The sequence below is a fragment of the Aegilops tauschii genome, chromosome 5 (genome assembly GCF_002575655.3).
Source record: "Aegilops tauschii subsp. strangulata cultivar AL8/78 chromosome 5, Aet v6.0, whole genome shotgun sequence".
Lineage (NCBI taxonomy): Eukaryota > Viridiplantae > Streptophyta > Magnoliopsida > Poales > Poaceae > Aegilops > Aegilops tauschii.
The window spans coordinates 436,378,899-436,450,055 of NC_053039.3; the positions used below are offsets into that span (position 1 = coordinate 436,378,899).

General features: G+C 45.1%; 5 protein-coding genes across 5 annotated transcripts; 2 read left to right on the forward strand and 3 right to left on the reverse strand.

The window, feature by feature from the left end:
• Positions 1-22,980: 22,980 nt before the first annotated feature.
• Positions 22,981-26,787, forward strand: LOC109772822 (uncharacterized). Its single transcript, XM_020331524.4, has 6 exons — positions 22,981-23,379; positions 24,701-24,900; positions 25,618-25,758; positions 25,821-25,901; positions 26,336-26,460; positions 26,551-26,787. The coding sequence occupies exons 1-6, from the start codon at positions 23,157-23,159 to the stop codon at positions 26,597-26,599; spliced, it is 819 nt and encodes a 272-aa protein (XP_020187113.1). The 5' UTR covers positions 22,981-23,156; the 3' UTR covers positions 26,600-26,787.
• A 3,971-nt stretch (positions 26,788-30,758) lies between these two features.
• Positions 30,759-34,634, forward strand: LOC109772814 (transcription initiation factor IIB). The gene is made up of 7 exons (XM_020331511.4): positions 30,759-31,304; positions 32,225-32,249; positions 32,886-33,015; positions 33,113-33,243; positions 33,319-33,407; positions 34,101-34,177; positions 34,275-34,634. Exons 1-7 carry the CDS (start codon positions 30,952-30,954, stop codon positions 34,406-34,408), a joined length of 939 nt encoding a protein of 312 aa, XP_020187100.1. The 5' UTR covers positions 30,759-30,951; the 3' UTR covers positions 34,409-34,634.
• A 1,999-nt stretch (positions 34,635-36,633) lies between these two features.
• LOC109772839 (putative serpin-Z8) lies at positions 36,634-38,049 on the reverse strand. Its single transcript, XM_073499250.1, has 3 exons — positions 37,104-38,049; positions 37,048-37,071; positions 36,634-36,923 (listed from the first exon to the last, which is right to left on the reverse strand). The coding sequence occupies exons 1-3, from the start codon at positions 38,047-38,049 to the stop codon at positions 36,634-36,636; spliced, it is 1,260 nt and encodes a 419-aa protein (XP_073355351.1).
• Positions 38,050-46,476: 8,427 nt separating this feature from the next.
• LOC109772829 (putative serpin-Z8) lies at positions 46,477-49,317 on the reverse strand. Its single transcript, XM_073499251.1, has 2 exons — positions 47,294-49,317; positions 46,477-46,952 (listed from the first exon to the last, which is right to left on the reverse strand). Exons 1-2 carry the CDS (start codon positions 48,231-48,233, stop codon positions 46,477-46,479), a joined length of 1,416 nt encoding a protein of 471 aa, XP_073355352.1. The 5' UTR covers positions 48,234-49,317.
• Positions 49,318-67,677: 18,360 nt separating this feature from the next.
• Positions 67,678-68,502, reverse strand: LOC109779080 (putative serpin-Z8). The gene has a single exon (XM_020337685.3). It carries the CDS (start codon positions 68,500-68,502, stop codon positions 67,678-67,680), a length of 825 nt encoding a protein of 274 aa, XP_020193274.3.
• Between the last annotated feature and the right edge of the window lie 2,655 nt (positions 68,503-71,157).

Genomic DNA, 71,157 nt, shown 5'->3' on the forward strand with positions numbered 1-71,157 from the left:
AACACACTGAAATATTTATGGAGTTTTTGGTTTTCTTGAACACGCAAATAAAAGGGAAAAGCAAAAACGAGAAAAACTATTTACACGGGAAAGCTCCCAACAAGCAAAAGAAGGACAAGGAAATCTGTTTGGGTTTTTCTTTTTAGTGCTACTACTAAGCATGCATAGAAAGTAAACTACTACAACTATTTTTTTTTGGTTTTTCTAAAGTTTTTCAAACACACAAGAAGAAAGCAAGAAAATAAATCTAAGCATGGATGATACAATGAAAGAGTGTGGAGACCGACAAATGAAATGATATGCGTGAACATGAATATAATGTCGGTGAGAAACACGTACTCCCCCAAGCTTAGGCCTTTGGCCTAAGTTGGTAATCAATCAGTAGCCTGGAGGGTAGTAGGGGTGCTGAGGAGCGGGCATCCACTCATCCCACTGCTGAGGTTCCTGTGCTGCCTCCGCAGCAGCCTGAGCGTTCCGATAGGCGATGATGTCCTCACGCATAATCCTATATTCGTCCCTGGCAACAGAATCAAACAAAGCAGGAGCAGGAAATGGAATAACATCACGAGTCCTCACACTAAAAACCAGGTTATATGGAATAGGGATGTGAGGAGATTCGATATTAGTAAAATGGTGGTGATCCATGGCGGTGCGGTCTAGGTAAATCTTGGTCTGAGGATAATCATGAGGGCGTATCCCAACATTAAAGTGGGCCGCCAAATGAGTAGCATAAATCCCACCATGTATTTTACCCTGAGATTTATTAAGGTGGAGGCGGCGAGCCACAATAGCCCCCAAGCTATAAGTGTTGTCGCCCTCCAGTGCGCGATGTAAAACAACAAGGTCTGGTGAACTAAGTGCACCTACCTTATCCCTAGCAAGCAAGCATTTTGTAATGAAAAGTGCAAAGTAATGAACAGCAGGAAAATGCAAGTCAGCGGCAGTGGTAGCCGACACCCCTCTCTCATCTCCCACTATCAAAGTGCGATAAAAGGCCTCAAACCCAGCCGGCCTAGGCTCGGCTAAGCTCCCATCAGAAGGGATCATGCATATGTCACAAAACTCAATAAGTGGTATCTGATGGTTTTCAGCATATAAATCAAAGCTCACTTGAGGAGGATTATTCCTAGGCAGGAAAGTAAAACTTTGAACAAAGATATTTGTGAGGATTTGATGCTGGTCACACTCATCTGCGATGAACTCGGTGAGGCCGGCATTAGCAGCATATTGTGTGAACTCTTGAAGGATCCCAGCCTCCTCCAGGAACGGGGTGTGCGGCCATTCACACGGCCGTACTTCCACCAACCTCCGAGGATGGAGATCACTATCAGATGACTCCCCAATCACACCCTTGGAGTTCTTCTTAGAGCCAAACTTCCTAAAGATATTCATGGTTTTCCTATGAACAAAATTCTGAAATTTATTAGCCCACAAATTTTTCTCAACAAAACTTCACAAAATTGATAGCAACTACTCATAGGGATACATAGAGGCCATAGCAAGCATTCAAACTACTTAGAACTCTAAGAATTCAACATGCAAGCTCATCTACAGCAGCACCAAGAGTAGCTAATTATTCAAAATATAAACCACTAAAACAAAAACTAATTGGACAAACGGTGGAGTCACATACCGAGCCACAATCCCCCGAAACAGTTTTGGAAACGGAGCTTCGAGCAAAGAGATCGAAATCCGCGGGTTTGAGAGCAAGAACACGGGAGAGAGAGCAATGGAGATTTTTTCTGGAGGTAAGTGATGATGTGGGATGAAGAGATAAGTGAGGGGGGCCATGTGGGGACCACAACCCACCAGGTTGCACCTGGGGGTCCTGGCACGCCTAGGTGGGTTGTGCCCACTTGGTGCACCTCCCTCTGATATTATTTGCACCAGAAATTTCAGAAATATTCAGAAAAAAATCATATTAAATTTTTAGAGCATTCTGAGAACTTTTATTTTTGGGTCATTTTTTATTGCACGGGAAATTCAGAAAACAGACAAAACATGGCATTTTATTTTATTTAACTAATAAAAACAGAAAACTAAAGTAGGGATAGAAGGTAGTGCTTACTAAATTCATCAACTTCATACCACTCAAAAATGATCCATTAATAAGGTTGATCAGGTATTATTAACAACCACTTTCGATTAGCATGAAACCGAAGAACTTTCGTAAATTACTAAGTTACCTCAATGGGGATATGAATGTCCCCAACAATAAGCATTTCATATTTCTTTTTGAAAGTAGGTAGAGGTATTTGAAAACTTCCAATAGTGATTGTCGGAGATTTTTTGATAACATTAATACCATTCACTTGGAATTGTTTCCTCGGAAAGTGCACCGCATGCTCATTACCATTGATATGAAAAGTGACCTTGCTTTTATTGCAATCAATAACAGCCCCTGCAGTATACAAGAAGGGTCTACCAAGGATAATCGACATGTTGTCGTCCTCGAGCATCTCAAGTATAACAAAGTCAGTCAAAGTAGTAACATTAGCAACAACAATGGGCACATCCTCACAAATACCGATAGGTATGGTAGTTGATTTGTCAGCCATTTGCAAAGATATTTCAGTAGGTGTGAGTTTATTCAAGTCAAGTCTTTTATATAAAGAGAAAGGCATAACACTAACACCAGCTCCTAAATCACACAAAGCAGTTTTCACATAATTCATTTTGATAGAGCAAGGTATAGTTGGTATTCCCGGATCTCCAAGTTTTTAGGTACACCATCTTTGAAAGTATAATTAGCAAGCATTGCGAAGATTTCAGCTTCCGGTATTTTTCTCTTATTTGTGATGATGTCTTTCATATACTTTGCATAAGGAGGCATTTTCAAAATATCAGTCAAGCGAGTACGCAAAAAGACTGGCCTCAGCATTTCAGCAAAGCGTTCAAATTCTTCATCATCTTTCTTTTTAGTTGACTTAGGTGGAAAAGGCATAGATTTTTGAACCCATGGTTCTCTTTCTTTACCATGTTTTCTAGCAACAAAGTCTCTTTTATCATACCTTTTATTCTTAGGTTGTGGGTTATCAAGATCAACAGGTGCTTCTATCTCAACATCATTATCTAGTTCTTTATTATTTGTTTGAGTGTCTTCATGAACCTCATCATTATCTTTTTCTTGTCACTAGGTGAGTGTTCATTACCAGATTGAGTTTCAGCATCAGAGATAGAAGTTTCATTATCATTATCAGGAGGTTTTTCTATTTCAGGTTCACTAGAAGTGTGCAAAGTCCTATCATTTTTCTTCTTCTTTTTATTTTTAGAAGGACTAGGTGCACTAGTGTTATTTCTTTGTGAATCTTGTTCAATTCTTGTTGGGTGTCCCTCAGGATAAAGTGGTTCCTGAGTCATTTTACCTCCTCTAGTTGCAACTCTAACAGCAAAGTCATGCATATTATGATACATTTCATCAAGTAATTCTCTTTGAGATTTAGCAACTTGTTCTAACTGAGTTTGAACCATAGAAGCATGTTTTCCAACACCTCTAACATCATTTGAGATTCTAAATAACAAGTCACTCAAGCGAGCAATCATATCAGAATTATATTTCAATTGTTTCATAACATTTGCATTGAAGTGATCTTGTTTTCTAATGTAGTTTTCAAACTCATAAAGGCATTGACTAGGATGCATATTGTGAGGATTGTCATTATCATTGAACTTCATTAAAGAATTTACCTCTACCACCTTTGGCAGTGGTGGTGTATTAAGCCCATGTATTTCTTCAATAGGAGGTAAATTTTTAACATCCTCAGCTTTAATACCTTTTTCCTTCATAGATTTCTTTGCCTCTTGCATATCTTCAGGACTGAGATATAATATACCCCTCTTCTTTGGAGGGGGTTTAGGTGGTGGTTCAGGAAGAGTCCAATCATCATAATTTTTCAATATGTTATTCAATAATTCTTCAGCTTGTCCAACAGTTCGTTCCCTGAAAACACAACTAGCACAACTATCTAGGAAGTCCCTAGAAGCATCGGTTAGTCCATTATAGAAGATATCAAGTATTTCATTTTTCTTAATAGGATGATCATGCAAAGCATTAAGTAACTAGCAAAGCCTCCCCCAAGCTTTTGGGAGACTCTCTTCTTTAGTTTGCACAAAGTTAAATATTTCCTGTAAGGCAGCTTGTTTCTTATGAGCAGGAAAATATTTTTTAAAGAAATAATAAATCATATCCTGGGGACTACGCACACAACCAGGAGCAAGAGTATTGTACCAAGCTTTAGCATCACCCTTTAATGAGAACGGAAATTATTTGAGAATAAAGTAATAGCGAGTTTTCTCACCATGAGTAAAAAGGGTGGCTATGTCATTCAACTTAGTAAGATGTGCCACAACAGTTTCAGTTTCATAACCATGGAAAGGATCAGATTCAACCAAAGTAATTAACTCTGGGTCGACAAAGAATTCATAATCCTTATCATCAATAAAGATAGGTGAAGTAGCAAAATTAGGATCATATTTCATTCTAGCATTCAGAGATTTTTCTTTATACTTGCATAGTAATTTCTCTAGATCATCTCTATCCTTACAAGCAAGAATATCTCTAGTTGTCTCCTCATTCATAACATAACCTTCTGGTACCTTAGACAATTCATATCTAGGAAGGCTAGTTCTAGCAGGTGTTTCAGGAGTTTCAGTTTCAAGTTCATCATCAGATTCAACAACATCATGTTGTATTACTCTAGCAATTTGTTCATCAAGAAATTCACCAAGTGGCACATCATCATTATCAAGCAAGGTACTAGCATCATCATAAGCATCATTCATAGTAGAAGTAGTATCATCAATAACTTGCAACATAGTATAATTGGTAGCATGCGGTGGTGTTGCAAGTTTACTCATAACAAAAGGTGAATCTAAAGCAGAACTGGATGGCAGTTCCTTACCTCCCCTCGTCTTAGAGGGATAAATCTTAGTCTTAGGATCCTTCAGATTCTTCATAGTGATAATTTGATAATAATCCCAAGTGACTCAACAAATATAGCTATGCTCCCCGGCAACGGCGCCAGAAAAAGATCTTGATAACCCACAAGTATAGGGGATCGCAACAGTTTTCGAGGGTAGAGTATTCAACCCAAATTTATAGATTCGACACAAGGGGAGCCAAAGAATATTTGACGGTATTAGCAGCTGAGTTGTCAATTCAACCACACCTAGAGATTAATTATCTGCAGCAAGTAATCAGTAGCAAAGTAATATGATAGTTTTGATAGTAGTGACAGCAGTAGCAGTAACGGTAACATTGATAGTAGTAATTTTGTAGCAAGTGTAACAGTGATGATAGCAGTAGTAACTTAGCAAGAACAATATAAGGTAAATTCGTAGGCATTGGATCGGTGACTTGTTGGATGATATTCATCATGTGAAAGTTATAACCTAGGGCAATACGGCACTAGCCCCAGTTCATCGATATAATGTAGGCATGTATTCTGTAAATAGTCATACGTGCTTATGAAAAGAACTTGCATGACATCTTTTGTCCTACCCTCCCGTGGCAGCGGGGTCCATATTGGAAAGTAAGGGATATTAAGGCCTCCTTTTAATAGAGAACCGGAGCAAAGCATTAACACATAGTGAATACATGAACTCCTCAAACTACGGTCATCACCGGGAGTGGGCCCGGTTATTGTCACTCAGGGGTTGCCGGATCATAACACGTAGTAGGTGACTTTAACTTGCAAGATCGGATCTAAAACATGGATATAATGATGATAACATAATCGGCTCAGATCTGAGTTCATGGCACCCGGGCCCAAAGTGACAAGCATTAAGCATAGCAAAGTCATAGCAACATCAATCTAAGAACACAGTGGATACTAGGGATCAAGCCCTAACAAAACTAACTCGGTTACATGATGAATCTCATCCAAATCCTCACCGACCAGCGAGCCTACGAAGGAATTACTCACTCCCGGTGGGGAGCATCATGGAATTGGCGATGGAGAAGGGTTAGTGATGACAAAGAACGAAGATCCCCCTCTCCGGAGCCCCAAACGGACTCTAGATCTGGCCTCCCGATGAAGAACAGGAGGTGACGGTGGCTCCGTCTCATGGATCGCGATCATTCTTTCTCCCTGATTTTTTTGGAATAATAGGATTTTATAGCGTCGGTTTCAGGGTCAGCAGGGCCACCAGGTTGGGACAACCCACCTGGGCGCGCCAGGAGAGGGGGCGCCCTGGTGGGTTGTGCCCACCCAGGGGCCCCTCTCCGGTAGGTCTTGGCTCCAGAAATTCTTATATATTATATAAAAATTCCTCGCGAAGTTTCGTTCCATTCCGAGAACTTTTATTTCTGTACAAAAACAACACCATGGTAGACTGAAAACAGCGTCAGTCCGGGGTTAGTTTCATTCAAATCATGCAAATTAGAGTCCAAGACAAGAGAAAAAGCGTTAGGAAAAGTAGATACGTTGGAGACGTATCATCCCCTCACTATCTTGTCCACACATTGTGGATCCAATGGTTGATGTAAATTATTGGCACATACAGCCTGCAAGATTGGGGAAATGAACAAAAAGCATGACCACCCCTATATTCGGTGATAAGTTCTGAGAAATGAAGGAAATGATGCATAAAATGTTCGCAGAATTGCAGGAACTACAAAATGTTTGAAAGAAAAATCAAACAAGACCATATGTTCCCTATTGTTATCGGGAACAAGACTAAATCACTATTAGGGAAACCCCTAATTAGCAGCGTCCAATAGTGATGGCTGGCAGCATTCTCATTGCGCGCTGCTATTACAACATTGTTGGTGAGTTCAGACTACCAGCATGATACGTCCATTTTGCATCATGTTTTTATATCAATATTTATGGGTTGTTATTACACGTTATGTCACAATACTTATGCCTACTCTCTCTTATTTTACAAGGTTTACATGAAGAGGGAGAATGCCGGCAGCTGGAGTTCTGGGCTGGAAAAGGAGCAAATATTATTCTGCACAGCTCCAAAAGTCCTGAAACTTCACGGAAGTCATTTTTTGAATTAATAAAAAATATTGGCGAAAGAATCCACCAGAGGGGGGCCCACACCCTGGCCACGATGGTGAGGGTGCGCCCCCCTGCTTCGTGGGCCCCCTGGCAGGCCTCCGGTGCCCATCTTCTGCTATATGAACTCTTTCGTCCGAGAAAAAAATCATAAGCAAGCTTTCGGGAAGAAACTCCGCCGCCACGAGGCGAAACCTTGGTGGAACCAATCTAGGGCTCCGGCAGAGCTGTTCTGCCGGGAAACTTCCCTCCGGGAGGGGGAAATCATCGCCATCGTCATCACCAACGATCCTCTCATCGGGAGGGGGTCAATCTCCATCAACATCTTCACCAGCACCATCTCCTCTCAAACCCTAGTTCATCTCTTGTATCCAATCTTTGTCCCAAAGCCTCTGATTGGTACCTTTGGGTTGCTAGTAGTGTTGATTACTCCTTGTAGTTGATGCTAGTTGGTTTATTTGGTGGAAGATCATATGTTCAGATCCTTAATGCATATTAATACCCCTCTGATTATGAACATGAATATGATTTGTGAGTAGTTACGTTTGTTCCTGAGGACATGGGAGAAGTCTTGCTATAAGTAGTCATGTGAATTTGGTATTCGTTCAATATTTTGATGAGATGTATGTTGTCTTTCCTCTAGTGGTGTTATGTGAACGTCGACTACATGACACTTCACCATTGTTTGGGCCTAGAGGAAGGCATTGGGAAGTAATAAGTAGATGATGGGTTGCTAGAGTGACAGAAGCTTAAACCCTAGTTTATGAGTTGCTTCGTAAGGGGCTGATTTGGATCCACATGTTTCATGCTATGGTTAGGTTTACCTTAATACTTCTTTTGTAGTTGCGGATGCTTGCAATAGGGGTTAATCGTAAGTGGGATGCTTTTCCAAGAAAGGACAGCACCCAAGCACCGGTCCACCCACATACCAAATTATCAAGGTAACGAACGCGAATCATATGAGCGTGATGAAAACTAGCTTGACGATAATTCCCATGTGTCCTCGGGAGCGCTTTTCTCTATATAAGAGTTTGTCCAGGCTTGTCCTTTGCTACAAAAAGGATTGGGCCATCTTGCTGCACCTTGTTTACTTTCATTACTTGTTACCCGTTACAAATTACCTTATCACAAACTACCTGTTACCGATAATTTCAGTGCTTGCAGAGAATACCTTACTGAAAACCGCTTATCATTTCCTTCTGCTCCTCGTTGGGCTCGACACTATTACTTATCGAAAGGACTACGATAGATCCCCTATACTTGTGGGTCATCAAGACTCTTTTCTGGCGCCGTTGCCGGGGAGTGAAGCGCCTTTGGTAGGTGGAATTTGGTAAGGAAAAATTTATATAGTGTGCTGAAATTTACTGTCACGTGTTACTATGGAAAGTAATCCTCTGAGGGGCTTGTTCGGGGTATCTTCACCCCGACCAGTAGAGCAAAGAGTTGCTCCTCAACCTACTGAACCTACTGAAAATGTTTACTTTGAAATTCCTTCGGGTATGATAGAGAAACTGCTAGCTAATCCTTTTACAGGAGATGGAACATTACATCCCGATTTGCACCTAATCTATGTGGATGAAGTTTGTGGATTATTTAAGCTTGCAGGTATGCCCGAGGATGTTATCAAGAAGAAGGTCTTCCCTTTATCTTTGGAGGGAGATGCATTGACATGGTATAGGCTATGTGATGATATGGGATCATGGAACTACAACCGACTGAAATTGGAATTTCATCAGAAGTCTTATCCTATGTGTTGGGGATATTACCACTGGGCGTAAACCGGCCAGGAGAGGCCGGGTTAACTTCATAAGTAGTTCATCTGTATCTGAAGCCCATGAAGACAGACTGTGACGCTTCATGAAGGCCCAGGGCCCAAAGCCGGTTTAAGGCCTGTAGACACAAACCGGCATTGAGATGTAAACTTGTGTTGTAAGATAGAAGTAGCAGGGACCGAGCCGGACACGATTATGAGCCGGCCTCGGGGTCTGTAAACCGACGGGCATCAACCCATGTATATAAGGGGACGACCCGACGGCGGTTCAAGGACAACAGACAACAACTCGAGACTCAGGCAAAGCGTATTCGCTCCCTGGCCATCGAAACCCCATCAATTCCATCACAACTAGACGTAGGCTTTACCTTCATCGTAAGGGGCCAAACTAGTATAAAACTCTCTTGCGTCCCTTGTCCGCTTTAACCCCTTTAAGCTAACCCGTAGCGATGGCTCCACGACTAAGTCCTTTCTCTAGGACATCTGCCGTGACAAAACCACGACAGTTGGTGCCCACCGTGGGGCTATCGCACGATGGTTTCAAGTCCTTGGAGGGCAACTTCGAAGGACTCAAGGGTTACACTGTGGGCCGGATGACCAAGAGTCGTCGCGGCAAGCTCTACATCGACGATGCAGGCTGGGGCCCCAAGGCCAGCTCAATCGAGTACGGGTACCGGGTCCCCTTTGGTGGCATACACGTTTTCATTGGCAAGATCAGCGAACCGGGCCCTGAGCCGGACATCTGCACCGACCTCGTCGAAATGGCTCAGCGCGCGAGATCTGCCCGGGTCAAGCCTGTCATGAAGCGTGTCTTCGTGGGAGTTATCCATGGAGGGGAATCTGAGGATAGATCGGAATCTGGTGGTGAGACCATCGTTTATTCCGGCGACGAGTCATCGACTGGAGAGACCGAGTCGTTATATCAGTTACAAGATGGCCGGATTGGGGGCTATTCCGATGGCGACAGTATTCCAGACCCCTTTGATCTGCCAAACCGGGTGGCGATCTTCATGGCCGGCACGCAACCAGCACTCCACTCTTTGACCACAGCGGCGATGATTTCCGGATCGGCGGCGGCACCGGCTGGGGCAGGAGGCCCTGTGCGACCGCCAGCTCAGGTTCTATCTGATTTGTTTGATGCGTTGGCAATGCTGATGGCAGAGGTTAACCCGGCGGATCAGGATGCACACAATGCGGAAATCGCGAAAGTGAAAGATCAGATCACCCAGGCAAAAGTCGACTTAGCAGCTGAGGATACCAGGATATCCGCGGAGCGGGCCGCTTTGGATGCACAAGCTTACCGGATTATGCTGGATCAGAGCGCGTCAAACGAAGTCCTGAAGAGGAGGCACCGATCTCGCCTGCCGCTGGTTTATGACGCTAGAAATCTCTTTAACACCCCAAGAGCAGGGACCAGTAATCCGCCGGTGGTAAACCGGGCAGAGGCACCCAGAGCAGGGGCGCCGGTTCAGCCACGTTTGGTGGATCCGCCTCGTCAGAACAACATTGTGGTACCTCATGTCCCCACGCCACCGGGTCATTATTCTAACCCAATGGACAACATTGTCGCTGCCGCTTCACGGCTGGCGGCCATCCCGATCGAAGGTGATTCTCTAGCAGCGGTCAAGACGCGTCGGGTTAAGGAGCTTCTTCAGACAGCCTTGATTCAACAGGAGGCTTATTCATATAGTCGCGATCGGATTCATTCCACTCCCCGTCCAAGCCGGAGTTACAGCAGGCATATGGATGAACCGGCAGTATCAAGCAATGCACGAAACCGCGATCCGCCCCGTGGCCATAACCCGGCGGGTGGTGCTGGTGATGCTCAGGAGGTGGTGGACCGGGCTCGGGCACGCAGAGAGGCCGAGTTGGCGGCGCAGCACGAGGCTTGCCAGCTTACTCCGGTTCGTCCAACCACATCGGTGGAACCAGGAGTTACCTCTAGTTCCTTGGGAGTGCCATGTCTTGTCCCAGCGTTGCGCAATGTATGCCTGCCCAAGGATTTCAAGGGCCCGCGCAAGGTGCCAAATTACACCGCCGATTTATCCCCTGAAACATGGGTTGAAAGTTATGAGATGGCCATGGAGATGCTGGACGTGGATGATGCGGCATGTGCGAAGTACTTCACCATGATGCTAGAAGGAACGGCCCGCACTTGGCTAAAGAGCTTACCGGCTAATTCTATCAGGTCATGGACCGAGTTGAGAGTCCGGTTTATTCAGAATTTCAAGGATACATGCAAGCAGCCCATGTCAATTGTGGACTTAGCTGCCTGTGTCCAAGAGGAAGGAGAGTCAACAACCCATTGGGTGCGCCGGGTTTCGGAGATTTTACATTCATCAGACCACATCAACGCTGACACCGCAATTTTAACATTGGAAGGCAATTGCCGGTTTGAACCCTTGAAGTTGAAGTTGGGACGGCTCAAACGTCATTGTAATGACATGGGAACCCTCATGGCTGCACTGGTGAAGTATGCCGACTCTGATAGTACCAAGGATCCCGAGTCTGACGATGATAAGACAGGGAAGGGAAAGAAGACCGGCAATGCCAAGGGGCAGCACCACAACCCGGCGCGTCATGGAAACGGCGGCAAGCGTAAAGCGGACCACGGTTTAGACTTTGTGGCTAACACTAATACACACAACAAAGGCCAGCGGCGTAAGGGTAAACCGCCCCGGCGCAATGGAATGCCGAATCCTAATCCGGACCGTTTGTCGTATCTGTTGAACCAGCCCTGTCCAAAGAATGGGACGAAGGAGGAACCATCTACACACCTCTGGAAAGATTGTTATATCATGCAAGAGTTCAAAAATTCTGATTCTTTCTGGTATGATCATGGATCAGGAGGCAGTTCGGGCTCTGGCTCTCATGGGCCGGGTTATGGCGGAAGAAATTCCGGTTCAGGATTCCATGGCAATCAGGGTGGACATAACAATCAAAGTAATCAAGGTAACCAAGGTGGCTATAATCATCAGAGCAATGAGCAGCAGCTGCAGTCGGGTTACCAGAGCAACCCGAAGCAGTTGAATAGCGGACAGTATCATGTCTTCACCACTAGCTTGGACAAGCGCGATCAAAAGCTTCATAAAAGGGTGGTGAATGCCATTGAACCGGCGGTGCCCCATTATTTGCACTGGTCCGAGCAGCCCATTGTGTGGAGTAGAGGCGATCATCCACCCCGGGTTGATAATCCGGGTCATCTGGCTCTGGTGGTGGCACCTCAGGTGGGAGGTTATAAGTTCACTAAGGTACTCATGGATGGAGGGAGTAGTATCAATATCCTTTATTATGAAACTTTCCGTCGCATGGGGCTAACAGATAAAAATCTTAAACCATCCAATACGGTGTTCCATGGTGTGGTGCCTGGTAAGTCGGCATATCATGTTGGTAAGATAGCTCTGGAGGTGGCTTTTGGAGATGAGCATGACTCGAGATCAGAAACCTTGACCTTTGAAGTGGTGAAATCAGAAGCCCGTATCATGCCCTATTTGGACGGCCAGCTTATGCTAAGTTTATGGCACGGCCTTGTTATGTCTATCTACAGCTCAAGATGCCGGGTCACAAGGGAACTATAACCGTGCATGGAAGCCGCAAGATTGCTCTGGAGTGTGAGGAAGGTGATGCGGCTTATGCTGAGTCGGTTTGTGCAACAGAGGAGTTGAAGTTTTACAAGGACAATGTTGATCCGGCAGATATGACTTCGTTGAAGAAACCAACTACGGAGCATGATCCGGCCCTGAAGTTTAAATCGGCTGATGAGACTAAACTTGTGGACTTCATGCCTGGCGATTTGTCCAAGCAGTTTAGCATCAGCGCTAACTTGGATCTGAAATAGGAAAGCGCGCTCATCGAGTTCATCCGTGAGAATCGGGACATCTTTGCATGGAAGCCTTCTGACATGCCTGGTGTACCGAGAGAACTCGCTGAGCACACTCTCAATGTTGATCCTAAGTATAAACCGGTCAAGCAGTTTCTCCGTCGGTTCAATGAAGAAAGACGCAAAGCTATTGGAGAAGAAGTAGCCAGGCTCTTGGCGGCCGGGTTTATCGTTGAAGTATTCCATCCTGAGTGGTTGGCCAATCCGGTGCTGGTCCTTAAGAAGAATGGCACTTGGCGTATGTGTGTGGACTACACAGATCTCAACAAAGCTTGTCCAGCAGATCCTTTTGCCCTCCCCCGTATTGATCAAATTATTGATGCTACGGCGGGTTGTGAGCGTTTAAGTTTTTTGGATGCATATTCTGGTTATCATCAGATCAAAATGGCAGTTAAGGACCAGGAGAAGACAGCCTTCATAACTCCCTTTGGAGCCTTCTGCTATGTGATGTGAACTGGGGCCCGATCTTTCGATGAGAGGGAGATAACTACGATTTTGGGTGGGACTTGACCCTCACGATCCGGCTACCAACCGTACAGGAAGAACCGTACACGACTGATATCCACAGCAATCACTGAACCAACTCCACGGTGTTATCGACCGAGCCAACGGCGCGATCGACCTATCCACGAAGGATTTTTCCTGCAAGCAAATCGAAGAACATGCAAGAAAAAAATAGCCAAGAAATCTAAAAATTGCGGATATGCTAGATGAATAAATCTCACAAATTGGGGTTCCGATAGGATGTCTTGACGGTCGCACTAGCCGCTACGAGCGAAGACAAATAAAAGTAGCAATAGCTAAACTTCTCTAAACAAAACCCGAGTCTAAACCCTAATCTAGACTAGCTATTTATTGAAGGAGTACAGACGCGGATGAGTACGTAGACGTGTTCCACCCGGTCTGCTGATCGAAGGAAATTGTCCACGAGTTGGACAAAGGCCGAAGCTGCAGGCCCTGGCACGTGAGGAGACTTGGCGCAGCCCACAATCCCATGGACCACATCGCTGATATTGATCAGTGGTTTCAAATCAAAAGTCCTTTGCTCCTTATGCAGTCCACGTGACATCAGTGATGGATGGGATGGTTCGGTGGGCATGCATGCAAGGATTACTCCATCTGATTTTAAAACAAAGTATTCCCTTGCTTGTTCCCTTCTTTTATTCCTGAGTACAAGTAAATTGCAACATGAGTGTAATATCATATTTCTGTTAGTTAAATAATATGTCCAAAGGAACGAAAGTACCTGGTTAATAATTTTCCGTGTAATATTTGTAGACGTTTCTATGATAGCTATGTCCACATCACTATGTGTCCATGCCCTTTGGGCTCAAGAGTGCACAGGCAACTTATCAACGGTGTGTGCAGAATTGTCTTCATAAACAGATCGGCCGCAATGTTCATGCCTATGTGGATGATATTGTGGTAAAATCAAGGAAGAAGGAGACATTGATTAATGACTTGAACGAAACCTTTGATAACCTGCGGGTTTATAAAATGATGCTTAATCCAGCCAAATGTGTCTTTGGTGTACCTGCAGGGAAGCTCCTGGGCTTTTTGGTGTCTAACAGGCGCATTGAAGCTAATCTGGAAAAGATCAAAGCCATCACCTCCTTGGCTAAACCTAAGTGTATCAATGATGTTCAACGCCTGGCAGGCCGGATTGCCGCGTTGAGCCGTTTTGTCAGTCGCCTCGGCGAGAAGGCCATCCCTTTGTATCAGATGCTGAAGAAAATGGATAACTTCGTCTGGAGTGACGCCGCTAATGAAGCATTTGAGGACTTAAAGCGACAACTAGCTAATCCGCCGGTTCTCGCTGCTCCGGTTGACAAAGAGCCATTGTTGCTATATGTGGCAGCTAACGCTCGGGCTGTTAGTGTGGCTATTGTGGTGGAGCGCAAGGAGGCAGGAAAGGAATACCCAGTTCAGCGGCCGGTTTACTATATTAGTGAGGTACTCATTGAATCCAAGCAGAGGTACCCGCATTGGCAAAAATTGGTGTATGGGGTTTTCATGGCAAGCCGGAAGCTTAAGCAGTATTTCCAAGGTCATCCCATCACGGTGGTCAGCTCTGCTCCTTTGGGGGATATAATCCAGAATAGGGAGGCAACTGGTCGAACTGCTAAGTGGGCTATCGAGCTCGGGCCTCACGGATTGAAATACATACCCCAAACGGCGATCAAATCTCAGGCACTTGTGGATTTCATCAATGATTGGACAGAATTACAAGCGCCAGAAGAGAAGCCGGATCACACTTATTAGACTATTCATTTTGATGGGTCCAGGCAATTGGAGGGCTCGGGGGCTGGAGTCGTGTTAACTTTCTCACGAGGTGATAAGTTTTGTTATGTTCTCCGTTTAATGTTCCCTTGCACTAATAATGCAGCTGAATATGAGGCCTTACTCCATGGTCTTCGGATGGCTAAGGAGATGAATCTCAGCCGAGTTAAGTGCTTCGGTGACTCGGATCTGGTGGCTCAACAAGTGTCCGACACTTGGGATTCCAAGGACCCACTAATGGCAGCATATCGTCATGAGGTGGATATTGTTGCAGGTCACTTCAAAGGTTATCAGGTGGATCATGTGGACCGGCGGAAGAATGAAGCGGCAGACGGTTTAAGCCGCCTGGGTTCCCAACATAAACCGGTTCCACCTAATGTCTTCCTGGATGTTTTGCATAATCCGTCCGTCAAGCTCCCTGGTGAAGAGGATTTGGCTGTTCCTGACCCGGAGGCTCAGTTGGTGGCAGCTCTACATGTTATCCCGGATTGGACGGTTCCGTATCTAGCGTATATAAACCGGGGCGAGTTACCAGAGGATGAAACTTTGGCCAGACAGATAACCCGGCGGTCCAAGTCCATGACTATTATCAATGGAGAGTTACATCATTGCAGTGTGACAGGGGCGTTTCAACGCTGTGTATCTCCTGAGGAAGGCCGTGAAATTTTGCGTGAGATCCACGAAGGAGATTGTGGACACCACGCCGGTTCAAAATGTTTGGTGGCCAAGGTGTTTCGTCACGGTTTCTATTGGTTGACAGCTTATGCTGATGCCGAGGACTTGGTTAAAAGATGTGATGGCTGTCAGAAATTCTCACGGCATGCTCATGTACCAGCTCATGCTGATCCACGGAGGTAATTGATGGTCTTGTTGATGATGAACTCCTTGCTCTTGTGCCTCAAAAGATAGTCTCCTCAACACTCAATCACTCTCTCATAGATTTGGCTTGGGTAGGAGAAGGATTGGAGTGGAAAGAAACTTGAGGAGGCTAGAAATCAAGGTTCAACTGGTTGGATTGGAAACTCTTGATCTCAACACATGAGTAGGTGGTTCTCTCTCAGAAAAGGAATGGTGGAAGTGTAGTTTCGTTCTGATGGTTCTCTCAAAGAGAAGGTGGGGGTGGATGGGTATATATAGCCTTCACCAAGAATCCAACCGTTACAACCTTTTTGACTCAACTCGGTGACACCAAAATGAAATCTTGGCAAAACCGAGTTGTCTAAAAGATTTAAATGTTAGACATCTCGGTGAGACCGAATGGAACAACTCGGTGAGACCGATGTGCGATGACCTAAGCAAGACCTCGTCTCGGTAATTCCGATCAAACCAACTCGGTAATTGCGAAATGATGTGAGAGGGTTACAAAAACTTGGTCAGTGCAACTCGGTGAGACCGATCGTCATCTTGGTGAAATCAATTTGTTAGGGTTTGGCTGTGGCTCTGTCTAGGATCAACTCAGTGGGTCCGGATGTGGAGATTTTGGTGGAACTGAGTTTGACTTTTAGGGTTTGGATAGATAGGATTTGGAGAAGGTGGTTGAGGGTTTTTGGAGCAATATCTTCAACCACTTGAGCAATTAGTCATGATCAAAACATCATCCCCTTTTAATAGTATTGGCTTTCCTATGGACTCAATGTGATCTTGGATCACTTAACAAAAAATGTAGAGTCTTGAAGCTTTAGCCAATTCATGTTCTAGCATTTTGAAGGGGTACACGTCCTCACATCCTTGCCATGCCAATGTTGAACTTTTCTGAAATATACTAGGTGAAAGTGTTAATCCAACAACATGTATGTTGGCATGAATTACCAAAACCATGAAAGGAGCAAATGTGCTTTCAGAGTTGATGTAGCAGCGATGATTTTCGCTTACACGCTGCTGATTTTAATTTCCCATATAAAAAATAAAATCATTTATATTGGTTCGCAACATTTTGATCCTATTTTGCTGCCAAACAAAATAATGTAACCCAGTTGGTGCAATTGATAGCTTTCATTCAGGTTCTAACACATAGTGCAAATGTACAACTGATTCAATTAACTAGTACACATAGCAATAGTCATACCATAGGAGGATTTTTTCCCTAACTATTTTTTCTGCCACTTTTGTAGCCCAACATGGTGCCATGGTAGTTTTTATAAGCCAAAATATTAAATATGCTTCTGAAAGAACATGCAGTGCCCCCATGTTTGGTTTTGATAATTAATGACAATCTCTATGGACTAATGGTTGCCTTGAGTTATATTTGAAGGATTTGTTCATAGGCTTTTCTTGGAGTCCTTTTGTTGGTTTCAAGGAGAGTTTGTGATGACCAAGGTGCTATTCAAGGAATTACCTAAAGATTGGTCATGTGAGAGGTTGATCAAGACTAAGTCAAAGAGTAAATCAAAGTGATCAACACACAAAGCGTACAAGATGTATCAAGGGATCAAGTGATCCCATGGTATGGTAAGCATTGTCCATTACGCTTTGTATGCTAACCCATGGTATTCGTGAGAGTTCTTTGTGGGGTTAGGTTGCGGTGTGCAAGTTCAAGTGGAGCATCACAAAGAGATCAAATGCTTGAAGCTTGCCGTCCATTGTGGTAACAATGGATTTGTGAAGATGTGCGGAAGAGTGGCTCACCCATAGTAGAGTATGGGGGAGCAATCAACTAGTCTTCATCGAGCCAACGCAATCAAGAAAGGTGGTCCAACTTGAGGGAGCCAAGATCGTCATCATCTAGCTCAAGTGGACCATGTGCAAGGCAAAGGTTTGCCCTTGATAGGTTTTCTATTTTACCGGTCTCATGGTGGTAGTTGGGAGACCGGGTTATAGGATCGATTGTCGTACTATCAAGGGGGGCTCTCGATGAGTAGCTTGATCGTATTGTTCGTAGAGAGCTCAAACCATTACATCCTTGCATCATATTTCTTGGTTCTTGTTTGATTCTCTTTGTGAGATTTGGAGCTTATGGTCATCTTGATGACAAGCTCGAGTTCATCGAAAACGGAGTTCACATGCATCTTCTATGATGTTTTCAATGTTGGAGGTTCTGCCGGTTCTTCTCTGTCGCTGTTTTGATGATACTCGTTGTCTTGTATCCAACAAGCTTGAGTTTGCTCAATTCGGAGCTCATTTGCAGGAGTTATGGCAGTTCTCGTTTTATTGGATCCGTCTGTTGTCTTTAGCTGCGTTTGGAAGCCATCCAAGTGCTAAAGCCTCTGTGGCGTGCGGTAGTACTGCTCAAGGGAGCGGTAGTACCGCAGGGGCCAGCGGTAGTACTGCTGCCTCTAGCCCAGAACGCTGGTGCGCACGGAAGTAGGCGCGGAAGTATTTTTTTACTTCCGTGCCCTACGCGGTAGTACTGCTCCTTGTGAGTGGTAGTACCGCTGCCTCGCGTCCTGACGCTGTTGCGTGCGGTAGTAGGCGCGGATGTAATTTTTTTACATCCGCCCTTACGCGGTAGTACCGCTCCCTGTGAGCGGTAGTACCGTGCCGACTTTTTCTCGTAGCTAGCTCCAGCGGTTGTAGGCGCGGCAGTTATTTTTTACTTCCATGGTCGCGCGGTAGTACCGCAAGGGCAGGCGGTAGTACCGCTCCTGCAGTAGTACCGCCCTGTTGCCCCTTTGCAGTGTTGTTTCATTGGGCTTCTACCACCCTAGCGGTAGTATCGCTCGTGGGAGCGGTAGTACCGCTCTGTGCGGGCTGTGAGCATAACGGTTGGATTTTCCCCCTCCTATAAAAGGGGGTCTTCTTCCCCAATGAACCTCGTCTCTTTAGCTCGTGTTCTTCCCCCATTGTTGACCTTCTTCGAGCTTGCTAACTCTCAATCCCTCCATGGATCCTTGCTAGTTTTTTAGGGAAAAGAGAGAGGAGATCTAGATCCACATTTCTACCAATCACTTTCTCCTCTATGTGAGGGGAACCCCTTGGATCTATATCTTGGAGTTCTTGGTGTTCTCCTTCTTGTTCTTCCTCTCATTTTCCTCCATACCTTTCGTTGCTTTGGTGGGATTTGAGAGTGAGGGACTTGGGCACTCTGTGTGCCCTTGCCATTGCATTTGGTGCATCGGTTTGAGTTCTCCATGGTGATACGTGGAAGTTACAAGTTGAGAAGCTTATTACTCTTGGGTGCTTGGTGCCCTTGAGCTTGTTCCTCTTGGGTGCTTGGGCGCCCTAGACGGTTGGTGGTGTTCGGAGCTCAATCATTGTGGTGTAAAGCTCCGGGCAAGCGCCGGGGTCTCCAATTAGGTTGTAGAGATCGCCCCGAGCAATTTGACGGGTACCGGTGACCACCCCCAAGGGTTGCCAAAGTGTATGGGTTCGGTGACCGCCCCCAAGAGTTACCATTTGTACGGGTTCGGTGACTTCCCTCAAGGGTCCCTTAGTGCCTCTTACCCGAGCCCTTTACGTATGCACTTTACTTTGTGATAGCCATATTGTTTCTTGTCATATATCTTGCTATCTCTTTGTTGTTTATCTTGCTTAGCATAAGTTGTTGGTGCACATAGGTGAGCCTAGTTGTTGTAGGTTTTGTGCTTGACAAATTAACCGCTAGGTTTATTCCGCATTTGTTTGAGCCTAAATCGTAATTATTTTAAAGCGCCTATTCACCCCTCTCTAGGCGACATCCTCGATCTTTCAGCTTCCATGACATTTTCAGGTGGCAAAATATAAATAACATTATCTAACATAAGTTCAACACACTTAACTAACATGCATACTAAATAGTAATGTTCTCAAAGCTGCACTCTCGAACTACCTACTCGTCGAACGACCGATGCCAGTTGGGGCATATCCATACTCCATGGTGGTGGGTTGGGTGTTTTTGACGGCATTAGCCCCAACATACATCCCCATCGGGCTCTCTGAACCCGAATAAGAGATTTCATCTCATATTGTGCCCATCTCAGGACCAATTCTGGTCTACCCTGAACTGACATTCGTGCACGCTCTTCATCGTTGGTCTCCAATCCGACAACTGAAGGAAATATGCCCTAGAGGCAATAATAAAGTATTATATATTTCCTTATATCATGATAAATGTTTATTATTCATGCTAGAATTGTATTAACCGGAAACATAATACATGTGTGAATACATAGACAAACAGAGTGTCACTAGTATGCCTCTACTTGACTAGCTCGTTAATCAAAGATGGTTATGTTTCCTAGCCATTGACATGAGTTGTCATTTGATTAACGGGATCACCTCATTAGGAGAATGACGTGATTGACATGACCCATTACGTTAGCTTAGCACCCGATCGTTTAGTATGTTGCTATTGCTTTCTTCATGACTTATACATGTTCCTATGACTATGAGATTATGCAACTCCCGTTTACCGGAGGAACACTTTGTGTGCTACCAAACGTCACAACGTAACTGGGTGATTATAAAGGTGCTCTACAGGTGTCTCCAAAGGTACTTGTTGGGTTGGCGTATTTCGAGATTAGGATTTGTCACTCCGATTGTCGGAGAGGTATCTCTGGGCCCACTCGGTAATGCACATCACTATAAGCCTTGCAAGCATTGTGACTAATGAGTTAGTTGCGGGATGATGTATTACGGAACGAGTAAAGGGACTTGCCGGTAACGAGATTGAACTAGGTATCGAGATACCGACGATCGAATCTTGGGCAAGTAACATACCGATGACAAAGGGAACAACGTATGTTGTTATGCGGTCTGACCGATAAAGATCTTCGTAGAATATGTGGGAGCCAATATGGGCATCCAGGTCCCGCTATTGGTTATTGACCGGAGAGGTGTCACAGTCATGTCTACATAGTTCTCGAACCCAAAGGGTCCGCACGCTTAAAGTTACGATGATAGTTATATTATGAGTTAATGAGATTTGATGTACCGAAGGTTGTTCGGAGTCCCGGATGTGATCACGGACATGACGAGGAGTCTCGAAATGGTCGAGACGTAAAGATTGATATATTGGACGACTATATTCGGACATCGGAAGTGTTCCGGAGAAGTTTCGGATTAAACCGGAGTGTCGAAGGGTTATCGGAACCCCCCGGGGAAGTATTGGGCCTCGGTGGGCCTTGAGGGGAGAGAGAGGGCAGCAGCCAGGAGGTGGCGCGCCCCCTCCCAAGGGGAATCCTAGTTGGACTAGGAGAGGGGGCGCAGCCCCCTTTCCCTCTCCCTCTCCCTCTCTTTCCTTCCCCCCCTTCTTTCCTAGTAGGACTAGGAAACGGGAGTCCTACTCCTACTAGGAGGAGGACTCCCCCTCTCTCCTTGGCGCGCCTAGGGCAGCCGGCCTCCCCCTTGCTCCTTTATATACGGGGGCAGGGGGCACCTAAGAACACACTGGATATACGATATTTTAGCCGTGTGCGGTGCCCCCCTCCACCAGATTACACCTCGATAATACCGTCGCGGAGCTTAGGCGAAGCCCTGCGTCGGTGGAACATCATCATCGTCACCACGCCGTCGTGCTGACGAAACTCTCCGTCAACACTCGGCTGGATCGGAGTTCGAGGGACGTCATCGAGCTGAACGTGTGTAGAACTTGGAGGTGCCGTACGTTCGGTACTTGATCGGTCGGTTCGTGAAGACGTACGACTACATCAACCGCGTTGTGATAACGCTTCCGCTGTCGGTCTACGAGGGTATGTGGACAACACTCTCCCCTCTCGTTGCTATGCATCACCATGATCTTGCATGTGCGTAGGAATTTTTTTGAAATTACTACGTTCCCCAACAACAACATCTGTTGCATTTCTCAATCACTAAGCAGCGATTTTTGCAAATTTGCTGCCATGTTCGTGCTCTCATGTGCGAGAGCCTCCAACCCCTTTAGCTCCTCGCGCTTCAAAGCTCTCTGAGACGGGCTGATGATGGACCAGAAGAAGGAGATGGCCGCCACTGCTGCCGGCCGGCAGGCCAGCAGGCAGCCAGAGGATGACGGCGTTCCAATGGAGGACGACGAGCCGGTGCCACCCTCCTCGTCTGCACCATCCTCTCTGGTGCATTGCACCATGACCATTGGTGAGGCCCGTGCCCATTACATGGACATGGTGTGGGAGGAGCGGTTCCGGGCGGCACATGCCGATGTCGCCTACAACCTCCAGCTCCTCCAGGAGCACCAACAAGCGGAGGAGCAGCTCAACGCCGGCAGGGAGATCGTGCAAGACGTGGACGTGATAGAGCATGCAGCGATGCTCGAGTCCTACCACTCTGCCCGCCAGATCCTCCTCGACTGATGATGGTACCACGAGCATCAGGCGGAACTGGAGGCCGCTTAGAAGGAGTTCAACGAGGCGATGGACGACGTGTGGGGCAAGACCAGCGAGGAGGAGGACATCGCCGGCTCCGCCCCGGCAGTGCCCTGCCACCATGACCATGAAGCCTACACGTCCGCTGGCGCCGCCGACAGCGAGAAAGAGTAGTGCAGGGCTTGGTCATCGTTGCTCGAGTCCCAAGAAGGCCACAGCTCCTCCCCTCCTGTGGAAGCCAAGCTTGATGGGTTGAACATCGTCGGCCGATTTGCCGCTTGGCGGCGACGTGGAGACGGAGAACTTCACATCTCGTGGCTCCGGAGGCGGAGGTTACAGAGGCGGAGCTGAAGAGCGCCGAGGCAGAACTGAAGAAGGTGAAGCTTCAGTTCTCAGGGCTCATGTCCGGACACGGGGAACGGGCACCGGCGATCATAGATTAGGTTAATTAATTATACCTCCAGAGCCGGACGAGCACCGCGTTTAGTTGAAGTATATATCCGAAATATAATGAAATCCAGTCGTGTTTGAACGAATTTCATCCAGTTAGTTCGAATTGTTGTTCAAATGTATGCGGACAACGTTGGATGGCCGCCTCCCGCATCCATGTCCGCGGACTGGCCCCTCCTTCGTTGACGGATGGATGCGGAAGAAAATTTGCGGGCCGTCGTTGTTGAGATGCCCTTAAGTGATCAATAAAGCCGGCGTTCTTATCAATTTTTTCTTCCAAACAATCGTGACATAAAAGGAGGAATTAAACCAGAGGGCCAAAATCCTCAATGTCTCACGCCTCTCATTAATTTCCTACCCTGTACCGTCCAAAACGCTAAAATTACGAAGTCCTGCCATAACTGCGCCCTATCCCCCTCTCCTCCTCCTTCCCCCCGTAGCCTCCAAAAATAACTCACGCGTACGAACGCCGACGCAGCGAAGGCAGGGTGGAAAAATAAACGAAAAAAAAAGAGGAAATAAATCCCGTGTTCTCCGATCGGAGGAGGCGACGGGCGACGATGAGGGCGTCGAAGCGGCCGCTCGGCGTGGTGATGGCGTGGGTGCGCCGGCAGCCGCCCAAGGTCAAGGCCTTCCTCGCCGTGGTCACCGGCATGGCCGCGCTCGTCTTCATCCGCTTCATCGTCCACGACCACGACAACCTCTTCGTCGCCGCCGAGGCCGTGCACGCGCTCGGCATCGCCGTGCTCATCTACAAGCTCACCAAGGAGAGGACCTGCGCCGGTTCGTGCCCTCCCCCCCTACCCCGCCCCTCCCCTGTCGCTCCCGTTCACGTCCGCGCATCGATCCGTGGACGCCGCTCGTGATTTTTCAGGGGCGTTCTGACTGGCCGCGCGATCCGGAAACGTTTCTCCGGCGCAGTTCGTAAGAGGGGAAAAAAATCGGCGGATTGGTGGTTTGTCGTGGTGAAATCTAGGTGGTGGCAGCCACCCAGATTGGAATTTTATCTCGATCTATTTCCCTGCCTGAATTTCGCGTTTGTTAGTGGCAATTTCCTAAGATTTGATTTGTTCACGGAGCTGGAGTGACGCGTAGGCAGCCTGTTGGTTTTGAATTTTGATGTATAAGAAGCTAATTACTGATCTGGTACTCTATTAGAGCTGCAAGCCGTACTATGTTAGAAAGTTGTGATAACCATCATGGCTGCGTGGATACATTTGATTAAGGTGTAATTGATACTATGATTTGGCTTGGCTATGCGCGGGATTAGAGGGAATATGCTCAATGATTCAATGCCGATGCAACTTGGAGAAAATGTCTCCTTTTATCCGATTATGTTGTTTTAAATCTTTTGATTTTTCTAGCCTCTTCCTCTTAGAGGCTTTCTTATTGAAATTGTGTCAGCATGATCTTACATGAAACCATGCAGATTTGTTTGAAGGTTCGTATGTTTAGAGTCACTTTAGTGTCGCAAAGCCAACTGCTTTATCCTTTTTATTAGAATCATATGAGGCAATATTGGTGTAGGTTTCTACAACTTTAATTTGCATTGTACACATTTGATAGGTAACGTGCTGACTGCTGAGTGCATTTTGGGACCATCTGGGCTCAAATATGTAGAAAAGGAAGTTGCTTTGTAACAAGCGTATCCTTGTTAATGTACAAATTTTCCGTGATATCTTCAATGCTCAACTGGCAAATAATATGTGCATACTTTTTTGGCACGTGGATGAATAAATTTACATTTGATGGTTGGTATGATTGTGATAAGCCAGCTTGGAATCATCAAAATTTTAGTTTCTCATCCCAACTTAGAAATAGTTTTCCTGTCAAAATTTCTGTAATATTCTTCAGCCATGTGTATGTTTTATGTGCTTTGTCTACATGGTTTGTGACCATATGTTACATGTTCGTGAGTACGGTATTTGCTTTACTCAGAAAAGTTTCTCTTTTCTAACATGTTCACGCGTGAGATAGGTAGTAGTATAAAGTATAAACCTGCTAACATTTATAATCACTCTTATGATTTATGTGTTTCTTTGTGGTGTTACTTGCGCTCTCTGTTTTACTAAGTATCTGATGACTTCTTTCTTAAATCTTGCAGGACTATCCCTTAAGACTCAGGATTTAACTGCATTGTTTCTAGCTGTTAGACTATACTGCAGCTTTGTCATGGAATATGACATCCATACTGTGTTGGATACTGCTACACTTGTGGCTACACTTTTTGTTATCTACATGATTCGGTTCAAACTTAGGTCAACTTATATGGTGGACAAGGACAACTTTGCATTGTACTATGTGGTAAGAATACACAAACTCCTATACCTAATTTTATAAATTTAGGTTTGCATAAGCTGGGGCTGTGATGTTCACACTTTTGTTGCAGTTTGATCAATAAGCTAAAAATGGACGTACCGATCCTCAGCCAATTAGTTTCTTACTTCTCTGCATATGCAAATTGCTATTTCTATTCTTTCTGTGGCTTCCTTGCATGAAAGATAGAACTATTCCAACTTGTGCTCTACATCACCCATTCGTTTTTTGTTTTACTGGGTATTGGTATGACCCTTTATTGTGTCTGCTGCCTTTCTTATCTGTAAGCTTTGCGCTCAGTTGAGAAAATCATAGTCCTATACTGGCACCTTCATCTTTAACGTAGTGTGATAATCTTCTTGCCCAATCTATCTGCATATCTTCTGGTCAAATGTTTTAAGATAATTATTAATGGGCTCTCACCCTGCATGACTTGTGGTGGTAAAATGTTGAAGCCTTGTAAAGGCATTAAAATCTTGTTGATTAGTGGGTAGTAGGAGTATAAGTGTTAAGAAAACCATGTATGTCTAACTTAAAGCACTGAAACTTATAATGAACTGTATGTCCTTGTGTCAAAAACGCTCTTATATTATGGGACGGAGGGAGTACCAGATTTTTTTGCTTATTCAGTTGCAAATCTCTTCATCTTAACTTATAATACATGTGGACTTGATTTCCCCCCGTTTATTTTTACGTTATTTGAAGGTGATACCTTGTGCTGTGTTGGCACTAGTTGTTCATCCTTCAACGTCTCACAACATCGCAAACCGGTTTAGCTGGGCGTTCTGTGTTTACCTGGAAGCTGTCTCAGTGCTGCCGCAACTGCGTTTGATGCAAAATACCAAGGTAAACCATAAAATGCAATTCCTTACTGGAGGTGAAGTTTGCTGACAAACCATCTTGTGCAGATTGTGGAACCGTTCACAGCTCACTATGTGTTTGCGCTGGGGGTTGCGAGGTTTCTTAGCTGTGCCCACTGGGTTCTCCAGGTTTGTCTTCTGAAAAGATTCCCCGAGCCTATTTTATACAGTACATATAAGTCATGTTTATTGCTCATCTCGTAAGTGTGATTTGCATGGCGGCATTCTGTGTTCATTTTTGTTGCTGTCAACTGTGTCTTCACCCTGTTGTCTGTGATGAGTTATTATGCGTTTTATTTTGACTTGTTTAGATTGCTTACCACATGCGTCACGTGGTATTGAGTTATTATGTCTTAGTTTCCTCAATGTGTGTATTTTTAGGGGCATCATCATTCACTGGACATGTTCCGTCATTCTTGTTTACCTTGCAAGAAGTGCAATTTGTATGGTTAATAACATGCCAGGAAAATTCTATTTACGGTTATACATGTGCATTTGCAAGTTTTCTTGTTGGCGAGTTTCTGGAAGCAAAACCCCCATTGACGCTTGTGTGAATTGTGTAGGTTCTGGACACCCGTGGGCGTCTGTTGACTGCGCTGGGCTACGGGCTGTGGCCATCCATGGTTCTCCTGTCAGAAATCGTGCAGACCTTCATCCTCGCAGATTTCTGCTACTACTATGTGAAGAGGTAAATTCACCATCTATCTACCATGCGCATATATGAGAATCTGACCCTGAAGCACATTGCCTAATACGGTGGGTGTTTGTGGCGGTGCAGCCTGGTCGGCGGGCAGCTGGTGCTACGGCTACCCTCCGGGGTGGTGTAGGAGGATATCTGCAGCGGGAGAAACGACTCGTCGGGTCACACCCATCAGAGGAGGATATTTTCAGTTACAGCTTACAAGTGTCATTAGTGAGAAAATTGCAGCAGCAGACATAGGCTTGTCGGTGTGTGTGTTACTGGTAACAGCAGCGTATGTATGACCTAACTTGAGGGTTAATTTTAGCTTCCGTATGTTTGTTTGTCGCCTCTATTCTAGTCTAAAAAAAAGGGAAGCCGATGATAGTTATGACGTGATTGCCGGCGTTTCTTCGAGCCTGTGGAAATTATGTGATCTGAACTCTGTGAAGCATCAGAGGAAGGAGACCATAGCCTGGTGAAATGATGCGCGGGCCGTTGCATCGCGCCTTGTGGCCTGCGTGTCACACCGGCTCCGTGTGCAAGCAAAATCCGGCCCTGGTTGGTTTATAAGTTCTATGACTTTTTTTAGTCCCAACTTATAAATCCCAAGGCCCTAAAAAATTCCTACCCGTTTGGTTCCTGAGACTTATAAGTCTCTATAAGACCATACTACAATTATAAGTCCTTATAAGACTCTTCTTGAAAGTCTTATTTCATAAGTCCTAAATGTCTATTTAAGTCCCTATAAATCCCTCCTATTTGGTTTAGATGTGATTTATAAGGATTTTTTAAGTCCCTAAATCAATAAGTCCGTCAAAACAAACACCCTCTGAACCGGCCAAGGGCCGCAGGTGGTGGAGAAATTTGATCGGGGCCAAACCATGCAACATAACAGTTCGCCATCTTTGCCCGGAAAGAGTGTCCTGTTCGTGTTGGGCGCGGTCGGTGGACTATAAAGAACAAGAGAAAAACGTTTCAAAAAAAAAAGAAAAAAGAGAACGGTGGCCAACCAAGCGGAAAGATAGGGACCCTGGCCGTTTTGTCTCTGTCAGGAATGTTACGGCGAAGTTGCCGGTTTCACAAAGCGCCGATTGCATGCGACCTCGGTGACATGTGGGCCCGTGGAGCCATATTTAGAAATACTAGCAAGCAGTAACTGAAACCGTCAACGTCATGTCAGAGCCATGGATCCATGTTTGAAAAAAATATAACATTCTAACCCTGTGAGCACATTTTTTTCTTCATAATAATATGTGCCTCACTTATATCATACTCCCTCCGTTCCTAAATATTTGTTTTCAACAAGTGACTATATACGGAGCAAAATGAGTGAATCTACACTCTAAAATATGTCTATATACATCCGTACGTGGTAGTCCATTCGAAATCTCTAAAAAGACAAATATTTAGGAACAGAGGGAGTAGTACAAGCCACGTACACACCAACATGACACAACAGAACGCTAATCTTTGCACAAAGGAACACCATCTAAAAAGGAAAATTAAAATCAAGACCGAAGAATCCTCTGAGACGTCACCTGCCTTTGGCACCACCACATCAGCCCGTAAAGAAAAAAAAGAAACGACGGATCACCTCCTCACCTGAGCTCGATGCGGCTCCATCACCGATATGCAGCTTTGCAGATCTCCAAGGTGGCTCACCAAAGGCGAAATCATTGTTGTTGAACGAATCAGATCAGGGCAACACCCCGAAGATGCCATCAAACTCCAAATTTAGCACCCCGCACGATTAAGACGTTGGTGGAGGAAACCATACCTGACATCCATGAACCCAACACATGATCCGTCATCTTCCAGATGCCGCTGATGCAAATCATTGTCTTCATCCATTCCTGGACTATCTCCCAAGCTCCACGTCGGTGCTGGAGCACATGTCGTCGCAACGGTGGAGCCCAAGGATACAAATCCACCACGAAGATGTCGGTGCTGGAGCACATGTCGTCGCAACGGTGGAGCCCGAGGATACAAATCCACCACGAAGATGCCGCCGCTGCCATGCCATCCTTACTTGAACAGACTGGTTTCCAAATTCATCCCCAACCATAGGATCGATCGCCTCGTCGGGGGAGGATATGAGGATTCTTTATTCAGCCCCGACATCGCCGTCGCCGAAGCCAAGACGATGACCAACCTAAAACCTTAAGCAATCAGGGCCTAAAAATGATCCACATGCGTGGATCCAACGACCCCTCACCACCGAAGATCGGGGTCGTTGGCAGAGGGGAGCCACGACTAGACTCTTCGGGTGGCTAGGCGAGATCGCATTTCCTTTCTTCAAGAGGAAGAAAGAAAATCGATTTTCCCATATGAGCACATCCGATAGGCTGAGTCGGCACATTATCTTGAGATTGACGAAGTCGCCATAGACACCTTCATAGTCGACGAAACGTCTCCTCTCACTGAATGCGCATCACCGAAAGGCCTGGAATAGATCCAAGAAAATGCAGGCACTAGTGTCAAGTCTAAGATTTGAATCCTACTGGGTTGCGGATACCACTGTCCTCCTAACCACCCAATCACATGTTGGTTCACAAAATATAAAAGGTTTAGAAAGCACTAAGTCAAGTCCTTGGTGACATGCCTCATGTCTGTCCATGGATCCATACATGGTGCTGCAAAAATTGAAACTTCCAAGAAAAGTTCGTTAATATGGAAGAATAAATAATGTTGCTTGTTAGGGTTTCTATGATTTAGAGATTTGAAAGGAAATTTGGAGAATTTTGATCCTTCGGATTTTCCTTACATGGGCTATTTGATTCGTAGGATCTCAATCTGGAGGAAAATTTCCTTATGATTCTTTTTTTAGGGGAAAACATCCGATCTAATCATGTTCAATCATGGCAGTACAATGAACACCAGAAATAATAAAAATTATATCCAGATCCATAGAACACCTAGCGACGACTACAAGCACTGAAGCGAGCCAAAGGCGCGCCGCCGTCATCGCCCTCCCTCACTGGAGCCGAGAAAATCTTGTTGTAGTAGACAATCCGAAAGTCGTCGTGCTAAGGCCCCGTAGGGCCAGCGCATCAGAACAACAACGCCGTCGATAAAGAGTAGCGTAGATGGAAGAATCCAACTTGAAAACGTACGAACGACGAACAGATCCGAGTAAATCCACCAAGGACAAATCCACCGGAGACACACATCCACACTCCTACTGATGATGCTAGACACATCACCGTAACGGTGCTAGGTGGGGAGAACCTTATTCCATCTTCAGGGAGCCGCCGCCGTCTCGTCTTCCTGACCAGGACACAAACCCTAATAAATCTCGAAGACACCTCTAAAAACGTACCCCTCCCACCGACAAGGGCCGGGATCCAGCGCGCTCCCATGACCCTAAGGCTACCGGAGACGAGGCGGGCCGGCGGCGCTGCCGGTGGGAGGCAAAGGAACCCTAAATTCTTTATGATTCATTTGTGTTAGTTTCCATATAATTGGTTCCATCCACTCAAAACTCATGTCATGACCCCTGTTACCCCCCCTCAGGTGGTGAATCCTACGTTTTCCCTACGCACAAAGTTCATGCTATTCCTTGTAGTGTCGAAGTTGACATGTCAGTCTGTTCCACTGTATTTTATTTTTATTCTCGTGTTTTATAAATCGCTTGAAGGGACGCACTAAAGCCGTAGACTTGACACCGGTGCTTGCATTATTAGATTTATTTCAGATGTTTTGGTGATGTGCATTTAGTGGGAGAAATGTTCCATTCGACTATGAAGGCGTATATGACGACTTTGTCAATCTTAAGATGATGTGCCGCTTAGTCTCTCGAAGGTGCTCATAGGGTTAAGACGTGAGTGCATGCGTTCATAGAGGTGAGTATATAAGTGTATGTGTCTATACCATGTTGAAGAAAAAAAGCACCTAAGTATCTCAAATGACACGCAGGTCTAACTCCCCATTTCCCAAATGATGAGTGCGTGCAAAGCGGCTAGTTTTCTGTCAACAAATATCTCATAATATCTAGCCGACCGGTGGGACCCAGCTCACAGTTTTCCACCTAAAACAAAATCTTCATATATTCTTATCAAAAGAAGATGTTTATTATAGCAGTACTCCAAAATACTCCTACTACTAGTACTTCGCTATCGTGCTCGGCAGCTGCTGCTGCTGCAGAAAAATCCAACCCCAACCAAAACCCAAGCGGAAACCCAAACCGAAACTGAACAAGAGGGTGGGTCGAACCAGCAGCAGCTACAACACGTAGCAGCAGAGCAGACCGATCCATTCCCATTCCATCCACGGCACCGCCCGCACGCCCTCCCCTCCCCCGGCCCAATAAGAAGCCCGCCGCCCACCCGACAGACCGATCGAACCATCCTTTCCTCCCCCCACCCCATTCCCCTCCGCCCCCTCCCCCTCCCCCGTGCTCTCCCCCCAAATCGCCTCCCCGCACGCCACCGCCCCACGCCACCGCCGGCGAGGAGGGAGGCGCCGTCGGAGGCCGGAGGGGCCGGCCGGGCGGTCAAGATGGGCGACTCGTACTGCCAGGACTGCAAGAAGCACACGGAGGTGGCCTTCGACCACTCGGCGGGGGACACGGTGTGCACCGAGTGCGGCCTCGTCCTCGAGGCGCACTCCGTCGACGAGACCTCCGAGTGGCGCACCTTCGCCAACGAGTCCAACGACAACGACCCCGTCCGCGTCGGCGGGCCCTCCAACCCGCTCCTCACCGACGGCGGCCTCTCCACCGTCATCGCCAAGCCCAACGGCGCCCACGGCGACTTCCTCTCCTCCTCCCTCGGCCGCTGGCAGAACCGCGGCTCCAACCCCGACCGCTCCCTCATCCTCGCCTTCCGCACCATCGCAAACATGGCTGACAGGTCCCCCCTCCTCTTTCCTCCTCTTCTGTCCCCATTCCCGCGCCGTCTTGTATGTGTTCGATCCGATCCAATTGCGCCTCGATTTCGCTCAGATGTAGTACTAGTACTAGTTAGCGGCGGGATCAATCAATCGCTCGCCTGTGCGCCGGCCCCTGTCCTGATTTTATTTGATTTGATGGGCGGATTTAGGAATCCGCGAGCGTGATAGATTTATCTCTGCGGGCTGGTCTCGGTCGGTTTTGTTTCTAGATTCGGAACGTGTGATTGCTCCGTGGAGGGGGTTTGTTAGGGCTTGTGCTTTATATCCTGTATATGTAGTATGGGCAGCGATCTTATGGGTAGGTGGTGCGTGCCTTTCACATGGATCTGGAGGGGGAAGGTTCCACTGAAGAAATATCTAGAATTTGGGTTGATACAATGGATCTCATTACATACTGTAAAATCCTACTAGTAGATATTTCTTTTCGTGAGTACAATAGGTTTGGTACAATTACAAATGATATGTCAGGCTCGTCGCACCCTCGAATGATTGTGCTATGCACCTACAGAACATCGGCGAACTGTTGGTGGCACCATTTAACACCTACTCGTAGTTTCATCAACCATGCATATTAGCCACTTGGGTGCCTAGCAACAGCAAGCTGGTGGCTACAACATGGCAAACTTAAACAGAATTGATGAACTGCCAAGGATCCTTTTCTTGATAAGGCATTTGCGATGGTGATAGTTTCCTCTTCTACCAGTATATCTGAAATGGGGAGTTGTCACCACATAAGTAGTTTATACTGAACTGAATAGAATCATAGAAGCGCAACAACCAAAGATAGTTCATTGCGTAGGCTGATTTACTACTGAAGTTGTTTGGGCCTTTTTGTTTCAAACATTTGGATTTTGACCATACATCGACATCTCTTCTGCAGGTTGGGTCTTGTGGCTACTATTAAGGTAAGAAATCTGATGTCTTTTTGTCCATTATGTTGACAGCTGGAAACCAAAAGTACTTATTACTACAGTTATACTTGCATGCGAAAACTGATGAATCAATTAAATGCATGTAGCTTGGTATGTCATCAATTCATACACCCAGGGTTGTCCTGAAAATACTGAAAGCTCAGATCTTTATGCTCGCATTGAATGAATGTTTAAAGTTTATCAGATTGTTTCTAGAGCAATTTACAAACTTCTATTTGTCCTAAACATAGTTTATCAGATTATTTCTAGAGAATTTTACAAACTTTTATTTATCCTAAACATAGTTTATCAGATTATTTCTAGAGCAATTTACAAACTTTTATTTATGCTAAAAGAGCAGGGGTCCATGTTTCGTAGTGTAAAAAGGTCTGTTTTATTTCCCCTAAAAAAAAAGGTCTGTTTTATTGTAAGAAAAATTAGCACTTTAGCAGTATGCTGAATACGTGGTGTGTTGCACAACACTTGTCCATGTCGGCATGTCCTCATTGTCAAGGTTCATTGCTGCTTCCTTAGGGTTATTTCAAGAGTTTCCCTATACAGTAGCGTTGTACTGATTTGTTCCACTGTATACTGAGTATATTTTCTTATTTTCGTGTTGCCTTTCTGAAGGACCGAGCCAATGAAATCTATAAGAAGGTGGAAGATCTCAAGTCTATCAGGGGAAGAAATCAAGATGCTATATTAGCTGCTTGTCTGTATATTGCTTGTAGACAAGAAGATCGTCCTAGGACTGTAAAAGGTACATGATGTTCTAGCAAACTTCTAATTTTGCAGACATTAGAACCCGGCAGAATACGTGATATGGTGCCATTCTTTGTTGCTTTGGCTTTTTGCAGAAATTTGCTCAGTTGCCAATGGAGCAACAAAGAAAGAGATTGGTCGAGCAAAAGAGTTCATAGTGAAACAGCTGGAAGTTGAGATGGGCCAATCTATGGAGATGGGAACCATCCATGCTGGAGATTTCCTGGTTTGTTGCTACTTATATTAGCATATATAAACTTGCAGTCGGAAGTTGATTACTTATAAGCTTGGAAATCTGCAGAGGCGTTTCTGTTCAACTCTTGGGATGAACAATACTGCTGTTAAAGCAGCTCAGGAGGCAGTTCAGCGCTCAGAGGAGCTTGATATAAGGTTAGGCCTTTTTCCACCTTGTACACAGGAGATTGACTGGTCCTATGATCCTATCATGTTCCCACTTTGATTTAAATGAGACATGAAAGTTTTTCTAGTTAACCACAATATTAGTCCCAGGTCTACTTTTGACCTTAGAAGTCTCAATCACTGGCATCTATTCCCTCTGTTCCTAAATACTCCCTCCGTCCGAGAATACTTGTCAAAGAAATGGATGTATCTAGACGTATTTTAGATCTAGATACATCCATTTTCATACATTTCTGTGACAAGTAATTCCGGACGGAGGGAGTATAAGTATTTTTAGAGATTTCACTATAGACTACATTTGGATGTATATAGATGCCTTTTAGAGTATAGGTTCACTCATTTTGCTCCTTATGTAGTCTATAGTGGACTTATATTTAGGAATGGAGGGAGTAGCTTCATGCTTGAGGTGGTTCCATGCAGGGTGACGTAAGGAGTCATAGACTATTAGAATAAAGAATATAACTAGTCTTAAGTTAATTACAAATGTGGCTAATGTGTACCCTTTGTAGCATGCTTTGGTAGATGCGATGTATGTAACTTCATATTAATAGTCATAGTATTTGACTCTTTTAGACATGAACCTGCTTTTACATGTCAATTTCCTAGTGCACACTTGTTGACCTAGAAAGATATGTTTACACTTCATTCCAATCTCCCGTGCAGGAGGAGTCCTATTTCAATTGCGGCTGCTGTCATTTATATGATAACCCAGCTTTCAGAGGACAAAAAGCCACTTAAAGGTTTGAACACTGACCCGTCCCGTCAATTACTTCCTCCTTCTGTCTGTCACTGTCGCCGAGGTAGCATTATTAACACAGTGATGCGCGCTATTTGCAGATATCTCCTTGGCCACCGGAGTGGCAGAAGGCACCATCAGGAATTCATACAAGGACCTGTACCCCTACGCCGCGAGGCTCATCCCGAACTCGTACGCCAAGGAGGAAGACCTGAAGAACCTGTGCACACCATAGGAGCCGAGTCGCAGCCATTTCTTCCTTTCTCTCGCTCTTTTTCTTGTTACATAACTTTTGAAAATTAGATTTGTCGGAGGGGAGTTTCGTTGTTGTGAGTGCTTCACCAGGCCCATGTATATCCCCCGCCTAATTTTATGTGCATGGACCTGTCGGATTCGGGACGAAGCTAAGTTATAAGATCTGGCTTTCCTTTCTGGTAAGCTGATGCAGAGGTTGGTTTCAATCTGTGTACTACTACATTACATTGTATTGCAGTGCCAGGGGACTTGGATCATGATCCGGCAGCGAAGTCTCCGTGATCAATCCGGGTGTTCTAGCAAAATGTCCATACCACCCAATATCCTGGATGTGCACTACTGCTATATTTGGGTTCTACACGACCGATGTGGACATTTTCTAACTCCCTGAGCTGGGGGAGCTTATATACCAGAGACACTGAGCCGATCAAAGATGGTAAGAAAACTATGGTCAGGCAGGTCGCTTGAAGATCGGCCGAGCTAGGCACAGGAGGAAGATCGATGTGTGCTCTCTCGGCGTTGCCTGCCGGAGAGCTTTTCTGATGGCTTCGGTGGTGAGCGGCGCATAGATGATTTGCCTGGTTTTTGGGCTGCAATTGGTCGGAGATTGGAGAACGAGGGGGATTGGACGGTCCGAAACGGAGAGTTCTGAAAGAAACTGAAGGAGCTCCTTTGATTTGCCAGCCTCTTCTGAAACTGCACACTGATGTGTGAAATTGATGGGAAGAAGAAGAATGTCGGCGAGCGATGGTATAGTAACTAACCGATTTGTGATACAAAGGAAAATAGATTCCAAAATTGTTATTCCTGTGTTTGATAAACTATTCATCGGCACCAACAATAAGCCGACGTAGGCCCTATATTTTGTTCATGTGCTCGAGAACCTGTGGGATGCCGCCTTATACATCTGCCGCTTTCTCCCTTCTACTCCCTCCGTTTCTAAATATAATTATTTTTAAATATTCTAATATGAACTACATACGAAGCAAAATGAGTGAATCTACACTCTAAACTACGTCTATATACATACAGCAAAAAAGAAGAAGTAAAAGCAAACGAATTGCACCAGACGCAGAATGCACAAAATCTATGCATACAAGCATATTCTTCATATAAGATAACCCTTGTGTGAGAACATTGAGATTACACAAGTAGTCCAAGCGTGCAGCTGCTAAATTAAGGCATCTAATCAAGAAACTATTGGAGAATCCATCCATCCTAGTTGATCGTGTGCTCCATAATATGTAGGCTCGTTTCCATGATATCTAGTCTGTTTTCTCCGAGGGCAGTTCATCTTCCCCCGTCGCTGCTTCCTCTGAACTGCATGGGGAGAGGTTTTTCTACTCCGGCGGTGATGGACGATATGCTCTTAGATACTTGTACGCCGGCGATTCTGGACTGTAAGCTACAGGACTGTATCTGTATGCCGGCGATTCTGGACTAAGTACCGGTTGGTATTCCGGCGGTACTGGACTGTATACCGGCGAACATGGACTGTACGCCGGCGAATATGGGTGGTATACCGGCGATGTTGGACTGTATACGGGCGAATATGGGTTGTATACCGGCGATACTGGATCGCAGGACCGAGCCGGCAAAATCCGAGGCCCTGTGCCAAACTCGAAAATGGGCCTTACCTCACTAAATCCTTGATTTTTTTTGTTTCTTTCTACACTTTTGGTAACCAGATTCATGTTTTCTAATCAAAGACATGACTTGGATATTGCAATACGAGACGCCTAATAGATGAAAAAATAAATAGCTAGAAGATTTTTGCAGAACTAAATAGCGGACGTAAATCGCAACTCACAATCAAGGGCTCACGTGATCGCCGGTTATCAAAGCGACGACGCTTAAGAAATTGGAGATCGGAAGATGGCTTGAACCTTCCATTCCTTCATGTCCTCCCTGCCGCGCTGCCGTTCGTGGTCCTGCTCTCCCGATGTAAGGAGGAGACCGAAGAATGGATATAACCTGCAATTTAGCTTAACTCGGCCGCCGGAGGAGAAAATCAAGAGATTGGCTTTGTTCGTCTCAATGGATCGCTGGATTTTTTTTCTTAGGCAGATCGATCGCTTTTTTGGAGAGAAGGCAGATCGATCGCTGGATGAGGCGCACGTCCCGATCGGGGCCTGTTTCACCCAGAGGAAAGACGGAAGGAGGCCCGTGTACAAAGGATAAAAGACCCAGCCAATTGGACTTTGCCTAGCCGTGCGTACGAAATCTAAGGCCCCTAAAAACTGGGGGCCCTGTGCCGGCGCACAGGTTGCACCCCCATGGGCTCGGGCCTGCTGGATCGCATACCGGCGACACGGGTTTGGGAACATAATACACGGGAGCATAACCCGTATACTCGTTCACCACCTCATCTTCAGGTTCTCTTTTTGTTGTGGCGCGTTCCTGGAACGGGGCGGGGGTCGGGATCGCCGCCGCGGCGCCATTGCCAGGGTCGACGACGTGCCCCGCGAAGAGGACGGCGTGCGACGCCTCCTCCACTATGAAGTAGGCGAACGGGTGGTCGGCGACGAAATCCACCTGTCGTGGCCAGACAGGAGGGCTTGTCGGGCTGTAGAATAACGACATGTTGACGGCGGCGGCTTTGGTCCCTTCCTCGTTCACCTGGATGACGGCCTTCTGGAAGACGTCCTGCACGAGGAACGGCAAGCCGGAACCGTCGTCCTGCTCCTGCAGCATCTCGGAGAGGTCGGCGTCCTGGGTGAAGGGCAGCCGGAGCCCCAGGTCGTTGAGCACGCCGACGAGGCTGCTCTGGAAGGAGAGCTCGAACTTGGGCACCCCGAACTCGCCCACCGAGACCGTGCTCGTCGGCAGGTGCTCGCGCAGGAAGCCTGCGGCGGACGACGACGTGATCTTGTCCAGCAGGCTCCCCAGGCCGTCGCGCGCGTCCGGGAGGAAGATGCACATGGACATGCCGTGGTTCCGACTACGAGGGTACCGTGAACTTCTCTTGTAGTGCAGCTGGAGCACCTTGAACCCGTCGTGCTCGGCGATGAAGTGGCGGTCGTAGTTGGACATGAAGGGGACGTCGACGGCGGTGCCGTCGAGCCGGTAGAAGGGCCTGTTCTTGGTCGAGCTCTCGTAGAACGGCACGTCCCACTTGCCCCTGAAGTAGATGGCGTTGGCCAGCACGAGGTCGGTGCCCCGGTGCACGGCTCCCGGAGGGACGGCGGACTGGATGAGGTTCCTCGTGGCCGCCGCGGCCCACGCGTCGATCTGCTGCACCGCCTGCTCTGGGTATTTGCGGAAGTCGACGGAGCTGGCCTCGGCCTTGTACTTGCCGACCACGGCGTCGCGGAAGGCCGGCTTCAGCGGCCGCGTCAGGTCGCTCCACACGCCGGACGCGAACGCCACGCTCGGCCCGCCGCCGTCAGGCTCCGACGACCTGTCCCTGAGGGGTCCGTCCAGGAGGCGCGCCACGGAGTCCTCTAGCTCGCTGCGGGACCGTGCGCCCAGGACTCGGAGGATCTCTTCCAGGGTGTCCCCGCGGGCGCCGGTGGCCAGGAGCGCGAGGACGGCGTGGATGGAGAGCGGCGAGAAGACCAGGTTGCGGTCGCTGTTGGCGTCCGCGAGGCGCTTGGTGAGGCGGGCGGTGAGATCGGCCATGCCGGTGGACTGCGGCGGCTCCATGCCAAACCTATAATAATTAATAAGGTATCGAATCAGAGATCAATCGCGCGCGATGCGACCCACTCACGAGCAGCCACGTGGCGCGATGGACCCGAGACGACTAGTCCTCCTCCATTTTCTCCTCTTCCTCTCGCGCATCTCTCTCTTTCTCTCTCCCCGCTGCCATGGTGAACGCATCGCCCTGCGCCGCAGGCCTCCCAGGCGCGCCGCCGTTCAGCAGATCTGGCCGCCCTCGACCAGATCCGCGTGCATCGGAGCTCTCCCTACCTCGCCGGACCCGGCCACGCCGGAGCTGCAACCAGCCATGGCAGGACTGCACCCCGCGGCGCAAATTTGCTGGAACCTCGACGTCAGGGCGAGACGACTGGTGACCATTTTTTTTGCTACAACTGTGTTTTGGTTTTGCTACTACCATAGAGATTTTTTGCTGGAACCGATGATTTTTTTTTGCTTCAATCAAAGATGCGCGATAGCTGGGGAGGCTGGCGAGTGCTGCAACCGTTGACAGGAAAGCTTCAACCCAAGATTAAAAATGCTTCAACCATATATACAGAAAGCTGTAAGCGATCAGTGCTATCGAGGAAAGCTACAACCGTCTATATAAAATGCTACAACCTTTGATGAAAAAAGCTTCAAGCGAACGATAGAGAAAAGCTTTCACCCAGACGCTGCTAAAAAAAAAGTTTCAATCGTTTACAGAAAGCTTCCACCGTAGAGGGAAAAAGCTTCAACCATTGAGATGAAAGCTATAACCGTGTCAATTTTTTGCTACTACCGTCTGTGTTTTTGCTACATCCATTCATGCGGCCATGGTGCTTTTTTTTACGACTGAGGTGTGATCGGCGACGACGAGGACGGCAATTTTGTTGCAACATCCTTCGTTTTTTGCTACCATTGGCGCTATGTTTTGCTACCATCGGCGCTGTGTTTTGCTACATCCGATTAACATTTTTTGCTACAATGGCGACGCCGATGGATTTTTTTCTGCAACCGTTGTCTTCATTTGCTATGACTGACACGGGAAAATGCTACCACGGGGCATCTCTGTTTTTTGCTGGAACCAATCATCGGTGAGGTGGAGCTGCATCCATGGCACTCCGATGAGCAGCGGGGGCAGCGAGCGGTCGGGGCGAGCTGAGTCCCGGAGCGCGAGGACAGAGGGCGAGCGCGCGGCGGCAGAGGCCGAGCGCGCGGAGGCAGAGGGCGAGCGCGCGGCGGCAGAGGACGGGGGCGGCGCTCTCCTTCTTTCTCCTTTTCTCCGCGTGGGAGGTTGACGATGGGTGCGGGGGTGGACAGGGAGAGATCTAACGGCCGCGCGCGCATAGATCGGACGGATCTGGGCTGACCGGTCCAAAGATTCGGCCGGTGCGCCGGCCCCTAGCGCTGCCCAAATATAAATACGGAATCAACAAGTGCCGAACGTGCGGGTTTTTGTCTTTTGGCGCCGAACGCACTCATTGCCGTTGTTTTTGCGTTCACGAATCTCAGTGCAGGGTACTGTCCACGTCAGCATGTGGAAGTGTTCGGGATATTACGATTTGGTCACGAACGACAGCCTTATCCTCCTTCCCTTTCGATCTCCCCTGACCCACACACCACTCTTCTGCCATCCCCATTCCCTCAGCATCTCTCTCTCTCGTCGGCGACTCCCCCGGCGAACTGCGGCGGCAGCGCGAGGAACCCGAGAAGACCTCCGGCGTGGGGTGGGTGCGTGGCATGGTGGGCTCCGGGGGACGCGCGATGCATGGGGGTCGATGTGCGGCGGCCGGGGAGGAGGGCAGCGGCTGCCGATGGGCGCAGCGCCGCCGTGCGACACCACCGCACCACCCTCCCGGCGTGGTGCGTCGCCCTCACCCCACCCCCCACCCATCTGAGATGCAGCCCGCTCAACCCCAGCGACGCGGCCGCACCCCACCCGTGCGATGGCGACAACCTCGGCGGCGAGGCGGAGTGGGTGGCGGGAGAGGCGGAGTGGCCTTTGCCGGCAGCCATGAGCAGCGACGACAACCACCTCTAGGCTTCTGCTGCTCTCCCCGACGCGGGGCTACGTCGACGACGTCCGCGGCGACAACGACCATGTCCACGCATCTGCCGCTCCCCTGACGTGGTGTTGCGCTCCGACGACGGCCGCGGGGACGATGACCATCCCAGCCTTCTGCGCTCTCCGACGTGGTCACGAACGCGAGCTGCCCCACTCCCGCCGGGGAGCTTGGACATCAGCACCGGTGTGCTAGTCAGAGCTCTGCTCGGTAATTCCCATTCTTCCATTTCTACGTTTCGTTTTGCTCTAGCGATGCATACATCAGAAGTGAATCGGCTGGGCAGAGGTGAACTAGGTCATTTTCTTTTGAATGTGTCAACTGAACCAGTAGAACAACCTTTTTCTGTGTATTTTGATTACCACTTTATTGTCTGAAAATCATTTGTTTTGTGTGATCTGAACAAAACAGAGATGCATACTAGTCTTCCAAGACGGAATGGCAATTTTTGTCCCTAGATTTTGTTGTAGTGGTGATAGGCTATGAGATTTGCAGCTGAGATTTGAGAAGAAAATAAATGATCAGGCTATGTGCGTTGAATTTCTGTAATGGGGAAAGGGACATTTAGAGTTTGTGGTCATCTTCGTTGAATAGCATCAGAGATAATTAAACTGAAAAGGGATATACAATTTTTCTTAAATTTGTCGTCTCCCTGTATAATTTTTCTTAAATTTTCCTGGAAGATGGCAAATATAGTTATCGAAACATGGCAAATTTAGTTCTCGGATCATGGAAAATTCATTGTTTTCTTGCCATGGCAACTTTTGATTTTGGATCACGGCGTAATTTTACTGTTTTCTACCATGGCATTTTTTGGTAGACCATGGCAACTAATCTTATACTTTTTGACCATGTAAACATCAAAAAAATTAGTTAATTAATCATGGCAAATTTAGTTTACACATCATAGCAAATTTGCTTCCTGGAAGATGGAAAATATAGTTATCAAATCAAGGCAATTTTAGTCCTTGGATCATGCAAATTCATTGCTTTCTTGCCACGGCAACTTTTGATTTTTAAAATTGTCGTTGTAATTCTTTATATGGTCAAAACAACACAAAATGTCAAATATTGCCATGGCAAGTTTTACTAATTATTTCACCTTTATTAACATGGCGAATCTACCTAAATCCCCATGGCAATTTTTTAAAATTTATTGCCATGGCAAGTTTTACTATTTATTTGCCACGGCAAAATTACCTTTTATTAACATGGCAAATTCACCTAAATCCCCATGGCCATTTTGAAATTTAATTTCCATGACAAGTTAATTATTTCACCTTTATTAACATGGATTTACCTAAATCCCCATGGCAATTTTTTAACATTTATTGCCATGGCAAGTTTTACTATTATTGCGATGGCAGATTTACCTTTCATTAACATGGCAAATTTACCTAAATCCCCATGTCCATTTTTTAATATTTATTGCCATGGCTAGTTTTACTACTTATTTGCCATGGAAAAGTTACCTTTTATTAACATGGCAAATTTACCTAAATCCCCATGGCCATTTTTTAATTTTATTGCCATGGCAAGTTTTACTATTTATTTGACTTTTATTAACATGGCAAATTTATCTAAATCCCCATGGCAATATTTGAACTTTTATTGCCATGGCTAATATACTTTCATTAACATGGCAAATTTACCTAAATCCCCATGGCAATATATAACTTTATTGCCATGGCAAGTTTTACTTCTTTTTTTTACCGATGGCAACTTGACCCTCATTAACATGGCAAATTTACCTAAATTCCCATGGCAATTTTTAATTTTTATTGCCATGGCATGATTTACTACTTATTCAACCTTTATTTATGTTGCCATGGCAAACTACTTGCATTATACCAAAGTTTGGCTTGGATTTTGTAACAATACGCAAAAAACCATGTATTTTCTGGCTTGAATTTTTAACCATAGCAAACTGATTGCTTTTGGTCATGGAAAATTTGTTTTATATAAACATGGGCATTTTTTCTGTTGAAACATTTTTGTTGCCAAAGTTTCTTCTACGTGTTCTTAAATTTTGGCAGTTTTTTTTTTCATTTTCATAATTAGTATGGATCCTTTTTTTCAACTTGATGAGTTTTAATATACATATTATGGGAAAAAAAATTCCTATTCATAATCAGGTTCAGATCCCAGCTTCTTTTTAGGCTGAGTTCAGATCCCAGCTTGAAGACTTGATAGTTGTAGTGGAAAATTGGGCTTTTCTTATGATCATGTTATGTTTTTTTACCGCTGAACTGACGTGGGGTGATGGGAGGCCCATTACTAGGCCTGGTCGTGCCTGATCTGGGCTGCTGCGTTCGTGCTGGGGGTGAATCTTGCCGAACTAAAGCGTTCGATGGATCGCTCCCCTGTACCGAACGAGTCGTTCGTCTGGGGAGCTCCCAGACCGAACGTCCGGTACTTATCGGCGTCCTATAAATATTATTGTGCTTCCTCATATAGTCTTAAAAAAATATTTTTTTAGTCTGATGTGGCATCAGTTAGTTGGTTGGCACGGGACCCCACATCGAAATGCATGGAGGGATTAATGGGTGGTTACTCGAGTATTACGGCCCTGTTTGGTTCATAAGTCCTAGGATTTTTTTTAGTTCCAACCCTACCTGTTTGGTTCCTGGGACTTATAAGTCTCTATAAGACCATATTGCAACTATAAGTTCCTATAAGACTCTCCTTGAGAGTCTTATTTCATAAGTACCAAATGCCCACTTTAAGTCCCTCCTGTTTGGTTTAGATGGGACTTATAGGGACTTTTTTAAATCCCTAAACCAATAAGTCCATGGAAACAAACACCCTCTACATCTGCAACTTTCGTTGAGAATTAATTAAGTTAATTAACTTAGATTTAGGCCCTGTTTGGATCCATGGGTTAGATTAGTTTGTGTTAGTTTGGACTCTACTAACATAAAAATATCCAGACAGGAGGAAAACAAAAAGTCTAACCCACCCAAGAGATGCTTATTTGGGTTTGTTTTTTTCGGGACCACTAAAAAAATACATTTTTTCTTGCTCTCCCCGCAGCAGATCCCTCCCCACTTCCTCAAAGCTTCTCGTCCTCTCCCTCCCTCCCTCTCGCACCGCCCGTAAAGGCGCCTCGCCGTATCCGCGCTCCATCTAACCCTGCCATCCAAACACCTCTTTATTTAGAGTTAGTTCAGGGTTAGTTTAGAGTTAGAATCTAACTCTAACCTCTAAATGAGTTAGAGTATCCAAACAGGGCATTAGTTCCTACTCCCTAAGTCTCAAGTGCCGTTAGTTTAGTAGAGACAATTATTTTAAGACGGCGGGATAGATTCTAAGTGACACTGGTTGCTTTTGACAACCATCACTACACTGGTCCACGCCCACATCGTCCGACTGGACCAAAGATGGCTGTTAGATTTCAACCTCGTTGCCTGCAAAGGTCAACACCTTCCCTCTCTCACGTGTAGGTTGGTCCTTTCTTCACATACACTCAACCTCGGCCAGAAAAGGGTGAAAATCCACCTAGCATGCGAGACACATGTGCCACCACCAGGCAGACCAGGCAACAGTTGCAGCTTTGCCGGGCAAAGGTCATCGCTCCGCTGTCAGCTGATTGTAGCTTCCCAGTCGCCGCCCCGCCGGGCAACAGCTGCAGCTTCCTCGGAAGAAAGGTCACATCCACTGCTTTCTCACTTTATCCGTATAAAAAAAGTCAGCACAAAAGTGATAAGCATAGAACAAGTTTCACGCGTTCAAATCTCAAATCATGGTGATATAATTTATTTCCCTATAGTGGCCTATAGTTTTTTCCTATTCATATGTATAGATGATGTTGTCTAATAATTGAAAACTTCTTCGGTGGTGGCATATGGAATAGTGCATGTGTCCACTGAAGGAACTGATTCTACTCTCCGAGGAGATTGACGTGCAATTACATCAGTCAACATTTGTTGCACGGTTTCTACTCTCTGAGGATACAACACCCTACCACCAAGGGGTGCGGCGGTAGCTACTTGTCCACGTCAGCGCGGTCAGACGGCACCGTTTACGTTGACCTGGACCCTACCGCCGTGGCTTGTGGCGGTAGCATGGTAAACCTTACCGCCGGATTGAGTGGCAGTAGGAAAATGGTCAGATCCGATTTTTTTCCCAGATAGGGACACATCGTGCTAAAGTATGCCAAAAGGGCCCAAACAGTGAATTTGGCCGCTAGGGGAGGGCTCTCGGCTGCCGGTTTCATTCGATGCCCCCCTCCCGCCCTAGCGAACGTTTCTGGTCGTTTGTCAGGGGGCAGGCCGGAGCGACCCCGAGACCAAAAAGGCCTAGTTAAAGCGTTTTTCTTGTGTTTAGGAATTGCCATGTTAAGTCTTTTTAAACTAGGTCTTGATGCCCATTACACACGAAAAATACATATATATAACCACATCAAAAAATATTTTCATGTATAACAACAAGTACATAGAAAAGCAAAAAAATGCCATCATATATATAATCATGCCTAAAATATTTATCAAAATTTCCATGATAAAAAGTGACATCTTATTATAATAAAAAATGCCATCCTCTTCTAAGAATGCCATCCTCTTCATAAAAAATACCATCTCTTATAATAAAAATGGCATCCTCTTTATACAAAATGCCATTCTCTTATAATAGAAATGTCATCCTATTTATAAAAATGCCATCCTCTTTATTAAAAAATGTCATGGTAAAAAATGCCATGACAAAAAATGCCATCTCTTATAAAATCCATCATATTGTTAATAAACAATGCCATGCGCTTAGTAATAAAACTGCAATGCAATTGAAGATAAAAAAAGGCCATCTCTCAAAATTAAAAATTCCATCCTATTTAAAAAACACCATGCTACAAAAAAAAAACTGCCATGGTATTTTCGGGACTGTAAAATATATGCGGCATTTTAAACCAAAAGATTCAAGAAAAGCCCTCACAGCCCAGCGGCGTTGGGCTCCCGCGTGTGCCACGGGAGGGCATGGGTTTGATCCCTTGAGTCCCAAATTGTTTGAAAGAAAAAAAAGCAGACGTTCGCAAGAAGCAACTACACACCGACCCGTTCCAGCGATCCTAGGTGGCGCCGGCCCTGATTCAGGATTCATGCGATGATGGTGAGGAGGGTCACTGTGAAATCCATCCGACCGACGGGCGCCAGTTAGCATTTCGGTGTGGGGAAACTTTGTTTTTACCACTCCAATTTCTGCCAATTTTCATTATGCTATTCTAGATTTTGACATTTCACTTTTGTCACTCTTAGCTTTTACATTATCAAAAGCTAAAAGTGGCAAAAATAAAATAATATTATTTTGCTTTTGCCACAAAATGACAAATGTGATAATTGTCAAAAACTAAGAGTGACAAAATTGAAATGTCAAAATCTAGAGTGTCCTAAGAAAAATTGGCAAATACAAAATTTCCCCTTTCCGTATGGCAAATACAAAATCTAGAGTATACAAAAGTTGCATCAAAAATTATTTTGGGGGAAAATGGATTCTGGGTCACTAGATTATAATCCATTGACCGTCATTCTTGCTTCTTCCTCCTCCAATCGTCCTCCTCTGACAAAATTAGCTTATCCAAATTGAAAATCTAGTAACTTCTATATGTATACTCCCTCCTTCCATCTATATAAGGCCTAATGCGTTTTTTGAGGCTAACTTTGACCAAATGTTAGAGCAATAATATATGACATGCAACTTACACAAAGCAGATCGTCAAATTCGTATTTGAAAGTAGCTTCCAGTGATGTAATTTTTATATTATACATCTCATGTACTATTTACCTTATCAATAGTCAAAGACGACATAGAAAAACACATTAGGCTCTATATAGATGGAAGGAGGGAGTGGCTATTATGAAGAATGAAAAACAAAGAGAGCCGATGTAGCTAACGACTTGCAAAAGACAAGCAGCAATGCGCAAAATCTATGCATATAAGTATTCTTCATATATAAGATAAGATTCCATAAGCAATCCAAGCATGCAACAGCTGAATTAAGGCATTTAATCAGGAAAGTGTTGGAGAGTTCATCAATCACATTTGATCGCCTCCCCCGCAGAAATGCTACACTTACGCCCTGATTCTTACTGAATATAGTTACGGGCTGAGCCGTGAAACATTGATTGGCAATCAGGAGGTGGTGGGACCCGCATTGAAAATCAGGGGTGGGAAGAGATTGGTGGAGAAGAGTCCGTACGTGATTTCCGTGTCATCTTGCCCGCAAGCGTAGAGTTATTGGCTCATTCCTCTGGACTGTATGGCGTGTTTTGTTTTTACCCCGGCGGTGATGGCCGATATGCTGCTGGACGGGAGAAATTGGATCTTTTGCCCCACTTTATTTCTCCATTGGATCATTTGCACCCCCAAGAGGCTACCGGGTGGGGTCCGGGGCCACTGTCATTGAGACAATCAAAGGGCAAATCATCCAACCCCTTGTAAAGTGGGGTAAATCATCTAATCCCCCGGCTGGACGGGCGCTGTTCCACCCAAACAGAACTGCCGGGTTGTATGTCGGCGATTGTGGGCTGTACGCCGGCGATTGTGGACTGTAAGGTGCAGAGGACGGTTGATATACCGGCGATGTTGGACTGTACACCGGCGAATATGGTCTGTACACCGGCGATACTGGGTTGTATACCGGCGACACGGGAGCATAAGACGGACCATAAGCCGGATACTTGTTCATCATCTCATCGCCAGCTTCTCTTCTTGTTGTGGTGCACTCCTGGAACGGGGGAGGGGACGGGATCACCGCCCCGGCGCCATTGCCAGGGTCGACGACGTGCCCCGCGAAGAGGACGGCGTGCGAACCCTCCTCGACTATGAAGTAGGCAAACGGGTGGTCCGCTACGAAATCCACTCGCCGTGACAGGTCCGGAGCAAACGTCGGATTGCAGGCGAACGCCGTGGTGACGGCGGCGGCCTTTGTTCCTTGAGAGAATTGCCACTATACCACTAATGGAAACCACGAGTGCCAAAATACCACTATGAAAAACCGAAGTGTCAAAATAGCACTCTTCTCTCAGTTTTTCAGGCCACAATAGCACTCCCGTTAGATGTCAAACAAAATCTGTTAGTCAAACCGTTAGCAACTTGTCACTTTTTCTGGTATTCCCAAAATGCCCCCGGTAAACCTAAAGAGATGAGACTCGTACACATCTCCGAGAGGTCGGCGTCTAGCAGGAGACCCAGGACGTCGTCCTCCAGCATCTCGGAGAGGTCGGCGTCTATCAGGAGCCCCAGGTCGTTGAGGACGCCGTCGAGGCTGCTGTCGAAGGAGAGCTCGAACTTGGGCACCCCGAACTTGCCGGTCGAGACCTTGCTGTTCGGCAGGTGCTCGCGCAGGAAGCCTGCCGGGGAAGACGACGTGATCTTGTCCAGAAGGCTCGCCAGGCCGTCGCGCGCGTCCGGGAGGAAGATGCACATGGACATGTACCGTGCACCACTCTTGTAGCGTAGCTTGAGCACCTTGAACCCGTCGTGCTCGGCGATCAAGTGACGGTCGTAGTTGGACATGAAGGCGACGTCGACGGCGTTGCCGTCCTGCCGGTAGAAGGGCCTGTTCTTGGTCGAGCTCTCGTAGAACGGCACGTCCCATTTGCCCCTGAAGTAGATGGCGTTGGCCAGCACGAGCCTGGTCTTCCGGTGTACGGCTCCCGGAGGGACAGCGGACTGGATGAGGTTCCCCGTGGCCGCCGCGGCCCAAGCGTCGATCTGCCGCACCGCTTGCTTTAGGTCGTTGCGGAAGTCGACGGAGCTGGCCTCGGCCCTGTACCTGCCGACGACGGCGTCGCGGAAGGCCGGCTTCAGCAGCTGCGTCAGGTCGCTCCACACGCCGCACGCGAACGCCACGCTCGGCCCGCTGCCGCCAGGCTCCGACGACCTGTCCCTGAGGGGGCCGTCCAAGAGTCGCGCCACGGAGTCCTCAAGCTCGCGGCGGGACAGTGCCCCTAGGGCGCGGAGGATCTCTTCCAGGGTCTTCCCACGGGCGCCGGCGGCCAGGAGCGCCAGGACGACGCAGATGGAGAGCGGCGAGAAGACCAGGTTGCGGTCGCTGTAAGGATCCGCGAGTCGCTTGGTAAGGCGGGCGGCGAGATCGGACATGCCGGCGGACTGCTGCGCCTCCATGGCAACCTAGCTAGAGATCAATCGGTTTGAGGATACACTCGGGGCTGATATATATGGAGGGGTACAGATGTCCGTTGTGATTGCGGGGTACACACGACGCTTGCATGCATGGTACATATATTATCCCTCTCTCTCCTCATGCAAGACCTCTATTTAATTTCTTTGGGAAAAATTGGATGATAAATATTCTTTGAATCTAAACTCTATTTTTGAAAAAAAATTATATATTTGAATTCAGGGCGACAAGAACTTTGAAACAAGACCGATCTTGGATATATTTTGAACAATTTGAATTTTATAGTTTCCATATTTTAGTTCTAGTTGTATTTCACAAACATCAGTTTCACAATAAACAACTTGACAAACACATTGAAATATGTTTCATGTATTTCATAAATACCAGTTTCATATATTTTAAATAATCATTTGAACGTATTTGAAATAACCCATTTAACATATTTCCACACACCAAAAAAACTATTTCAGAAAAATGATTTCACTCATTTAAAAAAATATCAGTTAAGACAACAAATTTCACTCGTTCCAAAAATAGATTTCACTATTTTCAAAAAAACACATTACACTCATTTCCAAAAGATATATTTCACTCATTTCAGAAAACACATTACACTCACTCAAATGAAATACTATACTACATTTCACTCATTTAAAAAAATGATTTCATTCATTAAAAAATATAAATCTCGAAACTAATTTCACTCATTTTAGAAAACACATTACGCTCACAATGGATATATTTCATTTTTTCAAGTATTTTATTTCTCACATTTTAGAAAACGCATTACACTCACTCCATTAAAATACTATATTCCACTTTTTTCAAAAAATTGATTACACTAATTACAAAAGATAGATTTCACTCATTTCACTAGTTTCAGAAAAACACATTACAGTCACTAAATTGAAATAACAATTTCACTTGTTTCAAAGATATATTTCACTTATTTTTTAAACTGACCGGAAATAATCAGCTCCACATTTTTCAAAATAACTAGTTTCACATTTTTTAAATAACAAGTTTTACATATTTTGCACTGAAATATGTTTCATATACATAAAAAACAAAAACAAAATCCCATTTCAAAAAATTGGTTTCACTCAATTCAAAGAACTTATTTCACTTATTTCAGAAAACTGATTTTACTCATTTGAAACGTTGAAATTTAATCATGTTTAAATGTATTCAAGATTGATCTTGTTCTAAGAGCATCCCCAGCCGCGCCCCCAACATGCCCCCCAGGGCTCTTTTTTTAGCGTCGGCGCCGAAAAATCGGCCCAGTCGCGCCCCCAGGACTTCTTTATCGCCGGTTTGGGCCGAAATAGCGGCCGGCGAACCCGAGCCGAACCCAAGCCCCCGGGGGGTGCCGGCCGATGCCAAAAGGCACGTGGGTCCGATTGTCGGCGACAGATAGGATGTCTGGCGCACCCTCGCCAAGGCCATGGAGACGTACAAGCCGAACGCACCCGCCCCGGGGGCGGCGCATGAGCGCCCTGACGGCAACAAAAAAGCCAAGACGGCGAAGGACGCTGCACCGCTACCGAGAGGCTGCACTCGTCGATCGAGCAGTGCATCGCCGACGCCAAGGACCATGCCGCAAGAGGGAGGAGAAATCCGAGGCGTGGTGGTCGGCGTTGATGACGAACAGCGCCGTCAAACTCGACCTGCTCCGGACCAACGTCGCCGTGAAGAAGAGGAACACCGACCTGGCGTTCTTGATGGGGGCGGACATGTCTACGATGGACGAGTAGGTCAAGGCGTGGTACCTGGCGGAGCACGGCCTCATCTTGAACCAGATGCCTTCGACCACCGCGCCCACGCCCACGCCAACCCCAACGGCTACGCCCACACCGACCCCAACGCCGACGCCCAGCTCTGGTGGTGAAGTCATGCTGACGCCTAGCCCAGGAACCACGACAACGCCGAACAGCCCAGGCACAGAAGCCACGGCGATGCCGAACAGCTCGAGCATAGAAGCCACGCCGTCGCCGACGCTGGCCAGTCCCACGCCCGAGGAGCCCGTCGTTTGATGCATTCCTTTGTCTACGCGTCCTTCCTTTGGAGCGGCGAACTATTGTTTATGCTTGATCGCCGACTGTGGCATGGTGATCGCCAAATTTTGTTGCAGATCGCCGTTGATCACCAAACTTGGGGCATTTTTTGGCAAAGGGAAAAGACAAGTTTGAACTTATGTGCGCCTTGGGGGCCGAAATCTGGGGGCGCGGCTGGGAACTGCATCGCCCTAGAGCGAAAAAACCGCCAGCGCATTGTTTATCGTCGGGCGCGCTGGGGGGCGAACAACTGGAGATGCTCTAAAGGTCTTGGCGCCAGGAGTTCAAATATATAATTTTTTTCTAAAATGGGATTATAGTTTTAAAGATATGAATTAAAAATTGCTAAAGAGAAAATAAAAGGCATGATTTAATTTCACATGTGGATGCACTTTTACATGAACCAGAAGAGAGAATGGATCAAGCATGCATCAAGTATTACTTTATCATTGACATGGACTCATCATCTGATGTGACAGAATGTTGAATACACCATGCTCTTTGGGAATACACTAATATACATGAGATGTGGGTCAGCAAAACGCATGAATCGTAAAGTGGACGAACGGCAGATGGTTAGCCGGTACCTCCCGGCACCGGTAAAAAGGAGTTTGCGCAGGCGAAGCATCGTTCGCATGTTGCCCATCCCACACTAGGGAGTAGGAATACCTGCCACTTTTTGTTTCAAGAAACACAGTATAAACACACGGATGCTCAGATACTCACCATTCATGTGAATGTATCCGCGCGCACTCTAATTTTAAGAGCATATTCAAAAAACTGAACGGGATATTTTAAAATAGACAAAGTCATCAAAGACGTGTCATTGTGTCATGGTCGACATAAACATGGTCTCCCATTGAACCAACGAGTACCCCCACCCACCCCACCCCACCTAGCTGCCAACTGAGCTACACTCGGATTGTGGGATGCGTTGGATTTGACTGTTCCTAGAATCCTACCGACTATTCGATATTGCTGATTTTAGTAAAGTAGATTTGAAATTTAAATAAAATATATTTTTTAATTACTTTAGCATAGTGGGCTTGTTAGATAGTTTTCTTCCTTATGAAGCACATTTTGTTTTCAATGTTACTCAACTTTGCTTCCGACATCATTGAAACTTCCCTAATTAAAAGCATGGTGAATGAAATTTGATTCTGTTTGCTTCCAACGCCACTGAGGATGGGCTCTCATCGTCGTCACTTGAGGAGACAAGGAGGCCGATGCAGTCGTAGTTGTAGACGGTGCCAATCCATCGACCTGATGTTGATATGCCAAGTTGCGACATTGCTCAGGTTTTTGTTGGGAAATGTTGCATGAAAAAAAATCTACACACATGCAAGATCTATCAAAGAGATGCATAGCTATGAGAGGGGAGAGTGTGTCTACGTACCCTCGTAGACAGTAAGCGGAAGCGTTTAGTAACGCAGTTGATGTAGTCGAACTTCTTCGCGATCCAACCGATCAAGTACCGAATGTATGGCACCTCCGCGTTTAGCACACGTTTAGCTCGGTGACGTCCTCCACCTTCTTGATCCAGCAAGACGGCGAGGTAGTGGATGAGTTCCGGCAGCACGACGACGTGGTGACGTTGATGGTGAAGTTATCTTCACAAGGCTTCGCCTAAGCACTACGAAAATATGACCGAGGGTGTAAAGGGTGGAGAGGGCGACGCACACAGCTAAGACAATGTTGTGTCCTTTGTGTGGCGCCCCCTCCCACATATATATAGGTGGGGGAGATAGGAGGCAGCCAAGCGCACCACATAGGTGGCTGGCCAGCCCTAGGGCTCCTGCCCTGGCCTGCACCCCCCCTCCTTGTCATAATTGGAGTGGGGAGGAAGGAAGGAGGAGGTGGCGCCCCCCTTTCCTTTCTCTCCCGAGGAGGGAAAGACAGGAGGGGCCACCCCTCCTCTTTCCTTCCCTAGGGCCGACCAACCATGTAAAGGGGCGCACCAGCCCCTTAGTAGGTTGGTTTGTCCCCTCCTATGGCCCATAAGGCCCATACACTTGCCGGGGGTGTTCGGAATCCCTTCCGGTGACTCGATGACTATCCGGTGCACTCCGAAACACTTCCGGTGTCCGAATACGATCGTCCTATATATCAATCTTTACCTCTCGACCATTTTGAGACTCCTCGTCATGTCTGCGATCTCATCCGGGACTCCGAACTACATTCGGTCACCAAATCATATAACTCATATAACACTATATCGTCAATGAACGTTAAGCGTGCGCACCCTACGGGTTCGAGAACTATGTAGACATGACCGAGACACCTCTCCGGTCAATAACCAATAGCAGAACCTGGATTCCTATATTGGCTCCTACATATTCTACGAAGATCTTTATTGGTCGAACCGTTATGACAACACACGCAATTCCCTTTGTCCATTGGTATGTTACTTGCCCGAGATTCGATCGTCGGTATCTCTATACATAGTTCAATCTCGTTACCGGCAAGTCTCTTTACCCGTTTCCGTAATACATCACCTCGTAATTAACTCCTTAGTCATTTTCTTGCAAGCTTATGATGTGTATAACCGAGACGGCCCAGAGATACCTCTCTGATACTCGGATTTATAAATCCTAATCTCGATCTATTCCAACTCAATAAACACCTTCGAAGATAACTGTAGAGCATCTTTATGATCACCCAGTTACGTTGTGACGTTTGATAGCACACAAGGTATTCCTCTGGTATCCGGGAGTTGTATAATCACATAGTCGAAGGAATATGTATTTGACATGAACAAAGCAATAGCAATAAACTGAACGATCATTATGCTAAGCTAACAGATGGGTCTTGTCCATCACATCATTCTTCTAACGATGTGATCCCATTATCAAATGACAAGACATGTCTATGGTTAGGAAACCTTAACCATCTTTGATAAACATGAAGGAAATATGCCCTAGAGGCAATAATAAAGTATTATTTATTTCCTTATATCATGATAAATGTTTATTATTCATGCTAGAATTGTATTAACCAGAAACATAATACATGTGTGAATACATAGACAAACAGTGTGTCACTAGTATGCCTCTACTTGACTAGCTCGTTAATCAAAGATGGTTATGTTTCCTAGCCATAGACATGAGTTGTCATTTGATTAACGGGATCACCTCATTAGGAGAATGACGTGATTGACTTGACCCATTCCGTTAGCTTAGCACTCGATCGTTTAGTATGTTGCTATTGCTTTCTTCATGACTTATACATGTTCCTATGACTATGAGATTATGCAACTCCCGTTTACCGGAGGAACACTTTGTGTGCTACCAAACGTCACAACGTAACTGGGTGATTATAAAGGTGCTCTACAGGTGTCTCCAAAGGTACTTGTTGGGTTGGCGTATTTCGAGATTAGGATTTGTCACTCCGATTGTCGGAGAGGTATCTCTGGGCCCACTCGGTAATGCACATCACTATAAGCCTTGCAAGCATTGTGACTAATGAGTTAGTTGCGGGATGATGTATTACGGAACGAGTAAAGAGACTTGCCGGTAATGAGATTGAACTAGGTATCGAGATACCGACGATCGAATCTCGGGCAAGTAACATACCGATGACAAAGGGAACAACGTATGTTGTTATGCGGTCTGACCGATAAAGATCTTCGTAGAATATGTAGGAACCAATATGAGCATCCAGGTTCCGCTATTGGTTATTGACCGGAGAGGTGTCTTGGTCATGTCTACATAGTTCTCGAACCCGTAGGGTCCGCACGCTTAACGTTACGATGACAGTTATATTATGAGTTTATATGTTTTGATGTATCGAAGGTTGTTCAGAGTCCCGGATGTGATCACGGACATGACGAGGAGTCTCGAAATGGTCGAGACATAAAGATTGATATATTGGACGACTATATTCGGACACCGGAAGTGTTCCGGAGAAGTTTCGGATAAAACCGGAGTGCTGGAGGGGTTACCGGAACCCCCCGGGGAAGTATTGGGCCTTAGTGGGCCTGAGGGGAGAGAGAGGGCAGCAGCCCAGGAGGTGGCGCGCCCCCTCCCATGAGGAGTCCGAATTGGACTAGGGGAGGGGGGCGCGGCCCCTTTTTCCCTCTCCCTCTCCCTCTCTTTCCTTCCCCCTTCTCTCTTCCTAGTTGGACTAGGAAAGGAGAGTCCTACTCCTACTAGGAGGAGGGCTCCCCCCCTCCTTGGCGCGCCCCAAGGGCCAGCCGGCCTCCCCCTTGCTCCTTTATATACGGGGACAGGGGGGCACCTCTAGACACACAATTGATCTACGATCTTTTAGCCGTGTGCGGTGCCCCCCTCCACCATATTACACCTCGATAATATCGTTGCGGAGCTTAGGCGAAGCCTTGCGTCGGTAGAACATCATCATCATCACCACGCCGTCGTGTTGACGAAACTCTCCCTCAACACTCGGCTGGATCGGAGTTCAAGGGACGTCATCGAGCTGAACGTGTGCTGAACTCGGAGGTGCCGTGCGTTCGGTACTTGATCGGTCGGATCGTGAAGATGTACGACTACATCAACCGCGTTGTGATAACGCTTCCGCTGTCGGTTTACGAGGGTACGTGGACAACACTCTCCCCTCTCGTTGCTATGCATCACCATGATCTTGCGTGTGCGTAGGAATTTTTTTGAAATTACTACGTTCCCCAACAGTGGTATCAGAGCCTGGTTGTATGCATTGATGCTATGCACGAGTAGAACACAAGTGAGTTGTGGGCGATATAAGTCATACTGCTTACTAGCATGTCATACTTTGGTTCAGCGGTATTGTGAGATGAAGCGGCCCGGACCGACATTACGCGTACGCTTACGCGAGACTGGTTTCACCGTTGCGAGCACTCGTTGCTTAAAGGTGACTGGCGGGTGTCTGTCTCTCTCACTTTAGTTGAACCGAGTGTGGCTACGCCCGGTCCTTGCGAAGGTTAAAACAGCACCAACTTGACAAACTATCGTTGTGGTTTTGATGCGTATGTAAGAACGGTTCTTGCTAAGCCCGTAGCAGCCACGTAAAACTTGCAACAACAAAGTAGAGGACGTCTAACTTGTTTTTGCAGGGCATGTTGTGATGTGATATGGTCAAGACATGATGCTATATTTTATTGTATGAGATGATCATGTTTTGTAACCGAGTTATCGGCAACTGGCAGGAGCCATATGGTTGTCGCTTTATTGTATGAAATGCAATTGCCATGTAATTGTTTTACTTTATCACTAAGCGGTAGCGATAGTCGTAAAAGCAATAGTTGGCGAGACGACAACGATGCTACGATGGAGATCAAGGTGACGATGGTGATCATGACGGTGCTTCGGAGATGGAGATCACAAGCACAAGATGATGATGGCCATATCATATCACTTATATTGATTGCATGTGATGTTTATCTTTTATGCATCTTATTTTGCTTTGATTGACAGTAGCATTATAAGATGATCTCTCACTAAAATTTCAAGATAAAAGTGTTCTCCCTGAGTATGCACCGTTGCGAAAGTTCTTCGTGCCGAGACACCACGTGATGATCGGGTGTGATAGATTCTACGTTCAAATACAACGGGTGCAAAACAGTTGCACACGCGGAATACTCAGGTTAAACTTGACGAGCCTAGCATATGCAGATATGGCCTCGGAACACGGAGACCGAAAGGTCGAGCGTGAATCATATAGTAGATATGATCAACATAGTGATGTTCACCATTGAAACTACTCCATCTCACGTGATGATCGGACATGGTTTAGTTGATTTGGATCACGTAATCACTTAGATGATTAGAGCGATGTCTATCTAAGTGGGAGTTCTTAAAGTAATATGATTAATTGAACTTAAATTTATCATGAACTTAGTCCTGATAGTATTTTGCAAATTATGTTGTAGATCAATAGCTCGCGTTGTTGCTTCCCTGTGTTTATTTTTGATATGTTCCTAGAGAAAAATTATGTTGAAAGATGTTAGTAGCAAAGATGCGGATTGGATCCGTGATCTGAGGATTATCCTCATTGCTGCACAGAAAAATTATGTCCTTGATGCACCGCTAGGTGACAGACCTATTGCAGGAGCAGATGCAGACGTTATGAACGTTTGGCTAGCTCAATTTGATGACTACTTGATAGTTTAGTGCACCATGCTTAACGGCTTAGAATCGGGACTTCAAAGACGTTTTGAACATCATGGACCATATGAGATGTTCCAGGAGTTGAAGTTAACATTTCAAGAAATACCCGAGTTGAGAGATATGAAGTCTCCAACAAGTTCTATAGCTAAAAGATGGAGGAGAATAGCTCAAGCAGTGAGCATGTGCTCAGATTGTCTGGGTACTACAATCGCTTGAATCAAGTGTGAGTTAATCTTCCAGATAAAATAGTGATTGACAGAATTCTCTAGTCACCATCACCAAGTTAGTAGAACTTCGTGATGAACTATAGTATGCAAGGGATAACGAAAGTAATTCCCGAGCTCTTCGTGATGCTGAAATCGACGAAGGTAGAAATCAAGAAAAACATCAAGTGTTGATGGTTGACAAGACCACTAGTTTCAAGAAAAGGGCAAAGGGAAGAAGGGGAACTTCAAGAAGAACGGCAAGCAAGTTGCTGCTCAAGTGAAGAAGCCTAAGTCTGATCCTAAGCCTGAGACTAAGTGCTTCTACTGCAAAGGGACTGGTCACTGGAAGCCGAACTACCCCAACTATTTGGTGGATAAGAAGGATGGCAAAGTGAACAAAGGTACATTGGATATACATGTTATTGATGTGTACTTTACTAGTGTTTATAGAAACCCCTCGGTATTTGATACTGGTTCAGTTGCTAAGAGTAGTAACTCGAAACGGGAGTTACAGAATAAACAGAGACTAGTAAAAGGCGAGGTGACGATGTGTGTTGGAAGTAATTCCAAGATTGATATGATCATCATCGCACACTCCCTATACTTTCGGGATTAGTGTTGAAACTAAATAAGTGTTATTTGGTGTTTGCGTTGAGCATGAATATGATTTGATCATGTTTGTTGCAATACGGTTATTCATTTAAATTAGAGAATAATTGTTGTTCTGTTTACATGAATAAAACCTTCTATGGTCATACACCCAATAAAATGGTTTGTTGGATCTCGATCGTAGTGATACACATATTCATAATAATGCAGCCAAAAAGATGCAAAGTTAATAATGATAGTGCAACTTATTTGTGGCACTGCCGTTTAGGTCATATTGGTGTAAAGCGCATGAAGAAACTCCATACTGATGGGATTTTGGAATCACTTGATTATGAATCACTTGATGCTTGCGAACCATGCCTCATGGGCAAGATAACTAAGACTCCGTTCTCCGGAACAATGGAGCGAGCAACTGACTTATTGAAAATAATACATACTGATGTATGCGGTCCGATGAGTGTTAAGGCTCACAGCAAGTATCGTTATTTTCTGACCTTCACAGATGATTTGAGCAGATATGGGTATATCTACTTGATGAAACACAAGTCTGAAACATTTGATAAGTTCAAAGAATTTCAGAGTGAAGTGGAGAATCATCGTAACAAGAAAATAAAAGTTTCTATGATATGATCGCAGAGGTAAAATATTTGAGTTATGAGTTTGGCCTTCAGTTAAAACAATGTGAAATAGTTTCACTACTCACGCCATCCGGAACACCACAACTTAATGGTGTGTCCGAACGTCATAACCGTACTTTATTAGATATAGTGCAATCTATGATGTCTCTTACCGAATTACCACTATTGTTTTGGGGTTATGCATTAGAGACAGCTGCATTCACGTTAAATAGGGCACCGTCAGAATCCGTTGAGGCGACACAATATGAACTATGGTTTAGCAAGAAACCTAAGCTGTCGTTTCTTAAAGTTTGGGGTTGCGATGCTTATGTGAAAAAGTTTCAGCATGATAAGCTCAAACCCAAATCGGAGAAGTGTGTCTTCATAGAATACCCAAAAGAGACTATTGGGTACACCTTCTATCACAGATCCGAAGGCAAGACATTCGTTGCTAAGAATGGATCCTTTCTAGAGAAGGAGTTTCTCTCGAATGAAGTGAGTGGGAGGAAAGTAGAACTTGATGAGGTAACTGTACCTGCTCCCTTATTGGAAAGTAGTTCATCACAGAAATCTGTTCCTGTGACTCCTACACCAATTAGTGAGGAAGTTAATGATGATGATCATGTAACTTCAGATCAAGTTACTACCAAACCTCGTAGGTAAACCAGAGTGAGATCCACACCAGAGTGGTATGGTAATCCTGTTCTGGAGGTCATGTTATTTGACCATGACGAACCTACGAACTATGAAGAAGCGATGGTGAGCCCAGATTCCGCAAAATGGCTTGAGGCCATGAAATCTGAGATGAGATCCATGTATGAGAACAAAGTATGGACTTTGATTGACTTGCCCAATGATCGGCGAGCCATTGAGATTAAATGGATCTTTAAGAGGAAGACGGACGCTGATAGTAGTGTTACTATCTACAAAGCTAGAATTGTCGCAAAAGGTTTTCGACAAGTTTAAGGTGTTGACTATGATGAGAGTTTCTCACTCGTATCTATGCTTAAGTCTGTCCGAATCATGTTAGCAATTGCCGCATTTTATGAAATCTGGCAAATGGATAAACAAAACTACATTCCTTAATGGATGTATTAAAGAAGAGTTGTATATGATGCAACCAGAAGGTTTTGTCAATCCTAAAGGTGCTAACAAAATATGCAAGCTCCAGCGATCCATCTATGGACTGGTGCAAGCATCTCAGAGTTGGAATATACGCTTTGATAAGTTGATCAAAGCATATAGTTTTATACAGACTTGCGCTGAAGCCTGTATTTACAAGAAAGTGAGTGGGAGCACTACAACATTTCTGATAAGTATATGTGAATGACATATTGTTGATCGGAAATAATGTAGAATTATTCTGCAAAGCATAAAGGAGTGTTTGAAAGGAGTTTTTCAAAGAAAGACCTCGGTGAAGCTGCTTACATATTGAGCATCAAGATCTATAGAGATAGATCAAGACGCTTGATAAGTTTTTTCAATGAGTACATACCTTAACAAGATTTTGAAGTGGTTCAAAATGGAACAGTCAGAGAAAGAGTTTCTTGACTGTGTTACAAGGTGTGAAATTGAGTAAGACTCAAAGCCCGACCACGGCAGAAGATAGAAAGAGAATGAAAGTCATTCCCTATGCCTCAGCCATAGGTTCTATAAAGTATGCCATGCTGTGTACCAGATCTATTGTATACCCTACACTGATTTTGGCAAGGGAGTACAATAGTGATCTAGGAGTAGATCACTGGACAACGGTCAAAAATTATCCTTAGTGGAATAAGGATATGTTTCTCGATTATGGAAGTGACAAAAGGTTCATCGTAAAGGGTTACGTCGATGCAAGTTTCGACACTAATCTAGATGACTCTAAGTCTCGGTCTAGATACATATTGAAAGTGGGAGCAATTAGCTAGAGTAGCTCCGTGCAGAGCATTGTAGACATAGAAATTTGCAAAATACTTACGGATCTGAATGTGATAGACCCGTTGACTAAAATTATCTCACAAGCAAAACATGATCACACCATAGTACTCTTTGGGTGTTAATCACATAGCGATGTGAACTAGATTATTGACTCTAGTAAACCCTTTGGGTGTTGGTCACATGACTATGTGAACTATGGGTGTTAATCACATGGTGATGTGAACTATTGATGTTAAATCACATGGCGATGTGAACTAGATTATTGACTCTAGTGCAAGTGGGAGACTGAAGGAAATATGCCCTAGAGGCAATAATAAAGTATTATTTATTTCCTTATATCATGATAAATGTTTATTATTCATGCTAGAATTGTATTAACCGGAAACATAATACATGTGTGAATACATAGACAAACAGTGTGTCACTAGTATGCCTCTACTTGACTAGCTCGTTAATCAAATATGGTTATGTTTCCTAGCCATAGACATGAGTTGTCATTTGATTAACGGGATCACCTCATTAGGAGAATGACGTGATTGACTTGACCCATTCCGTTAGCTTAGCACTCGATCGTTTAGTATGTTGCTATTGCTTTCTTCATGACTTATACATGTTCCTATGACTATGAGATTATGCAACTCCCGTTTACCGGAGGAACACTTTGTGTGCTACCAAACGTCACAACGTAACTGGGTGATTATAAAGGTGCTCTACAGGTGTCTCCAAAGGTACTTGTTGGGTTGGCATATTTCGAGATTAGGATTTGTCACTCCGATTGTCGGAGAGGTATCTTTGGGCCCACTCGGTAATGCACATCACTATAAGCCTTGCAAGCATTGTGACTAATGAGTTAGTTGCGGGATGATGTATTACGGAACGAGTAAAGAGACTTGCCGGTAATGAGATTGAACTAGGTATCGAGATACCGACGATCGAATCTCGGGCAAGTAACATACCGATGACAAAGGGAACAACGTATGTTGTTATGCGGTCTGACCGATAAAGATCTTCGTAGAATATGTAGGAACCAATATGAGCATCCAGGTTCCGCTATTGGTTATTGACCGGAGAGGTGTCTCGGTCGCTTAACGTTACGATGACAGTTATATTATGAGTTTATATGTTTTGATGTACCGAAGGTTGTTCAGAGTCCCGGATGTGATCACGGACATGACGAGGAGTCTCGAAATGGTCGAGACATAAAGATTGATATATTGGACGACTATATTCGGACACCGGAAGTGTTCCAGAGAAGTTTCGGATAAAACCGGAGTGCCGGAGGGGTTACCGGAACCCCCCGGGGAAGTATTGGGCCTTAGTGGGCCTGAGGGGAGAGAGAGGGCAGCAGCCCAGGGGGTGGCGCGCCCCCTCCCATGAGGAGTCCGAATTGGACTAGGGGAGGGGGGCGCGGCCCCTCTTTCCCTCTCCCTCTCCCTCTCTTTCCTTCCCCCTTCTCTCTTCCTAGTTGGACTAGGAAAGGAGAGTCCTACTCCTACTAGGAGGAGGACTCCCCCCTCCTTGGCGCGCCCGAAGGGCCAGCCGGCCTCCCCCCTTGCTCCTTTATATACGGGGGCAGGGGGGCACCTCTAGGCACACAATTGATCTACGATCTTTTAGCCGTGTGCGGTGCCCCCCTCCACTAGATTACAGCTCGATAATATCGTTGCGGAGCTTAGGCGAAGCCCTGCGTCGGTAGAACATCATCATCGTCACCACGCCGTCGTGCTGACGAAACTCTCCCTCAACACTCAGCTGGATCGGAGTTCGAGGGACGTCATCGAGCTGAACGTGTGCTGAACTCGGAGGTGCCGTGCGTTCGGTACTTGATCGGTCGGATCGTGAAGACGTACGACTACATCAACCGCGTTGTGATAACGCTTCCGCTTTCGGTCTACGAGGGTACGTGGACAACACTCTCCCCTCTCGTTGCTATGCATCACCATGATCTTGCGTGTGCGTAGGAATTTTTTTGAAATTACTACGTTCCCCAACACAACAAGCTAGTCTAGTAGAGACTTACTAGGGACACGGTATTTGTTTATGTATCCACACATGTATTTAAGTTTCCGGTCAATACAATTCTAGCATGAATAATAAACCTTTATCATGAATAAGGAAATATAAAATAGCAACTTTATTATTGCATGTAGGGCATATTTCCTTCAGTTTTTACCCATGTAAATTGCCATGAATTCTATAATTATCACCTACTGTTTTAATCTTTTACCAAGTGTGCTTTATAGATTTTGGACGGCTTTCTAAATCTAGTGTATAGTCGATGGCAACTTCCCGTAGTCTTGCATGGTAACATTATATGACCTAATGGACGAAAAATTGTATGCATAACAAGCCACACACTTATGTTTTTGGACCCCTAGCAAATTCACTTCTTTTTTATTGGTGGAAACTTAAATCACAAAAAGGAGATTACTATTTTATGAGCATTTTTGTATTAATTTTTATGATAAACCTAGTTTTTCTGCAAAAACAAAAACTAGCAATGTAAGAACCTTGCTAACTCTGAGTAGGGCGTTTTGGTGCCCAGGCTCATCTGCACCTGGTTAGAAAAAAAATCGTAAAAAATTGAAAAAAAATCCAATTTTTTTGTGCGGTAGAAATTTTGATGCGTGAGGCCCGCTCCAAATTTCAAGACATTCGGACATCTGAGGAGCTCTCAGCAAAAAAGACAAATCAGGCCAAAACAGTACATGAACAGTAATTTTTTTTACAGACCCTCAATTTGTCTTTTTTGCTGAGAGCTCCTCAGATGTCCAAATGGTCGGAAAATTGGAGCGGGCATCACGCACCAAATTGTCTACCACCCAAAAAAACTAAGTTTTTGAATGTTTCTAGTATTTGTTTTGATTTTTTTCATCAGGGCGGGTGCATATATGAATTTTCGGCTAACTCTACAATTTTCTTCACGGCAAATTAAGGTATGGTATGATGACAACTTATCTTTTGCAAATCATATACGCCACATGTTAACTAGATGTCTAGTTTCTTCAATCCATAAACATGGTAATTTGTTCACGTCGTTGGTAATAACTTAAATGCTTACCCTATGGTTATTAGTTAGGGGTGGCAGTTATTGTGGACAAGGATCGGCGAAGGGGTGGGGAGGGGCAGCAACTGGAATGACAACAATGAGGACGACGACAAGGGAGAAGCAACAGTTCAATGATTTTTTCCTACATGGTTTCCAGTGCCTACCTGAAGCTCCCTATCTCCTAAAGGAGGACATGTTGATGCTTCTCAGTCTCAAGTGGCATTTTTAGCCTCTTTCTCTTGCATTTGATCCTACTAAATGAGATTTTCATAGATGATTGGGTCCAGTATGCATATGTGCATGTGTTATTTGGTTTCTGCTTTAAGTTTTCATCTCATGGTTTTCTGCTACCTATATCAGATTTTTTTCATTGAACTTAAAATGTAAATGGATGGCGGTGCAAATTGAGTGTTTAATTGAGTTCGCAACTATTGTAGCTACCACATGGTAACTTCTATATATAAGTAGGGCACCATGGCAACTTCATTATAATTACAAAGTCAACACTTACATTTGGTCATGGTAAATCCATTAGTCTTAGCCGGCGATTTTGTCAAAATAAGCGTGGAAAATTTTGGAAACTATAACAACATTCTAGAATATGAAGAATAATGCTTCATAGACCTTTGTAGTTATGGTGGTTAGATTTAGTATAGATCATGATAGTTTCATAGAACTTAGCAAGACAACTTAAAAAAACTTAACATGGAGGCCGGGATAGCAGTAGTGTCTTATAAAAAACATTTTTATGATCATGAGTGGTAACACTGATTTATAGGTCATCGTAGCCCGCTAAAACTTAGCAGGGCAACTTTATTTACGGTTAGCGCGTAGCAAGGAAACTTTGGAAAACACTATATGATGTGTTGAGTTGGGAATGTCAACATGTAGTATAGGGCCCCGACATCTACATCAAGTTTTCCATGGCAAAACTTGATTTCATTGATTATATCAAGTATGATCATGGCCCTAGCAATCCATCTCAATTATGGATTTTGATAGGGATTCTTTTGCCCAACAAAATTTTGTTGGTCCCTTGTGCTTTTTTGGCCATAATACACCTAGTGCATGTGATGGGTAGATGACGATTTTTCCATGACTGATAAATATTTTTTAGTTAAGACGATGTTCTCATGGCATCTTCAAATTTGTTGCCATGTGACCAGTTCAATCCTTTTATAAATTTGTCACCAATACAAAATTTGCAACAAGTTGTCATGATTTTGAGAAAAACAATCCTAAATTTGCCTTGTGACCGTTGCAATTTTTCTAGAAGTTGCCATGATCACAGGAAACAAAAATGATTTGTAATTTCCCATGTGGTATGTACAAAATGTTCTAGAGTTTCCATGTGGATATTTAAGAAGTTCTCAAATGTGCCATGTTTTGAGAGTCAAAAATTCATTTTTTTCTAACTTTTCCATGTGACGATTGCAAACTTTTTGAAAGGTGCAATGTTTTAGAGGAACAAAATTCTAAAATACCTTGCGAGCAATACAATTTTGTTCTAAAATTTGCCGTCATTTATGACCCTATTTTTCCTTAGATTTTTCCATGTGAGCGGTTCAAACTATTGTAAAATTATCATGCGACGACTACAAATTTTCCGATATTTTGCCATGTTTTTACGGAAAAAAATTCCAATATTTTCCATTTGATTATTAGTATTTTCTATATTTGCCATGTTCTTTAGAAAACTATTTTTTTATAAATTGATGCAAGCTTCATCAAATTTTGCATGGCACTATGGTTTTATATTTATACATATTATGGTTAAGTCCCTCGTAGTCCATGTCACATACTTTTGACCCTATGTGCTGGCAGAATGGCTACACATTTAAAAAAAATTGATGCTTGTGCAACATATTTTAACCAACCACGGAACAATATAAATATAGACATCAAATGAAAGCATGGAAACTTCACACCACAACCACGACGTGAAGCATGACAACTTCACACTCCAACCATGAATACAAGTATATTTAGATAAATTCATATTTGTAGCTCACAAATCGGTCTAGATTTCACAATATGAGTGGATTATTTGGTGTCTTAGGCATATATACATGATTTTAATAATATATGTTATCCCTGGCATTTTTCTTTTAATGGGATGGCAAATTATGGTTTGATAGCCTGCCTTTTTTACAGATATTTTTGTTTGCCATGGCAACTAATTTTTTTCAACGATGTGGCTTAAGATGTCTTTGCCATGGCATCCTTTTCAATTTTGTTGCCATGGTAACAATTTTGGTTGTCATTTTTCCCCTGACAATTCTAAACTGTATGTGTTGGTAGGGGGTTTTTTAACTACAAATTTTGTCCGTGGCAATATATGAAATTCCCAGATATGCAACACTTCTCTATTTAAGATAGGCATCACAAAATTTTGTTCCCTTCGATTATATGCATGTACACATGAAATCCCTCAATGTGTGGCATTTTTATCATCTAGATTATGGATATACGAAAATTAAGGGGCCTTGCAAAATTTATCCATTTTTTGTCTTTTTTGTTAAGATTGTTTGAGATGGCAACCCCGGAAAATTTATGCATTTAGTGCCCTAATAATTTTTTGCATTTCTGTGTTTTTGCGTATGACTGTTTCTTTTTTTGCAGGGGTGTGTATGACTGTTTCAGATGACAAAGTTTAGGGGTCCATACAAAATTATGTTTATCCCCTTCCAAGTTTATGCCCTTTTTTTGTGTTTTTAACCACGAAAAACATCGTTTTCTGTAAATGGCATTTAAAAAAAGGACATCTAATTGGGCCTTGCCCGTTTCACGCTATTTCCCAGTATCCATCCTTGGATTCTGGACCAGCTGGCCAGATCAGTATCATTGGCTTGTTCAACACTTCCTCAGGGTATTATGCCAAGGATCAGTGTGAGATCAGTGTGTAAAACCCCTATAATAATCCGTACACATAGCTATACTCTTTTTTTTGCGGGTGGTAGCTTTACTCATTTCTACCTCTCCGAGAACGATTGTTCATTCGGGGACCTCCATGAAGGCCAGTCCTCAAGGGTCCATAATCTATGCATACAAATAGTACATTCGTATAATATAGCTCTCATTTAATATTGCATTAAGTAAAAAAATAGGATTATCTAATATGTATTCAATTCATTTTTTACATAAGTATTGCACAAGCATGCTGCTGTCAAATGAAGAAACTATTTCATTCTAGTTCACCGGGTACTTCCTATCAATAATATCTAGTATTATATTCTCTCCGCGGGCTGTTCGTCCTCTCCCATCGATCACTTCGATAATATCTACTCTCTTCTCTTCTGTACTCGCTGCTGGCAACTCGTCTACTCTCGCCCCGTCGATGCTGCCTGCTGGAGCCGTGGCCGTGGGAAGATTGCAGCTGCTCATCCCTCCGCCTCTTGCGGCTGGATTCGGTATCGACCTTGTCAATTTTACCTTTTGTCGTGCTGCGCTCCCCTGACGGAGTCACCACCCCGGTACCATCGCTAGGGTCCACGACATGTCACTAGTAGAAAAAGAGGCTTCCATACGCCCCCATTAGTCCCCAAAATAATCGAACCGCGACTAAAGGGGTCTTTAGTCGCGGTTTGGGAGGAGGCCCGCGACCAACTATCTGGGCCCAGCGCGCGCTGGCGGACGGGAGGGGCTTTAGTCCCGGTTGGCCTGGCCAACCGGGACTAAAGGTCCTCAGGCTGGCCCGAAGGCCTTTAGTCGCGGTTGGCCAGGCCAACCGGGACTAAAGGTTAGACCTTTAGTCCCGGTTGGTCTGGCCAACCGCGACTAATGGCCCGAACCTTCAGTCGCGGTTGGCCAGACCAACCGGGACTAAAGGAGGCCTCATTTTCAAACTCTACCCCCCCTGGATCGCCTTTTCAGTTTTAGAAAAAACAAAAGAAAATGATGGAAATGTCAAAAAAATAAAATAAAATAAGTTTCCCATGTGATATGTGGTCTAGTTGTTGGGAAAATTAACAAATATGAATTTCGACTTTATTTGCAAAATCTCTCTGGAAATTCTTAAAATGGGCATAACTTTTGCATACGAACTCGGATGAAAAAGTTTTTTATATGAAAAATCATCTACTCGAAAAGTACATCCGAATTTAATCGGGGGAACCCCGTTAAACATTTTTAGAATCCTCAAAAACCTAACAGAAAAAAAGATACGGGGCTTTTAAGATCTGGAGAGGCAAAAAAATTCAAAAAATTTCAAATTATGGTCAAACTGTGGTCAAACAATGGTCAAAATAATTATTCTAGAATATTAGTGTTACCAAATAATTATTTCATTTTTTTAAAATTTTGGTCAAATCTGGTCAAACTGTGGTCAAACAATGATCAAACTAATTATTCCAGAAATATTAGTGTTAATAAATAATTATTGTTTTTTAAAACAATAGTTTCAAACTCAAACAGTGAAATGTGTCACTTCATGCTCAAGCTAAATTCCTGAGGGTTAATAGAATTGACATCCTACTATTGTCAGGAAAACAACAATTGCAGACTTGGAAACGAGGGAGAATAAAACCCGGAAGTTAAGCGTGCTCAGGCTGGAGTAGTGAGAGGATGGGTGACCGTCCGGGAAGTTAGATGATTTGGAATGATGAGGGGTGATTAGAGATTAGAGGATAAATTGAGCAGTGATGAGGGGTGGTGATTAGAGATTAGAGGTTAAAATAATTCAGAAATTTGAAAATAAAAAAAATTTAAAAAAATTCGCAAAAAAACCAGGTTTAAACCTGCGGAGGAGGCCTTTAGTCCCGGTCAGCCACGAGAACCGGGACTAAAGGACGGACCTTTAGTCTCGGTCAGCCACAAGAACCGGGACTAAAGCCTTTAGTCGCGGTTCGTAAGAGGCGCGACTAAAGGGGGTCTTTATTGTGAACCGGGACTAAAGGCCTTTTTTCTACCAGTGTGTCCGGTGAAGAGGATCACATGCGACTCCTCCTCGACTATGAAGTAGGCGAACGGGTGGTCGGCGACGAAAAGCACTTCCTCCGGCGGGTATTGAGAGGATTTCGCGGTGACGTCATAGAAGATCAAAGCGGCGGCTTTGGTTCCGTCCTCGTTGACCTCGATGACAGCCTTCTGGAAGACGTCTTGCACTCGGAACTCAAAGCCGTCGTCCAGCATCTCGGAGAGGTCGGCCCGATGACTGAAAGGCAGCCGGAGCCCAAGGTCCTTAAGGACGGCGGTGACGCTGCTACTAAACGAGAGCTCGAACCTGGGCACCAGCACCTGGTCGACCTTGACCCTGCGCGTCGGCAGGTGCTCGCACAGGAAACCTGCCGGGGACGACGACGTGATCTTGTCCAGCAGGCCCGCTAGGCCGTCGCGCGCGTCCGGGAGGAAGATGCACATGCAGTGGCGTTGGGTGTACGCTGTACTGCTCTCGTAGGGTAGCTTGAGCACCTTGAACCCGTCGTGCACGGCCATGTAATGATAGTATTTTCTGTGGTTCGTCATGAAGGGGACGTCGACGACGGTGCCGTCGTGCCGGTGGAAGGGCCTGTCCTTGGTCGAGCTCTTGTACAAAGGCACTTCCCACTTGCCCCTGAAGTAGATGGCGTTGGCCAGCACGAGGTGGGTGTTCCGGTGTACGGCTCCCCGAGGGACGGCGGCGACACTATTAGAAAAAGGCCTACTAGTGGCGCACCAGTTTTGCCTATTAATGGCGCACCATTGGTGCGCCACTAGCATCACGCCATTAGTATATGCCACGGTGCGCCATTACCGCGCACCACATAGAAGTGCGCCATTAGTAACATTTTTTTTTCAAATATTTTTTCAGAAATATTTAAAAAAAAAAGTTTTTCAATTTTTTTTATTTTTTTCAAAAATATTTTTTTCAATTTTTTTTTCTTAATCTTGGGTCACTATGGCTTAATCTCAAGTCAAATCGCAATAAGTGGTCAAACTTCCCGGAGGGTCACCCATCTTCACACTACTCCAGCCCGAGCACGCTTAACTTCGTGGTTCTATCCAACCCCAGCACCACCTCACTTAACAGCCACTTGTTGATATATATATCATATCAATCCTATTAAACCTTGTTGATGTCTAGGACTTTATTCATATTCATGAGTATGATGAAATTTTGAAAAATATTTCAAACTTCCCTGTCATATTACGAATCATTTTTTGAAAAAAAATCCAAAAAAATTTCAAAACAAATATTTTTTTCTGTTACTAGTGGCGCACCTAGCAACCGGTGCGCCACTAGTAAGTTTGAATTTTTTTTGAATTTTTTTGCCTCTTCAGATCTTAAAAGCCCCGTATCTTTTTTTCTGTTAGGTTTTTGAGGATTCTAAAAATGTTTAACGGGGTTCCCCCCGGTTAAATTCGGATGTAACTTTTCGAGTAGATGATTTTTCATATAAAAAACTTTTTCATCCGAGTTCGTATGCAAAAGTTATGCCCATTTTAAGAAATTCCGGAGAGATTTTGCAAATAAAGTCGAAATTCATATTTGTTAATTTTCCCAACAACTAGACCACATATCACATGGAAAACTTATTTTATTTTATTTTTTTGACATTTCCATCATTTTCTTTTATTTTGTTTTAACTGAAAAGGCGGTCCACAGGGGGGGTGCATTCGGTGCAATGGGCCAAATTACTAATGGCGCACCGTGTGGGTGGTGCGCCATTAGTAGTTCAACTAGTAATGGCGCACCACCCCAACCGTGCGCCATTAGTAGTTTTTCAAAAATAAATAAATTTTGAAACAAAATTTGTACTCAAAATTACTAATGGCGCACCTGTGAGTGGTGCGCCATTAGTAGTTCAAGGTGCGCCATTAGTAGTTGAACTACTAATGGCGCACGGTGGGAACGGTCCCAAGCTGCTCTAGCGAAGAATCCCAAAGTTGAACCCAAACCCGAGACTAAGTGCTTCTGTAATGAGGGGAACGGTCACTGAAGCAGTACTACCCTAGATACTTGGTAGATGAGAAGGCATGCAAGGTCGACAGAAGTATATTGGATATACGTTATATGAATGTGTACTTTACTAGTACTCCTAGCAGCACTAGGGTATATTAGATATCGGTTCGGTTGCTAAGTGTTAGTAACTCGAAATAAAAGCTGCGGAATAAACAGAGACTAGCTAAAGGTGAGATGACGATATGTGTTGGAAGTGTTTCCAAGGTTGATGTGATCAAGCATCGCATGCTCCCTCTACCATCGAGATTTGGTGTTTGCGTTGAGCATGATTGGATTATGTTTATCGCAGTACGGTTATTCATTTAAGGAGAATAATGGTTACTCTGTTTATTTGAATAATACCTTCAATGGTCTTGCACCTAAAATGAATCTCGATCGTAGTGATACACATGTTCGTGCCAAAAGATATAAAATAGTAATGATAGTTCCACATACTTGTGGCACTGCCATTTGAGTCATATTGGTATAGAACGCATGAAGAAGCTCCACGTAGATGGATCTTTGGACTCACTCGTTTTTGAAAAGATTGAGACATGCGAACCATGTCTATTGGTATATATGCATGAAGAAACTCCATGCAGATGGATCGTTTGGACTCACTTGATTTTGAATCACTTGAGACATGCAAATCATGCCACATGGGCAAGATGACTGAAAGGCCTCATTTTCAGTAAGATGGAACAAGAGAGCAACTTGTTGGAAGTAATACATTTTGATGTGTGCAGTCCAATGAGTGCTGAGGCATGCAGTGGATATCGTTATGTTCTTACTTCATAGATGATTTGAGTAGATGCTGAGTGTATTTACTTGATGAAACACAAGTCTGAATTATTGAAAGGTTCAAGTAATTTCAGAGTGAAGTTGAAGATCGTCGTGACAAGAGGATAAAATGTCTGTGATATGATCATAGAGATGAGTATCTGAGTTACGAGTTTGGCACACAATTAAGACATTGTGGAAAGTATTTCACAATTAATACCGCCTGGAACACCATAGTGTGATGGTGTGTCCGAACATCATAACTGCACCCTATTGGATATGGTGCATACCATGATGTCTCTTATCGAATTACCACTATCGTTTATGGGTTAGGCATTAGAGACAACCGCATTCACTTTAAAAGGGGCACCACGCAATTCCGTTGAGACGACACCGTTTAGAGAAACCTAAGTTGTCGTTTCTTAAAAGTTTGGGGTTGCGATGCTTATGTGAAAAAGTTTCAGGCTGATAAGCTCGAACCTAAAGCGGATAAATGCATCTTCATAGAAAACCCAAAACAGTTGGGTATACCTCCTATTTCAGATCTGGAAGCAAAAGTAATTGCTTCTAGAGACAGGTCCTTTCTCGAGGAAAAGTTTCTCTCGAAAGAATTGAGTGGGAGGATGGTGGAGACTTGATAAGGTTATTGAACC

What these genes read in the sequence shown, in the direction of transcription:
- LOC109772822 (XM_020331524.4), top strand. Translation starts at nt 23,157, where the DNA reads ATGAGGGCGTCGAAGCGGCCGCTCGGCGTGGTGATGGCGTGGGTGCGC. An exon ending in CAAGGAGAGGACCTGCGCCG is followed by an intron (nt 23,380 to 24,700) that starts GTTCGTGCCCTC and finishes TAAATCTTGCAG; the next exon opens with GACTATCCCTTAAGACTCAG. An exon ending in TGCTACTACTATGTGAAGAG is followed by an intron (nt 26,461 to 26,550) that starts GTAAATTCACCA and finishes GTGGCGGTGCAG; the next exon opens with CCTGGTCGGCGGGCAGCTGG.
- LOC109772814 (XM_020331511.4), top strand. Translation starts at nt 30,952, where the DNA reads ATGGGCGACTCGTACTGCCAGGACTGCAAGAAGCACACGGAGGTGGCC. An exon ending in TCGTCCTAGGACTGTAAAAG is followed by an intron (nt 33,016 to 33,112) that starts GTACATGATGTT and finishes GGCTTTTTGCAG; the next exon opens with AAATTTGCTCAGTTGCCAAT. An exon ending in TCCATGCTGGAGATTTCCTG is followed by an intron (nt 33,244 to 33,318) that starts GTTTGTTGCTAC and finishes GGAAATCTGCAG; the next exon opens with AGGCGTTTCTGTTCAACTCT.
- LOC109772839 (XM_073499250.1), bottom strand. Translation starts at nt 38,049, where the DNA reads ATGGCCGATCTCACCGCCCGCCTCACCAAGCGCCTCGCGGACGCCAAC. An exon ending in GATGCTGCAGGAGCAGGACG is followed by an intron (nt 37,072 to 37,103) that starts ACGGTTCCGGCT and finishes CTCGTGCAGGAC; the next exon opens with GTCTTCCAGAAGGCCGTCAT. An exon ending in TCCAGAAGGCCGTCATCCAG is followed by an intron (nt 36,924 to 37,047) that starts GTGAACGAGGAA and finishes CCTACTTCATAG; the next exon opens with TGGAGGAGGCGTCGCACGCC.
- LOC109772829 (XM_073499251.1), bottom strand. Translation starts at nt 48,233, where the DNA reads ATGGAGGCGCAGCAGTCCGCCGGCATGTCCGATCTCGCCGCCCGCCTT. An exon ending in GCTGGAGGACGACGTCCTGG is followed by an intron (nt 46,953 to 47,293) that starts GTCTCCTGCTAG and finishes TGGATTTCGTAG; the next exon opens with CGGACCACCCGTTTGCCTAC.
- LOC109779080 (XM_020337685.3), bottom strand. Translation starts at nt 68,502, where the DNA reads ATGCTAGTGGCGCACCAATGGTGCGCCATTAATAGGCAAAACTGGTGC.